A 71,685-nucleotide genomic window follows, 5' to 3' on the forward strand; every position below is an offset into this window, starting at 1 on the left:
AGCATTCATCCTTAATTGGTGTTTTAATGTTACCACATGTAACCATTCTTTTGATGGCAGAATGATGCATTATGGTCCCTTGCATGTGTGGCACTTGTTTACAAATTAAAGGAAAAAAAGCTGCGTTAAAAGCCATGCTGTTACTCCCTGATTTCCACTGGCCAACCAAAGCACATTATTCTTCTCTGCTCCACTCAAGTCATCGTTCTTACACAGACTTTCTTAAATAAAATACACATGCGAAAAAAAATCCTGAAAAAAAATAAACCCTCGTAGTGTTTATGCCCTTCATTTGAATGAAGACCAGAACAGAGGTTTTCATCAGACGCAGTTTATTTCTGTCGACTCTGACGTCAAGAGAATACACGTTTCATTCAACAAGCAAGAAAGTAAGTTATTTATAATCTGCAGCGTCTCCAGGTTGTGATCCTTGAGTGCGCAGTGAAAGGAATACTCCCCATTGGACTGATGTAGTGTGCCTACATAACAAAAGCCACACAGCTCATGTGATATGGTGGCAGAGAGGAGCGGCACCCTGTCACCGACTCTTAAACGCATCGATGGGAACAGTCAAGGCTGAAAAATAAGGGAAACTGCGGGAAACTGCTGCAAACTATTTAATTTCTCACGGTTTCTTCCATATTTCATTACAAGGCACTTAGCAGGCTACTTTGAGAATATGGAAAACCTCTCATCTCACAAGGTAAGACGCCACACGAGTTGCAGACATTTTTGACAAATAACAATTGTGATAACGAAAAAATGTGATTCCCCCCTGCGCTGATTCTGCAAGTCAGGCTCGCAAATTTATTTGCCAGTTTTATCACATATACGAGCAGCTGTGTAGATTATTTAAAATACAGTCTTCACTTCTAAAATGCGTGATTTAACGGGAACGAGCAGCCCAGTTATTTACAACGGAGCGCGTTTCTGTCGCCAAGTTTTCAAAGGAACCATGGACAGCGGCTCTCGCGCCTCGTGCCGCCTTTTTTCACAAATGTGTAGTGTTACATTACATCCTCATAAAACACGTCGATTATCTGAAGGGTTTATTTTTATTACGACAGATAAACCGGGCTGCTTTTGCGCACATTTAGGCTGGCGCATGCCTTTGGTCGTGGTTCTTCGTCACCATTTAAAATGACATGAAGAACAGACATAAGAATTAGCTGTTGTCTTGTCAGAGATAAACTTTTATTTTGATGTTTGATTAGCCACGTGATCATCCACAAGTGTTTGAGAATACATGAGGCACTGTTGCCACGCTGTCCTCCTGCGTGGACATTACTTTATGTCATAATTATAATCAGTTTCCTCTCCTGATAATATGATTATTACACTGAGCCTTTATTTCAGTATTCAAATAAAGGTTTGATTTGAAGTCTCACAGTCAATCTAAGCTTCTTAAATGTTGTAATAGTTTGCCACCTGCTGGTGGAGATGGTTTAGAAAGTATAACAGGCACAGTTGGAGGACTCTAGCTATTACGATTGTGATATGAAATCTCATATACTTCAATTGTTTGTTCAAAGGGCAGTGAGCTGTAGGTGCAACACTGAGGAGATCTGTGATTGGTTGGAGGATGGCAGACATAATGGAGCTGCGAACAGATGGAAACTCGCTCCTGAAGGCAGTGTGGCTCAGACGCTTGAGACTCACCAGGCTCCTGTTGGAAGGAGGCGCATATATCAACGAGAGCAATGAACGCGGGGAGACACCCCTTATGGTTGCCTGCATGTCCACACACAGTGACCAGCAGAGTGTGAGCAAGTCAAAGCTGGTGAAATATCTGCTGGAAAACCAGGCTGACCCCAACATTCAGGACAAAGCAGGCAGGACATCTCTGATGCACGCCTGCATCCAAAAGGCTGGACATGAGGTGGTGGATCATCTGCTAAGCAACGGTGCTGATCCCAGTCTGGAGGACAGGAGCGGGGCCTCCGCTCTTGTCTATGCCATCAATGCAGATGACAAGGAGACACTAAAACTACTACTGGATGCGTGCAAAGCTAAAGGAAAGGAGGTCATTATTATTACCACAGACAAGTCACCATCTGGCACTAAAACCACCAAACAATACCTAAATGTGCCCCCATCACCAGAGCTGGATGATAAGTCCACACCAGCATATTGTACCTCTCCGTCTGACATTGAAGTTTCTGCATCTCAAGAGCAAGAGCAACCAAACACAGTCTTCAGTTTCCAGGCAAAGCTGAAAACATCCACCTCAGCTTCAAAGTTCGCCAATGGGCCCACATCCCCAACACAGCGGCCTGCAAACCCAAAACGGGCCCGTCTGCCTCAGCTGAAGAGGCTGCAGTCGGAGCCTTGGGGTCTTATTGCTCCATCAGTCCTGGCTGCAGCCGCTGCCCATGAGGAGAGCAGGAAAGCCAGCTCAGATGAGGATGTTGTTGCAGGGGTCAACGGACTCTCCCTGAGCAAAAGGTCAGCATTATCTCGACAGAGCAGTGTGGACGGGAGGGACAGCTTCTTTCCACTGGTGGGTGAACAAGGCAGCAAAATGAAGACCTCACTATCAGTTCCTCTCACATCCAAAGCATCATATGAGAGATCTCTGTGTCAGCACCAGCCACTGGCACGGCGCAGCACTGTGCCCACAGAGCAGGAGAGCAGCAGCAGCTGCAGCAGTGGCCTCCTCACTCTCAAAGACACAATGCACAGAAGATGCCTTGGGAAAGATCACTATGACTCAGACTCACAGCTCTATTCAGATTCTGCCATGTTAGACTCTCCTAAGGTACCAGTGGAGCGACGGAAACTCAACACATCTCCGCTGGCATTGCTGACCAGCTCCAGAGAATCTCTCGACAGCAATGCCAGCCCATCCTCTCCCAGCACAGCACACAGACGAGCCCCTGGCCTCCTGGAGAGGAGAGGATCTGGCACATTGCTACTGGACCACATCTCCCACACCAGGCCAGGACACCTTCCCCCTCTTAATGTCAACCCCAACCCTCCTATTCCAGACATAGGTGCAAGTAGCAAGCCCTCCTCACCCATGGCCACAGGTTTAAGATCCATAGCTCCAGTAGCACCTAACACACCAAAGAGAGGCGGCCTCAAGTCCAAAAAGAAACTCGTCAGAAGGCACTCTATGCAAGTGGAGCAGATGAAGCAGCTCTCTGATTTTGAAGAGCTGGCTCATTAGTCAGCAGAGATGTTTATGAAGCACATGTTGTGGGAGGGGAGTTGTTAACACCATGAATTGTCAGGATGTACATCTATAGATTCTGCTGTGTAGACTCATGGCCATCTAGATGTTGAATAATGTATTATTTATAAGATATAAAAATATATAGAGATATTGAATACGAGCAATATAGATAGGTTTCCTCCCTGTTTCACCCAACCATAAAGATTAACACAATTTAAAATTTGCTGTTTATGTATTACAGTTTTGAATGTAATTGCCAAGACATGGTACTATTCCTCAGAACTAGCTCTTTTACTTGATCATGTAATGTGTAAGGAACAAACAGGGTCCATTTGTAGCCAGCAGGTCACCAGGGTGCACTCTGTGCATATGTAACTAGCACCATTAATGGATTTTCTTTGAGAAAAGAAAAATGTGATGCACTTGTCTAAGATGTAGCTTTTAGTACGATGATATTTGACTGTTTGTAGCAAATCTGTATAAAGTGCCTTTATGAAAGGAAACCTAAAAAGAATGGATGAATACATTTAATGTATTAAGAGCATTTGTAATCTATGATGATGTAACCAAAATGTGTTTTATTTCAATAATGTTGGTCTCACATGACGCAAAATGAAACCACATGATGTGAATGGATAGAAATATGCCTTAAGAAACAAGTAATGTCATGGGCTATATTTAACAGCACTTTATTGCCCAAAAGGGGAAAATGTTTTTTTTTTACAGTGTTAAAGAAACTTTCAAAAGCACATCCTTCTCAAAAATTAATTTGATGAACACTGAGCCACATATGAATCCCAGTTCAGTTCAGATATCAGTGAAATTCTTCAATTAAAATGTAATTCCACGCTAATGGCAATCAAATCTGAGGATCATACAGCTTCCATGTAACTTGCCTGTGAAACTCCTGTTTAAGAAAAGACATTATTGAACCATAGTATTTTTGCAAGTAGTTTGGTGTTTCTGAATAAATGTCTATCACTTGTGAATTTCTGTTTGTTTACTCATTGGTCATATTTAGCAGGAGCTCAGCTGATAGTAAGCACGCAGATGCTCATTAGACAGAGCAGCAGTCCTTCCTCAGGCCACTTTGCTGGCCGATGTGATGATGGCGTTTACGATCATCGTCATCTTCACTGATGTCGCTGTGATTATGACAGACCAACCATAGAGGCACTCAGATCCCACAGCTTCTTGGCAGCTTCATCATCACGACCCTGAGGGGCCGCTGTTTTCGGGGCGCAGTCGCTATAATCAGAGCAGAATTGGGTGTTAAACACATGATGTAGTTCCTTCCTGCTGAGATGATGTGAGCATGAAAAAGTTCAAGATAAAATGAGGAATACATCTAACAAAACACAAAATGCATTTTGGTAAATTTTCAAATAATTCACTGCTGTAAAAAGAACTACAGCTTTCTCCTTTGGCTTTATAGACAGCAGGATCATATGTCTCTAGTAAGCAGATCAGTCCCCTCTGACTTAATGGGTCCATGTGACCTCTGCTTTGTGGAAATTTAATGAACTGTCATTTTGTTAGATAGTATATACCAGCCAATCACATTCTTCCTTAACTTCATTACATCTTGAAAAGATTCACAGTGCTTTTATGCCCAAAATGACATTAATTTTGGCACCATATGTCATTGGTTCCCAACCTGGGGTCCAGGACCCCCCAGGGAGGGCACCAAAGATCTTAAGGGGGTGTGAGGCTTTATCTGCTCTGAGGCTGCCAAAATTAGATTAGCAAATATTGACCAAAACCATAATAAAGCAGTTATTAAGTAGTTTATGTAGTCTTTTGATAGGAGAAGCATGCATAGGCCTTTTTTGGGTTTAATCAGTGAAAAATTCTATGCTGATTTTGGGGTGGGGGTGGGGTCCAGGGAAAAAATGGTTGGGAAACACTGCCATAGGTGATACACTGTGAACCAACATTCTCTGCTGCCCCCTAGTGGATAGCATGTATAACCCAACCTCTAAATTTCAAACAGGAACATGCTGTAGAGAAGGGGGCGAAAGAGATTAGCAGGGGTCTTCTATTTTAATCTCTTGGATATTGTGTTTCAACATTATGTGAGATATTCAAAACAATACAACAGGTACTTTGGAGCAATTTGAAATAGGCTGAAACAGGTCCAGGCAAGGTATGCATGGCCTAGTGTGAGTGCGCCCTCAGTCTCTGCATGTAAAGTAAAATAATGTAACCATCTACAATAAAACTAGGATGCTTGGAAAAGCTATATTAAAAATTCCTTGCTCTGTTTAATACCACTTGGGAAATACTTAAAAAATGAAATTTTCATAGGGGGGTTCTTAAGTTTATCTTCATTCAAATGCAACCAAGTCAGCTATCAACAACTAATTTAGTGGCTGCATTATGAAACCAAGCAATCAAATAAATACACATGAGGCAAAGTAGCTGGTCTGCCTCATTGTAGCAATACATAATGTATTACAAGGGTGCAGGATGTCATAAAGTTAAGTTGAGACAAATAAATCATTACATAACCAAAAACATATTTGTCTGTGGGTCGCTGGTTGGCCTTATGATTAAGTTGCCAGACTTTGATGTTGAAAATGCATAAAAGTTACAAATCTGCAGTTCCTTGAGTGCCCTCTTGATGCTGTCTAGGGTTCTCTTGTAATTGAGAACCTTAATCTCTAGGAGACTTTCCTGGTTAGGTACCTTTATAAAAAGCCATGGAATTCGTACACACACCCACATGAAAATCCCCGTGTGCAGTGCTGTGAAAAAATAAGTAACCCCTTCCTGATTTCTTTTTTTCTTTATTTGTCATACTTAAATTATTCAGATCATCAAAAAAAATTGTGTTAGACAAAGATAACCTGAGCAAATGATGATTCATATTATTAAGAAAAAAAACCCATCAAAACCTATGTGGTCCAATTGGGAAAAGCCTAAGCCTAATAACTGGTTGAGCCACCCTTGGCAGCAACAACTACAATTAAGCATTTGAGATTACTGTCAATGAGTCTTTCAAATTGCTGTTTTGGCCCACTCTTCTTTGCAGGATTGTTTTAATTCTGCTACATTAAAAGGGTTTTCAAGCATGGCCATGTCACAGCATCTAAATCAGATTTAAATCTGGACTTTGACTGGTCCACTCCAAAATCTTCATTTTTTAAAAAATGCCATTCAGACGTTGACTTGCTGGTGTGTTTCAGATAACTGTCCTGCTGCATAACAAAGTGCGCTCAAGCTTGAGACCAGGAACTGATGGCTGGACATTCTCCTTCAGGATTTTCTGAGTCTTGGGGATCATCAAGATGTTTTTTTTGGCAAATATGAGACACGCTTTTGTGCTCTTTTCGGTAAGCAGTGGTTTTAGCCTTAGAACTCTAACATGGATGCCATTTTTGCCCAGTCTTTTTCTTATTGTTGAATCATGAACACTAACTTTAAATGAGTCACGTGAGGTCTGCAGGTATTTAGATGTTGTTTTTTGGGTTTTTTTTGGGACCTCCTGGATGAGTCGATGCAAGTAATTTTGGCCGCCTGGTCACTCTTTAGATGGTTCACCACTGTTTTCTCTATTTGTGGATAATGGCTCTCACCATGGTTCGCTGGAGTCCCAGAGCCTTAGACATGGTTTTGTAATTCTTTCTGCACATCTGGTCCTGAATTTCTTTATATTGTGGCATGATATGTTGATTTTTTTAGATCTCTTTTCCTACCTCACTTTGTTATTCGGGTTCTATTTAAGTGATTTATTGATTCAACAGGTCTGGCAGTAATCAGGCATGGTGTAGCTAGAGAAGTTAAACTCAGCTTTCCAAAAAATGTGGTTTATTACAGTTAATTCATGATTTCCCAAGAGGGGGTAATTAGTTTTTTCACATAAGGCCATGGAGGTTTGGATGGCTTTTTATTCCTTTAATAAATGTAATCATCATTTAAAAACTGCATTGTTGTTTTACTCACATTATCTTTGTCACATATTAAAATGTATTTGATGATATGAAACATTTAAATGTGAAAAATATGCAAAAAAATCACACCCTTTACTCATTTACATTGACTGACCTGTAGTAGAGTCCACTTTGATTCTGCAGGCTCTCCTCCACAGCGCAGTAAATGGTGGTCTGAGCCCCCTGTGTTGGAGACTTCACGAGAAACATGATTGGTTTGTACAAAGCTCTCCTCCACAGAGGCACAGAGGGCCAGAAGTGTCGCCCGAGCTCAGTCCGGATTACTCCAGGGTGAAGGCTGTATGCTGTAACCCCAGTGCCTGCAAAAAGATAGGAGAGAAAAAAATAAATTTCACCTATTTACACATTCTAAGTGGATATTTCAAACTCGGTAGAAGGAGAGATATCAACTGAGTGATGTATGGTTTAAATACCTTGTAGCCTGTTGGCCAGCTCTCTTGTAAAGAGAACATTAGCTAGTTTACTTTGTGAATAGCTTTTCCAAGGGTGGTAATTTTTCTCCGAGTGTATATCATCAAAGAAGATTTTACCTGTTGAGTAAGAGCAATGTTCTTAATCCACATACTCTGTATTACATAATGAAAGAAATTGAAAGGACAACATTCCTGACAAAAATCTCAGTCTACTCTCTAAAAGAAGAAGTAAAAGCGAGAATTTGCACCTTTTTCATGAGCTAAACTGGAGACATTGACGATGCGGCTTGGAGCCGACTTCTTCAGGAGATCCAACAGGCAGTGTGTCAACAGGAAGTGGCCCAGGTGGTTCACACCAAATTGCATTTCAAAGCCATCCTCTGTCTGCCATTTTGGACAGGCCATAACACCTGTGAGTTAGAAAAAAAAATAGTTTATCTAACACCTCACACCTGTGTCATGGCTACTGGAATACGATGTGCATCAGTAAAAGGGCTCAGAGGGGGTTTCTTTTCTGACCTGCATTGTTGATGAGAACATCCAGCCTCTCTTCACTTGCCACAACATCTTTTGCTAACTGCCTCACTGACTGCAAAGATGCCAAGTCCAACTTTTTGACAACAACATTGTCACTCCCACTGCTCTTCTTCACGTCCTCAGCAGCCTTATTAGCGCGGTCCATATCTCGACAGGCCAGAATGACCCGAGCTCCTACAACACATTCAGATGAACTTAAATGCTTAAAGACAAAAAGAACAATAGAAAAAGAAATAAAAGTAAGACAGATCACAGACCTCGTCGAGCCAAGTCAACAGCAGTTTCTTTGCCAATCCCAGTGTTGCCTCCAGTGATCAAGACGGTTTTTCCATCTAGTCTGGCTTTGCTGTGACAAACGCCACCTGCCATCCATTTCTTTACTCCAAAAAGCCCCACCCCTGTAAAAACACCCCAACAGTTACAATAAAATATTCTCTTCTGTCTACGATACCTCTCCAGCGTTCAAAGAAATCTAAAAAAGCTGTGGCTTTACATTTTGTAGCTGTCTATGACTGCGGTTAGGAAATTTGTCAAGCTATTAGCAAATGTTAAATGCTTTTTGGTTCTGGCGTAATGGAAAGCAATGTTATACTGCTGGTAATGATGATATTTTTGTGTATATCTTTCAAGAACTTTTTTATGATCAATTTTGTTTAATCATCATTGAAACTGTAGGAGAAAATATATTTTATTAATGTGCTTTTTAACTTTTCACTCTTTTGTTAAGTTATACTATGCACACAAGCTGAAATACAAGCACACCCTATGGGCAGGCTTTTATGGAGAGATGTAAGAGTGATGGGCTGCACACAAAAGAGAGTGAGCGCAGGATGGACTTGCTAAATGGAAACCTGGGTTTTAAGGAAGTAAACCAGCATCTCTCCAGTTTCCAATCCAAGTTCCTACAGTCTCTTGAGTTGTTTTTAAATATCGAATTTGAATTTAAAAAATAAAAAGTGAAGGGTAGCCTATTTGAAAATAAACTATATTGCCAAAAGTATTCACTCACCCATCCAATCACTTCCATGGCCACAAAGTGGTAGGCCAGGTAAAATGACGGGGGTCAGCGGATGCTGAGGTGCATAGTACGTAGAAGTCACCAACTTTCTTCAGAGTCAATCACTACAGACCTCCAAACTTCATGTGGCCTTCAGATTAGCTCAAGAACAGTGCATAGAGAGCTTCATGGAATGGGTTTCCATGGCTGAGCAGCTGCATCCAAGCCATACATCACCAAGTGTAATGCAAAGCGTGGGATGCAGTGGTGTAAAGCACGCTGCCACTGGACTCTAGAGTAGTGGGGATGTGTTCTCTGGAGTGACGAATCGCGCTTCTCCATCTGGCAATCTGATGGACGAGTCTGGGTTTGGCGGTTGCCAGGAGAACGGTACTTGTCTGACTGCATTGTGCCAAAGGTCAAGTCTGGTAGAGGGGGGATTATGGTGTGGGGTTGTTTTTCAGGAGCTGGGCTTGGCCCCTTAGTACCAGTGAAAGGAACTCTGAATGCTTCAGCATACCAAGAGATTTTGGACAATTCCAAACAGTTTGGGGATGACCTCTTCCTGTTCCAACTTGACTGTGCACCAGTGCACAAAGCAAGGTCCATAAAGACATCAATGAGAGAGTTTGGTGTGGATGAACTTGGCTGGCCTGCACAGAGTCCTGACCTCAACTCGATAGAACACCTTTGGGATGAATTAGAGCGGAGACTGAGAGCCAGGCCTTCTCGTTCAACATCAGTGTGTGACCTCACAAATGCGCTTCTGGAAGAATGGTCAAAAATTCCCCTAAACACACTGCTTTACCTTGTGGAAAGCTATCCAAGAAGAGTTGAAGCTGTTATAGCTGCAAAGGGTGGACCGACTTCATATTAAACCCTATGGATTAAGAATGGGATGTCACTTAAGTTCATATGCCAGTCAAGGCAATTGAGCAAATACTTTTGGCAATATAATGTGTTTTAAAATTGTATTATAGAAGAAAATAAATACCAACACCAGGATATAAAAAATCTGACATCAATTTTAACACTTTATCGGCCCTTTCAAAGACTCTTTCAATATTTTTAAGACCCCATTGCTTCTTTAATTCCTTACCATTTCATTAGCAACAAGTATGAGCATGTGGTGTAGATAGTATTTGTATTCTTGTATGATAAAGCTTTCTTTGATATGCTAGCAGTGCTAACATTAACATTAACTCCTGTCAGTGTTGTTTATTAATGCAACAGTCACGATGCTGAAAAAATAGGCTAAACAGAGGAACAAGCCTCTTTAATTCTGCTTTGTTTTTGGCTTGAATGTAGAAACATTCTTAAAATTAGTGGAGGACAACCTGAACAAGTTTGATCACGGAGCTTGACCTGAAAAGTCTGATTGTTAATTACCAGCAGCAGCAGGTAGTTAATGTTTAACATACAGGCAAGTGACCGCTCAAAGAGGTTAAAAGATCTGTCCTCTGCGTTTTACTCAACATTCACTCTCAGAACAATGAATGAAGTGACTACATAATGATTTACCTGTAACTGTGACCAGAGCAACAGTTTTAGGGTAGCTGAAAACAAACGACTTAAGGGCTGTCAAGGTCTGCATCTTCTCTCCACCCCGTAAACTCAAATGGTTTCTCTGCTGAAGTTCGACTACAGAATTTCTGTTTCAATATGGTCGCTCCTTCGTAATCACGGCAATGTCAAGCAAATTGCTCTGCTTTAAAATGACAGATTACATGTCGGTAAGGGTTCATAACGCACAAGCTTACACCAGGAAGTACCGCCTACCGTCATCTGTCGAGGAATCCTATTGGCTGCTCTCGTTGGTGAGCTTTTGATTTTTTTTTCCTCACACGAGTAATAATAATAATAATAATAATAATAATAATAATAATAATAATAATAACAACAACAACAATAACAATATTTTGAATTCAATTTTACCTTTATTTAAACCTGTAACTGACTTTAAAAACCTCTTTTACAGGCTTTACAAAGTCATGAAACACACTAGAAAAAATGCAAAAAAAAAACAAAACAAAACAAAAAAACATGGGAAAAGTCACTGTATAAGATCTTCAAATAAAAATGTACTTTAAGAAAAATAGTTACATGGCTCGTTCTTTGTGATTCTTAAAAATCTGCTTAGCAATATCTGTGACTCTGATTTCAACTCTTTTAGGAGAAATCAGTTTTCCTCTGTTTTGATACACTGATATAATACAGAATTACTTATTTAATGTTTCTTCTCATGCTTTATATACAGCTCAAAGTGCATACGAATACAGTACAAAAACAAGAGGTACAAAACAGTAAGTAGTCACAAGATGAAAGATAAAATACGTCATAGGTTAAAATAAAATACTAATTCCCTGAATATTAAGGTTCATATATATATATATATATATATATATGGCTGGGTCAAATGGGGGGCCCATGGTGGTCAGCAAAATCATGGTCCATTGTAAAGCTGTGAGGACCACATTTTATTTCTTTTACCTGAATAATACCACTCCTATCAAAGCAACACATGTTTAAGCTGTAGTCTGCTTTAAAATGTAACCCCCTTTTCTCAAAACAGAATTAAAATTGGTTGGAATGGGCAGAAAAGGTAGTGAAACTGGATCAAAAAGGGGCAGAAAAGTGGGTCAAAAGTGGCACAAAAAGGCAGAAAGTGACAACAATTGGTTTTAACTGGCAAAAACAGGAATGAAAGTAGTCAAAATTAGACTAAAAAGTGGCACAAGAGGGTCAAAAAAGGCACAAACAAGAAGAAAAATCACACACAAGTGATGAAAAGTGATGACGAGACGAGCATCAATGCTACTGATCATCACACACATTTTGATACTATCAATAAATCACAACTGGAGAGGGCCCTTTCTCTGGGATTATCAGGGGCCTGGCAAAATCTGTAGGCAGGCTCCTGACAAATGTGACATATTTATAGACAAACAAAAGAATATTCACTTTTTCATGAGAAGTGATCACGGTTTATCCCAAGCTTTAGTTATTTTTTCCAATATATACAATGCAACATGTGTTTTATGCTTGTTTTGGAGTTAAAGAATGGGCTGTATTTGATTTATTTTTATTTCATGCCCTTGTATATTTATTTATGATATTTTAGGATGTTTGTTTAGTCTAAAGCTTTGAAAAGTTGAAGAGTAGATCCATGCCTAAAATGTTCTTCAGAGCTTTTGTGAGCTTTGTTTGTATTGATTTCTGTGTTTCATGTGAACAGAGGGGTGTATTTATATTTTTGTTAATTGTTCCTGCACTTATAGTTATTTGACAACACATTGTATTTTGCCATATTCATATTTATTCATATTCATATTTTTTATGGAGACCACAAAAAAGAAGCTGATCCCACAGTGTGCTGCTACACATACGTACCAATAGTTATATCAGAATTGTCTTAAAAACTCCTCACGGAGACTTTTAGGATTTTTGAATGATATGCTAGTGTTACAAACTCTCCAGCAGATGTCCCTGTGGGCTCACTAACACACTGTCTGTCTTTTAAGAGTCCAGCAGATGGTGCTGATACATTACATAAGGCCAAAGACAATGTTTTTTTTTTTTCACCGTGCCAGTCAAGTCTGAGGACACAGGGAAATTGCTTTTTATGGCATCAAATTATATCCCCAACTCCTACAAGCAAATTATAATGTGTATCCACTGCTGTAGACAAAGAAGAAACGCAGCAGCAGCACTGAGGCAGCAGTAATAACACCCTCATATGTAGATTAAAGCCTGATCAGAGCCACAGCTGAGAAACAGGCTATTGATATGAAACATTTAATCCCTTTCATGCTGTGGAGTGTGGCATCATGTTATGAGCAGTCATTAAGTGATCCACTTTCTTCTGGTTTCAAACATAATAGAAGAGGCCAGCATAATGAGGTCTGGACAAGGACTACATTAGAGCTCTGACCTTGGGTTTTTACAAGGTGTCATTTGAGAGCATGAGAGTGAGGTTGCTCTGTGTCTGTGAGGTTTACTTTACATAGCAGAAGTTCAAAGGTTGCTGAAGAAAGTCAGAGGATTATGTAAGTTTTCTTGTCCACTGTCTGACTGTAGTAACCACATATGAATGCATCTCTCTGTGCATTGAATAAAAACGAAACATTACATGGTAAAAAATGACTGACCTTCGCTGACCTTCTCCACAAAGTTATAAAAAAAGGTCAAGGACTGTGACAGCGCATTGAGTTTCTGCCACTCACTGTTTATAACTGAATTGCTGTGTATTTACCAGACCTTAGCATGTCTGTATGCAGGCCTCCTATTCTAAAATGAACGAGTACTTCAGAGGTGACCCAAGTGTCTCTCTAGCTGGCTCAAAACCAAGCTTGTCATGTGACTTCCCATGCTTTCTCCCAGTATGGATACCTTCCCCCTGCTAAAATTAGAGGGCCCTCTGCCGAGACGTTTTGGAATGTGACTATCCTGTACCCACTGTAAGCAGATGATATGGGATACTAATAATTTCAACATGTATTAAAATCTTCAGTCTTCCTCCTGCTCCACTGCAAGAATGAATCTGCCTCTATATAACAGAACACATATTTTGTTCGGATGCTTAACTTACAGATTAGCACTAGAACTACAAAGCAGTGTAGATGTCTAATACATAATTTTTGCATGCTTTTTTATATGATTCTTGAGGAGACGTACATCCACATTGCCGTGTTTTCCCTAAACTAATGTGTTATTTCAGGTGATTTTCTCAAAATCTTGACATATTTATGTTGTTATGTCATTGTTTTCCTTATCAAAACAAGTTACCTTAATAGATTTCAATTAAATGATTTAAATTAACCCTCATGATGGAGAAAGCAGTGTTGTTATAAAAAAAAAAAAAAAAATAGTTATATCAGGGTCTTAAGAAAAAAGACCAGTATAATACAAGAAAGTTGAGTACAATTAATGGATGCATCCTCTTGGCCTTCTTTACTTCACAACAACATTTAAGCCGTGCACATTTTAGACTTGCATGGTCAAAGTGGATCCTTACAATCTATTTATCTTGATAGTTGTTGCACAATACTCAATAATGGCTTAAACAATGGATTTCTGTACCAGTCTATTATTGCAAACACACATTTCAGTGCACTGATTCATTCAGAAAGACGTGTTGTTACGCTTTCAAAAGAGGCTTTTCAGGTTTTATTTATTTTGACCTTGCTAATTTTTACACATCCACTAAAGGGAGTAACATGTGACCGAGCATGAAAACAAGACGCGTTCATTTAAAACAAGGACAAGTTCCTCCACAAATGAATTGAGCTTTGTTGAAATCGTATGATCCACTGTTTCAGCTTTATCTGCATATCTTTGTATCAACAGAGCAGTTTGCAAAGTTCAGTTCAGTTTTGGAAAATCTCCATTTATTTGCTGTCTCTATAGCGTTATCAATTTGCTCACTGATTTTATCTAGACCAGTGATACTCAACACTTGAGCCACGTGTCTTTTGTGTAATGACTTGTAGCTCTTTTAAGTCTTACATGGAAAAATAATCCCCCAGAAACACTATAAAAAATGGCATTTTGACTTCAGAAATGATCCATTGCAAGTCACATCAATCACTTTGAGTCCCATGCTAAAACAGTAGGCTTTAAATGTTAAATTTCTTTTGTAGATTTCTGTCAGATGTGTGCAAGAGATAACATGCAAGACAGTTTCTCATAACACAAACAACCGTAAATATTGTTATGCATGATTGCTTATTTGTAATATTACACATCAGTGATGTTTTGCTGTGTACAGACATGCACCAGATGAGTTAAACTGTTGCTATAGGCCCAGATCTGTCTAAAAGGGGAATCAATATGCATCTACCAGAGAGAATGTGTCATTGATTCATTTATTTCTCTTTCTTTTCAAAACATATTTCAACCTTAAAGAGAGATTTAGAATTATTTTGTCTCTATCAGCTATCCAAAAATCATTTCCTGAGCTTTTGTTTGGAATGCCTTTTTCTCTCACTTCTTTGGGATGAGTAGGACCTATAAGTTTAAACATCCACCTTGTCTTTGGACAGGAATTTCTAAGAAATGTCTTTTCCAAAAATCCACAAAAATTCCCTTAAACATAATTTTAAAGTATCCCATAAAAGGACCCCAAAATGTCTTCAAACATTTTCAAAATTAACATAAACCCCAAACATTCCAATTAAAAATGTCCAAGTAAATTTCTAAAAGCAAACGCAAAAAAATGAAAGAAATAAAAAATAATGATATTTAAAAGAAAAAAAAATATTGGAAAAACTCCCCAAAATCTGAAAATGCATTAGCCAAAATTCCATGGAAATGACAGTAACATGCATACATTTAAACAAATTCTGTCAGTAAATGTGCTATGTAAATAAAGACATTATTATTTAAAAAAAAATCCCAGAAAAAAAAACAGAAAATTGAAAAGAATAATTCTTCAATATTCCCATGAAAATACAACATAAAAAGACAAAACATTCAAAGCAAATGTCTTACATAACTTCCAAAAAAATCTCCAAAATATGCCAACATGTCCCCTAAATTTACATGGATATTCTTGGAAATCTCCCCAAAATATTCATGCAGCATATTCTCCCAACTTTTTACGCAACTTACAGTGCTTAACAAATTTATTAGACCACCTGTCATATTTGTCTTAAAGACCATCCAGCATCATGAAGTGCTTTAATACAGACTCTTTCATTTTCAGTGAGCTCTCCAAGCTTTACAGTTTTGAACAGGAATGAGGGATTTCAAACTGAATTCACCCAAATTTGAGTCGGCTCACTGGGCTTCTCTGAGAAGACAGAAATGAATCAAGCATAACATTCCACCACTAAAACTCATTTTTCTGTTCAGGAATGCAAGTAAATAACTATAATTTGACATATTAATCAATTAATAATAATGTGCTTCACTATTTTTTCAGGTTTTTTGTTAATCAGTAAATTTGAAAATTTATGAATAACAATGATAATTATATTTTAGCATTAAAAATATCATTTGGGTTAAAGAGCTTCTACATATTGGTGTATTAACCATTGCAGAAACATAAAAAATGATTTAATTTAATATCAATGCTGTTAATTTAGGGCAGCTGTGGCATAAACCTTACTTTGGTTAGGGTTAGGGTGGTCTAATAAATGTGTTAAGCACTGTAGTTAAACTTTATTGGACATTCTGGGCAATTTTCTCAGCAATTCTGACTGCAGACGTTATTTCTATGTTGCATAAAAGTCAAACTGAAAAAATATACTCGTAAGTACATGCAGGTTCTTAGGAGGCTACAGCCAGTTAAAAAGAGAGCTCACCCTGCTCTGAACCCTCTGTTGTGTTGAGGCTAGCAGCTGCGCAGTTTAACCGCAGGTTTGTTTCGGTCCCTCCTCCGTGTCTGTGTGACTGACGTAGCATTCAGCGTGTCCCGCCGGGGAGGGAACAAGGGCGGTGCTGTTACTGCTGCTCTCTATATTGCACTGAGCCTCGGAGCGCCTTTCCCCCTCTTTTGCTCTGAGTTTCGTCGAGTGTCAACCTCAAATTGGGAGACATGGCTGGATATTTGAAAGTCCTCAGCTCTCTTTCGAGGTCCGCCGCCGCTTTTTCAAGAAACCCCGCGGTGCTCGCTCCGGCTGCCAGTTGCCAGACTTTGCCACAAAGAAACTGTGAGTGAAGAGAGATAACCGGGGTCATCCTCAGCATCATTACATTGAAGCTTAACTGCTGCTTGTGCTAGCTTGTGTGTTAAGATGTCGCCTTTAGCTATAGCTCGGATGCTGTATTCATACAAGCCGAGTCTAACAGCTGCAGAATCGGAAGCCGGTAGCGCGGCAACACAGCCATGCTAACCGGGCTGCGCTGCTAGCAGACTGGGATGCTGTTAATGGTGTTAATGCTTTCTCCGCTTACTTAAGAGCGACGATGCTCCAGCGTTAAGCGCTTCTGTGTGCTTCAGTGGTCGTCTAATATCGGCTCAAAAGCAAGCGGTTTAGATATTCAGCAGATAGTTCATCTTAAGAGGGATGAAGGCCAGGAAAGAGAAACGCGCAGAAAGCCGGAGGAGAGCTGTCTTTGTCTTTCTCATCCAAACTTTGTGGAACAGTTGATGACATTGTGAAGATTTAAGGTCACATAAAGGAGCCAGACATTTACGGGAACATGTATCATGAAATTAAACTACACATGTAGAGTTTACATCCTGCTGTTCCCTCGAAAAGAAGAAATACGCGAAAAGAGAGTGAAAATGTCGATTGAGCGGATGAATTAAACGAATCTTCCGTTTTTAGCTAGACACGGGTCTGTGCGGAAATGTCATTGAGACTTTTATTAGTGCAGGTACTCAAATGAAAGGTGATGTCCTAAAATAAACCGACGACCATCTTCTCAGTTGTCATATTGTTTTATGGTTGACTTTTAAAAAAGTTTCCTCAGGTCATCCGCCGCCGAATACGAGCCCCGGCTATAAAGAGCAATGGCTGCCAGAGCTCGGCCTGTCCTACATCATGTTTTCCACCGGGGTTATATTCGCCCCACAGCAAATACCTCCACAGTCTACCACTCACGACCCTAGAATAACGGAGTAGTCAAATTCAAGTGTATGCACGATAAATTTGTGCAAATCAGTGCTAGGAGTGAGGCCACGATCCGTGTTTTTCGTGTTTCATTTGGAGCAGGATTTATCACGTGGTCCCTCTGCAGTCATCCCAAATATCACAGCAGGATTTCTGCTCTGTTTTGCAGGTCTCCGTGCAACCCACGCTAGCACCACAAGTTTGTCTTTGGAAAGCAGTGGGTCAGTTGAAGGGCACTTTGGCTCCCGAGTGTGATTGAATCAACATGTCACATGATCTCAGAGGTGTACTAAACTGTCAATGCTGAGTGATAGTAGCTCTGTATGCACCTCCAGGAATGCCCGAAGTACTCAAAACATCTCACTCTGTTGAAAGAAAATAGTCCCACAGACACCTAGTTAACATACACCTCTGTTAGCGCTGTCACTGCTCTGTTTGGTGTTTAATCCTGAAACTATCAGAGTGCAACAATCTGTGTGACAGCAAAGTTTAAAGTTGAGGCTGACAGGTGATCGTTTTCAGTTTTATTCTCCTGTCACAAGTTGAATTGTCTTTTATTGGCAGGTGTAAGCACCTGCTCTGAAATATTCAGTGTTCATAAAATTGGCCTCCCGGTTGTGAACTTTCAGAAAGAGCATGTCATGCGGTTTTAAGTGTTAAACTTCAGACAGTAAACTTTAAAAGTCTTGCATTAACTGCTTCCTCCCTGTGTCGGCTTTCAAGTACTGTTTGACAGTTCATTAACCGATCTTACAAATATCTGCAGTCTTGCCTGAAGCTTGGTTGTAGACAAAGTCTCTAAAGCCTTACTCTGTTTTGTATTGTTCAGACTGCTTCTATTTGTGGAAAGTTAACCATAGAGGGCATATTGACAGAGGTTATGCTGGTCATCTAGGGGACACTTTTTTTGTCATCTTGCCATTAATGCATATTAAAGCACAAATGGGAATGAGCACACAGCAAAGCTCTTAGTATTCGTAACAGTTAAAAGTATCATGATTATCCTAAATCCTATGTAGACAGGAGTATGAAACTAAAGATAGAAAGTTTGCACTGCAAAGTTTTTCTTTAAGTTAAGACAGAATTCATTCAGGGGCATTTTGGGTATATTGTTATATGAATGATATACCCAATGCAAAATAAGAAACATTGTTATGATGTCTGTGCTAAAACCATGCTGGTAGTAAAAATACAGTGAACTGTATCCTGCATCCTTGTCACGGCTAAATGGTTAGATAGTAGCTGTTGTTTTTTCTTTTTCTTGCATTTTGTTGTAAATGCAGACAACCGTTTTAAGAAGACCCACAGCAAGCCATGAATCATCGAAGGATTACCACCATTATAACCTGGTTGAACATATATTTTTGCCACTAACTGGTTTAGATCTGCAGACAACTATACCACGAGCACGTGCAAAAGCTGCGAGCAGGCAGGCCCACATGACTTCATTTCTGCTTGCCCTTCAGTGTCCAGCGTTTGTTGATGCATTCAGCTGTTACATAACATACTCAGCTCCCTCCTGCACTCCCCTCCCCAACCACTGTGATAGTAGAGCCCTACTGGAGCTGATTTAGGTTAGACGAGTCAGAAATGATGCCAAACGGTAGCTGTTAATGACTTACCCATGATGCACTGCAGTGGAGAGTTTTTTTTTTAATCTTTGGAGAATTACTGAGTCTGTTAGTAAATTTGAGAAAATCCAGTTAACTTATCAACGTATGGGATGCTTAACGGGGATTTTTTACCCTTTTGAAGACGAGTTTATATTGGTCTCAGAGGCCCCCAAAACATGCCTGTGAAGTTTGTTGCTGAAAAAACACTCTAGTATAGGATTTTTGCATGTCTAAAAACCCCTTTGTTTCTGTGGCTTTAAATGGTAATTAGCAGTCTGACTCGGCCCCTGATTACACCCCTCTCAGGTAATGGATGTGGCACTCCTGATGTTACAATGTTACAGACACTTATCCAGAGTTAAGCACCTGACTGGGATTTGACCCATCAATCTCCCAGACCCAAGTCAGCAGCGTAACCCACTGAGCTATCCAGCATCTCAGCTGGCAGCTGAGAGGAGGATCAGGAAATGAGCATGGAACTTTCTTCCAAGCGGGGGGGGGGGGCAACCACACCTGGGGGCAGGTGCTTACTCCCCATGTGACATCATGAGGGTAAAATCTGAGAATGGCTTGTTTTAGAAAACATTTTCTGAAAGGTGGAGAAAGAGAGGGTGGAAGGGAATGGCTTTTTTTCTGGTATTTGAGAGGATTGTGCACAGGCCAGGGTCACACATTTTTGTTAGAAAAGACTGAAAAAGTGATTTTTACATGATAATGTCCTCTTTAATTTGTGTCAGTAGTAACACATCAGGGTTCATGACTACCGCTGATGTATGCATGGAAATGCATGCAGTATGATAGATGCTGTTTGGGAAAACATAATCCATAGTTTGGATTATTTATAAATATTATCTTAAGCCTGAATTTTTGATATTTTTGCTGGAATAACCTTTTTCATTGGCCTAGTAGATGAATGGACTAATAGTTTTCATTTAAATGAAATATTTATTCAGACATACTTTATAATTTATTTCTGTATTCTTGATAGTGATAACATGAAACAAAGTCAGTCTGCAGCTAAGAATAAGGCAGTATTTTTTTTTTTTTAGAAAATAAATTTTACTATATAAAAAGGCTTAAAAAGGGGGCATCTCTTGTACAGAACACAACAATGTTCAGTGTAAGTTGAGCCAAAAAATAGGAAATATTCACATTCAGTGAGCTGGCAGGGACCCTGGTTCTATCATGTCCAGTTTTACCATAACTCTGGTCATATTAGGGGCTTAAGTTTTAAAGTTTTTTTTTTAATTTTTGATACTTTGCCTTGGCACTTCCTTAGGACACCCCCCTAAACAAGGCCAAAGTGATCATCATTAAGAGTTGAAATTGTATTTCTACAACTTGACAAAGTCCCCCAAACCCTCATACTGGGATTATACATTCTGGTTTTGTTAATTCTCTCTGTCTTCTTTATGCTTGTGAGTTTCATAGTTTTAAATTGAAGGTCAGATCTGTCTTTGCTACGAGTCTATTTTCAGAGCCGCATGTTCTCCATGTATCTGTGCTCGACAGAGCAGAGGCTGTTTTGACAGGTGTTACCAAGGCTTCATAATCCCATCTCGGTCAAAAGTCGTCACAAACCCATGTGGATTTTAAAAAAAAAACAATGTTTAATGTATTAGTATGTGTAAGTCATGTTAGTTGTGCAGTGGTTCCACCAGGCTTCTTCTGTTTCCCAGCATTATTCTGTGAAAGGCTTTAGTGCGTTGAGGGAACATTAATTTGGCTGGGAAAGTGGAGAGTCACTTGATCCTCTGCACCTCCCCCCGTACTCTTCTTTTCGCTGAAATGGTCCTGCTGGTGGCACGCTCACACACTGAGCAGAATGAGAGGAGATATGATTAAAGGTGCTTAGCTCTGCAGATCCACCTGGGAAATAGAGAAGTTAAGAGACAATGTTATTAGGAGTCAACAATCAAATGAGATAAGTACATTTTAAGTTATAGTAGTAAAAAAGTAAAAAGTTTTCATCATAAGCTAATGCATTAACCTTGCAAAGCAGTTGGATACACCTGTTTCTGCGTTTCTGTGGCGAATCCATCTTGCAAAGCTCCTGTCTGAACTTTTTGGGCCCGGTTAGAAAGTGACAGGACCAATCAGCGACGAGGGGCAGTACTTTCGGGCACGGTGGAGTCGTGACATGAGCAAGCAGCAACAAGAGGCCGGTGGAGTTATGGCGGAAGACATTAGCATGGATGCTGCTAAAGCACCACATTTATCAGAGCTTGACGACATTTCTTCATTAAAAGAAGAACAAAGAACAGCACTGAGCTGTTTTCTTTTCAAAACGACAAAAGTCATGTACTGACATGTCTACAGTCGCCATGGTTCGTGTTATGCAGTTCTATTTGGAGATTATTCCTCGGTAGCTGCGCACGCGCACCTTGGTAGTGGTGAGCGTGTCGTGTTTTGTTGCTCTGATTGGCCCGTAAAGATGTGACAGACAGAACATCCAATCACCCTCCGAGTTTGTTTTTTTTCAAAGGCTCTGCCCTTTCCCAAATGCTGTCTATGGAAGGTTTCCCAGATGGATGTGTGAAACATCCATCTGGCGTGTCAGGTTACTAATGCATTGGTTTAGAGGAAACTGCATTCAGGATTCCAAGAGTTGCTAATTCCTATATCTAATAGTATTATTGTTCGACTAAAACTGATGCCTCTCAAAACAAAAACCAAGAAGTCTTCTCAAGGAACTAGTTTAGACTTTATTATGAAGGGTTGCAAACATCAGCATAAAAGTACTCTGATGTTTTTGTCAGCCAGTAGAAATACCTTTGTTTGTTTACCAAACACACTTTGTAAAAAACTTTTAAGAAGCCTTATTTAGTTAATTTACTGATCAGTTGTCCATCACAGTGATGAGATACTGTAAATGTGATTAAAATATTGGGAGGAAGTCTGCTTGCTATACAGCATATTTATATACACATAAGTACTTTTCATAGCTAGCAATGATTAAACCAAATCCAAATGAATACTAGTGATATATTTTCTCATGCGTGGACTGCAGCCTAGTCTGTTGACTTAATGACAGCATATTGAAATCTTCATTAATAACAAATAGGCAAATAGATTTATTTTACACATCTATTTTCACATCTTATTTTAGTGATTGTCACTTTAGTTTAGAGATGCTCATTAGGTTCTTGACATCCCTGCAGTCTAAGGATATAGTTAATTCACACTTGTATTCGTTGAAACATGTATTGCAGTGCATAGTTTGTTGTTTCATAGGCTTTGACCTAATTTCTCCTTACAGATGGATTTAATTCACAGAATTAGAAGACTGACAACACAGCATCTTAAACCTCCTGGCTTAGCTGGCGATGACACAGCAGAGGTAGAGATCAGAAAACTTAAATACAGGTGACAGGTGGTTGAATAGTAATGCATGCTGGGTGTGAATTCGGCACAGTGCGAGTTGTTGGCCTGAACTAGCTTACAGTTGTGTTTTATTTGTAACACTTAAAATTATTGTTTTCTTCCTTTTGTGTTATTCATTAGCAGTTAGCAAACAGCTTTTAAATGCACCACAGCCACCAGTAAATGAAATAGAAATCACATGTATATTTAAGGTGAGATAAAAAATCAGATGGACACTTATCTTTTTGTTTTGGAAATGAATGACTTTGGAAATCATGCACTTTTCTTTAAAAGTAGATCTGCAGCAAATTTATCACTTCTTCCATTCACTATTTTTCCCAGACAAAAATTTAAAATAGTTTCTTCATTCTAGCTTTTTAAAGTTTTTTTTTTTTTTCTCTTTTCATCCTGTTTTACCGGAAAAATAGTCAACAGGTACTGTTTTCAGTTGAAAAGAGATTTTAAATGCAGCAGATTTATTCACTATAGGATGATTGATTTTAAAAAAAAGTAAAACTACAGATCAATCAATGAGGAATTGTAAGTTGCAGCATGAGGTCCAGATTTTCTTTGGCATATGAAAGAGAAACAGGAAAAGGAAAATGTTGCTGCCTACACTCTGCAGACAGCCTAAAAAAAGCAAGCCTTTCCTTTCAGTACTGTTTGCTTCCTGTGTAAGGTTGCTGTTGAGAAGTAGGACAGAATATCAAGTTTTAAAGATGTATTGATAATTTTTCAAACAAGATAAAAGGTAAAACAATATCGTTTATAGTGATGTAGTTCAGTAATATACTTACAGTAATGCTTTTGACCATAAGAAATTTTTTCAAGATGTTTAGTCAATATGGCGATTATTATTTTTTTTCTTATTTATAAACCATTTTGTTATGATTTTTTTTCCCTTAAAAGTGTAGTTCATTTGTCATTTTTCATCTACGAGTGCATCTCAAAAAATTAGAATATCATGAAAAAGTTCAATATTTTTTCTCACTTGTTTCTGAAAGTGAAACCCATATATTATATAGACTTGTTACACATAAGGTGAAGTATTTCAAGCCTTTATTTCTTGAAATGTTGATGATTATGGCTTACAGATAAGAAAACCCAATATTCAGTGTCTCAAAAAATTAGAATGTTCCATAAGATCAATAAAAAAAGGATATTTTCAACAGAAATGTCAGACTTCTGAAAAGTATGTTCATTTCTATGCCTTCAATACTTGGTGGGGCCTCGTTTTGCATGAGTTACTGCATTAATGCAGCGTGGCATGGAGGCGATCAGCCTGTGGCACTGCTCAGGTGTAACTGAAGCCCAGGTTGCCTTGATAGCAGCCTTCAGGTCATCTGCATTGTTGGGTCTGGTGTCTCATCTTCCTCTTGACAACATCCCATAGATTCTCTATGGGGTTCAGGTCAGGCCAGTTTGCTGGCCAATCAAGCACAGTAACACCATGGTCATTGAACCAGCTTTTGGTACCTTTGGCAGTGTGGGCAGGTGCCAAGTCCTGCTGGAAAAATAAAATCAGCATCTCCATAAAGCTTGTCAGCAGAAGGAAGCATGAAGTGCTCTGAAATGTCCTGGTAGATGGCTGTGTTGACTGTGGACTTCAGAAAACACAGTGGACCAACACCAGCAGATGCCATGGCAGCCCAAATCATCACTGACTGTGGAAACTTCACACTGGACTTCAAGCAACATGGATTCTGTGCCTCTCCACTCTTTCTCCAGACTCTGGGACCTTGAATCCAAGAATAGAATGTATAGAAAATCCAATGCATGGAAATGAACATACTTTTCAGAAGCTTGACATTTCTGTTCAAAATATCCTTTTTTTTATTGATCTTATGGAATATTCTATTTTTTTTGAGACACTGAATATTGGGTTTTCTTATCTGTAAGTCATAATCATCAACATTTCAAGAAATAAAGGCCTGAAATACTTTACCTTATGTGTAACAAGTCTATATAATATATGAGTTTCATTTTCAGAAACAAGTGAGAAAAAATATTGAACTTTCTCATGATATTCTAATTTTTTGAGATGCACTAGTACATGTTGACACTGTGCAGCTGGCTATAGACAGAAATGTTACTTTTTTTTCTTTTTCTTTTTTAGAAACCTATTCTTTAATTCCATTCAGCCCTTCAAAAGTATTTTGGTCCATATTGCACAGCCCTTATTAGAAACTCAATGAAACTCAAATACATATTCGTTGTGAGCGAGTGAATGTTTAATATAAACCCATCCGTATGTATGATTGACAGATGCCGACAAACGCATCAAAGTGGCTCAGCCGGTGGTGGAGATGGACGGAGACGAGATGACCAGGATCATCTGGGAGTTCATCAAAGAGAAGGTAATGAAGCGTCATCCAGAGGTGGAGGGTTAGAAACACAGGGCTCTGGTGGGAGTCTCAGAGGACAGGGTGCCCACGCTGGCCCTCTAACTCTCCTATTTTTACATCACAGACTAACACGTGGATGTGAGGGTAGGGTTACAGGCAGATTATGTATGTATGATGTGGGGGAGGGGCCTGAGTGATGTTTCATTCAGTCAGTGGCTGATTTCATCTCTAGAGAACAGATGGTGTGTTGGCTCAGGAAGAAAACATGGAAACACATGAGATAAAACATTTGAACTGTTTCTTACAACTGTTGTTTCAAAAGAGAACCTGTAAACAGATCAAACAAAGTTGTTCTGTAAAATGCATGAAATTAATTAGATTTTGTAAGGTAATTTTTGTCTACTACCTTAAAAAATATCAAATATAAAATATCAAGTATAAAAATTGCCAGTGATCCCACCGGGAGATATTTTTAGTCCTTCAGTCTTCTACAAAGTTGAAATATGTGTTTTGAAAAGAGCACTTTATTGACCCCCCCAAGAAATTAGATATATTTGCAGGATGCTTATCATTGTCTTGTGTTTTTTTGGTCAATGTTTAGCTCATTCTGAACAATGTTGACGTCGAGCTGAAGTATTATGACCTGGGTCTGCCGTACCGTGACCAGACTGATGACCAGGTCACCATTGACTCCGCCCTGGCAACCAAGAAGTACAATGTGGCGGTTAAGTGTGCCACCATCACACCCGACGAAGCCAGAGTGGAAGGTATGGAACAAGACTTTACAGCAACTTGTACAAGTTCAAGTCAAATAGGATAAAAACCTGCCGTCAAAGTTTCTTGCTCTTGTATTCAGGTTTTAACTGAAAAAATGTGAATAATGTCAAGTGGAAGTCTTTATACTAACTGCAGACAAATGCAATAGCAGAATTTATGATAAGAAAGCTGTTTAGTTCAACATTATCCCCATGTTGAGTGATGAAAAACGCTGACTAGCAGTGAAAATTAAGTTGAATCTATGACTGCATTGTTTAAAGGTCGTGGTATTTTTGTCAAAACATAGATTTGGTTTGTTTATGTATTTAGAGTTCAGCCTGAAGAAGATGTGGAAGAGCCCCAACGGTACCATCAGGAACATCCTGGGCGGCACTGTCTTCCGCGAGCCAATCATCTGCAAGAACATTCCCAGGCTTGTTCCAGGCTGGACACAGCCAATCACCATTGGCAGACATGCCTTTGGTGATCAGGTGATTCTCCTTTGAAATGTTGGAGAAAAATTTGCTCCACATCTTTACCGTCATTGGTAATGCAAGGACTGATCTTGTGTGTAAAATAAGTAAAATCTTTCTTTGTTTGTTTTTCTTACAGTACAGAGCAACAGACTTTGTTGTTGACCAGCCTGGTAAATTCAAGATCATCTTCTCTCCTGCTGACGGTAGTGCAGCTAAGGAATGGGAGGTCTATGATTTCCCAGCTGGTGGCTGTGGAATGGGCATGTACAACACAGACGAGGTGAGTGTTTACTTAAAGATAAAGCTAGCTCATGCTCACTAAATAGCACCTGGAAAAAAGGAGCATGTTTATTCTTTCCCAGAACTGTTTATTCTTGAACAAATCAAACCATTTTGGCACCAGTTTCCTAGCCAAAAGACTGATATCAAAAAATGGGTAACTTAAGTGAAAGGATTTGATCTGAATTTTTAGAATACTAATGATGAAAATTTATAGCAGTATGACAGTTAAGGTCAGAGGTCTTAAAGTGCTGACCTTTTTAACAACTTCTATAATATGACACCACACACACTTCTTACCTTAAACATATGGGAATTTAAACTAAATTTGAAAATTGAAGATGATGCAAGGAAAAGTGCAAAACATTCTCATGATCCGACGCAGGGCCCACTCCGTATGCTGTATATTTAACCATTATGTATCTCCACTGAGACCTGAGTTCACATTAGAAGCTGGTGGTCTCGTCCATTGCCTGTGGTTTAGCAGAAAAGCATAGCTGTTCTTGCAGATTATAGAACAGGAAATTAACAAGATTCTGTTTAACACACCAGTATTGTTGCTACTTGGTGTAGCTAATACTTTAATCACTGAAAAATCTGAAAGGAAACGTCACAAATGCTAATTCTCTATGCTTGAAAGTGAACTCTATTGAACTGGATTATGGAATAAGTTTTATCTTAAAACATCGGCAGAGGGTGAAGCATGGCCGTCCCACTATATTATTTGACATTTATAGTCCCTATAAAACATGTTCGCCTCCCTGGATGCTTTACCCTTTTATAAACTGTATTAATTTATCATGGGCAATATAATTAGGCTTTTTTTTAACCAAAGAAATTACAAAAAACAATTTGATATTAAACATAAAATGGATTTCTACAAAGTAATGTGAATGAGTGCCCCTTTTAACATGTCTGACCTAATTCAACAGAGGTCCAGTGAATTGGTGCTAGTAGTCTCACAATTAGTGAAATTGGGGCGATCTGAGTGCAGTGAATGTGCCTCAAGTGATTGTAGTATAAAGACACCTGTGTCTGGAAGGTGCAGTCACTGGTTAATCAGTATTCCTGGCTACCATTACACCATGAAGACAAAAGAACACTCCAAGCAACTCAGGGAAAAAATGATTGAAGAGTAAAAGTCAGGGGATGTATACAAAAACATTTGCAAGGCACTGAGAATCCCCCAGAGTTCAGTTAAATCCATCATCAAAAATGGAAGGAATATGGGTAAATCTGCCTGGATCTTCACAAACTGTTACCGTACAAGAAGGAGACTAGTGAGAGAGGCCACCAAGATGCCTATGACTATTCTGAGGGGATTACAAGCTTCAACAGCTGAAGTGGAAGAGACTCATCATAACACAAATGTTGGCCTGGTTCTTTATCAGTCAAAGCTTTCTGGGAGAATGTCAAAGAGAAAGCAACTTTTGATAAAAACATATTAAATATCCTCTAGAGTTTGCCTGAAGGCATGTGAGAGACTGTAGTCAAGTAGAACAAAGTTCTTTGGTCTGATGAGACCAAAATTATGCTTTTGGCCATCAGACAAGACTATGTTTGGCAGACACCAAGCACGTCACCACAAACACACCATCCCCACTGTGAAGCAGTGGTTGGCAGCATCATGCTGTGGGGATGCTTCTCAACAGCTGGCCCTTTACAACCTGACAGAGCTTGAGCAGTTTTGCAAAGAAGAATGGAGTAAAATTGCAGTCTTAAGATGTGCAAGCCTGATAGAGACCTATACACACAGACTCAGTGCTGTGATTGCAGCCAAAAGTGCATCTAAAAACTGATATGAAGGGGTGAATATTTATGCAGTCACATGTTTGACTTTACAGTGTTATTTAATTGACATAACTTGTAGAAATCTGTTTCACTTTAAAGGTAAAGAGGTTTTTATTTATGTTTTTATAATATCAATAAAAGGGTAAAACATTCTAGGGGGTGGATTCCATTTTTATAAGCACTGTAGTTTACACTGCAAAAATATTTTTTTTAGTTGAAAATAAGAACCCTTTTCTGCACATTAGTTAAAATGTTTCCAGTATTCTACTGGAGTGTTTGTGTTGAAGATCTGAGGGCTAATCCTTAAAAGTGTTTCCCTGCACCTTCATTTAATTGCTTTATTGTTATGTGCCTTGTTTTACCTAGGTATACTATAGACACAGTCACATTATATTTCCATGCACCATGGGACAGCCCCTAACCTATGTTAATTTTAATGTCTATGTGAATCAAATGTTTATTTTTGTTTTATGTGATAGGATCATTTTTATGTCTTTTGAAAAAAGAAAACAAATACAGGTGAACTTCATGTGTAAATGCAAACAGCTGAATTTACACCCAGACTTCATTATACATCTTGACTGTCATGCAAACTACAGAAAAAGTTTGATCAAACATGTCAGGAAATTTTCTGTTTAGGCTACCCAGAAAATTTCTAGACAGTTTCATTGTTGCATCTGTGAACAGGGTTTTGTTAATTAAATATGCAGCTCTGGAGATAAATTTGGGATGATTCTTTTTATTTAGAGCTTTAAAAATGCATCATTATCTCTGAAATGAATCCAAAATGGTAAAAGCTTTATTCTTTCAGGAAGTTTCTAGTTTCCACACCAATTACCACCCTAATCTTCCCATTTTGCCTCACTGATTGTGAGTAATTGCAAGCAGTTATCCCTCAAATTAGTGTGTGATTAAAGTACTTATAATTTAAACTTTTATAGCTTTCATGCTTGTAGGAAAGCAGATAATGTAGTTAAATTCTGCCTAAGGCTATTTGTAGAAACGACAGAAGTCTTTTTTTTAGAGTAAACCAGCCTCTTTTCAACTGGCTAATCTACTGTTATGTTTGCCTTCATCAACACAGGTCTGTTTGATTTAACAACATCAGAGGTCGCAGGTGATGACTTTCAGCTTGTAAAGCTGAAGGGTGTTAACCTCTGTACTACTGATAAAATGCTACTGCAGTTGTGACCTGTTTGTATTTCTCTCTCTACACAGTCTATCACAGGCTTCGCACACAGCTGCTTCCAGTATGCTATCGGTAAAAAGTGGCCCCTGTACATGAGCACAAAGAACACCATCCTTAAGGCCTATGACGGCCGATTCAAAGACATTTTCCAGGATATCTTTGAAAAGTGAGTGTTTTTGTGTGCTTGTCCTGGATAATCCAGGATACAACAAAATACAAACCTGAATAGATTGTATTTACTTTTACTGACAGAAACAGTTACTAAGAGACTACTCCTAAAGCAAAAGTAGCTGTAGATTATGATGCTGTTTGTTCTTCCTACAGGAACTACAAGCCCGAGTTTGACAAACTGAAGATCTGGTATGAGCACAGGCTTATTGATGATATGGTCGCTCAGGTGCTGAAGTCTTCTGGAGCCTTCGTGTGGGCTTGCAAAAACTATGACGGAGATGTTCAGTCTGATATCCTCGCACAGGGTGAGATATTCGGAAAGCAGTACGGCTCCTCTGGAAATTATATTTTGAAATACTGATAAATGCACACATTTGCCAGTTTTTGAGCAGATGTGTGGGTTGCAGATTTTTTACATTTTGTTTTTCCCGTCGTAGGTTTTGGCTCTCTGGGACTGATGACATCAGTTCTTGTGTGCCCTGATGGAAAGACTATTGAGGCTGAGGCTGCCCACGGCACTGTGACCAGGCATTATCGCGAGCACCAGAAGGTAAGTGGCCTTTTTTCTCAAAGCTTTGATTTTTTTTTTTTTTTTTTTTTTTTTTTTTTAAATTGGAAAACATTTCAAGCAGGCAATGAAATGGAGAATTCTTCATTATGGTCTTGCAAACAAAAGGTATAATACCCAGAGAAATGCTGCCATCATGTGGTGAACACTGAGAATGAGATGTGTGCTCAGATTTTAGGAAGATTGAATAAATGATGCACTATGCACATTAAAATGGAGAACAAATTGTTTCTATGAGCTATTTAAAATGGTTAAAATAAACGTAAACTTTATTTTCAGGGAAGGCCGACTAGCACCAACCCCATTGCCAGCATTTTCGCTTGGACCAGAGGCCTTGAACATCGTGGCAAACTTGATGGCAACCCTGACCTTATCAAGTAAGAGTTGTTTTAAATTTATGGAGGATGTGCTGCCTATGAAAAAGAGCATGTTTTTCCTAAAACATCTTTGTTCATCTGCAGGTTCTCCCAGACTTTGGAGAGGGTGTGTGTCGAGACTGTTGAGAGCGGTACAATGACCAAGGACCTCGCAGGCTGCATCCACGGCCTCTCTAAGTAAGCTCACTTTATTTTTACACTGTAGTTGTTAATGCAGCTTATACCACTTTGTCACAGAATACTTAAAAACATGAAGATAAACTCCATGGAAATATTTAGCCTCCACCCTTGCTTCGGGTTGAAGGGAGGGACCAGCGACAGAGACCACGAAAATGAGGAAGAAAAGCTGTTGTTTTCCTCATGACATATTTAAAAAAAACTTCAGTGAAACTATTCAAGATCCCTTGTTGCTAAGGACACAAATGCTATTAAAGGATTTAAAATTGCCAAATGCTTCATGTAATTGACAAAATTAGTTAACCAAAAGACAAAAGTAATACTTCATCTAAAATCCTCAAATATTGAACTTTTAGCCTTAGTTGCAAAATTGCAGAAGGTACCAGGCCTTCTTATGAAGGAGGCTTATTATTTGGAGGCAGGCCTTTATTTCACATTTGCTCTATCTGAGAAGAATTTTGTCCCTTTATTAGGCAAAAATATCACGATGTATCTGCAATTGGTAGTAACCTACAATCAAAAGTTTTATGAACCGGTTGTTATTTGATAACTATATAATGATAAGATAAAAGTAATAAAATATAATGAAAAATAGCCTTTTCTTGTTTTGAGTTTTTTCAAGTAATATTAAAATAACCTTTCTCTTTAATGGGCTTTTCCACTCTCTGAGTGGAGGAGACATGATCCTCAACATGTCTTGTGAATATTTTACACTGAGCTCAATGTGACAGGTTACATCCTGTGTCTGTAAAAAGATTTCATGTTTATCTAACATCCCTGTAACTTTAAGGAGCATGATAAGTCTTGTAGTGATGTTTGGACGGTTTAAACCAGTGTGTCTTGTATGTTTCAGCACAGTTACAATCATAAATGTGGAAATGTCATAGTATGGGGAAGAATGAACATATTAGAGTCCCTCCATTTTTGATTAAAAGCTTCTTTTTGTTCCTTTCAAGATCAACCCATCTCTACTGTCCCTAACTCACATCGTTTATCCCTAGGCAGTCTTTCCTGTCTGCAGACGGCTCTTTGTGCTTCTGTGTTCAGTTGTAGGCCTAGTCTGAGTAAAGGAGGTGATTGGCTTAGAAGTATTATTTGACAGTCACTACCGTAAAGTTAAGAAAAGCTTTGCCATTTAAGATAGACTACAGCTGAAAAGCATCAAAAGCTGCACAGTTTAAAATGAAAATGCACAGGAATTATTATATTAACTCTTGATAATACCCCACCTGTAAAATAAGTTGAATGAGCCACAACCTTGGCTGTAGTATGGGGCCTAGCTGCTACTAGAGCTAAAGTGGTTACCAGTATTAATGATAACTGTAATAAAAAATCTCCCCACATTTATCATGTCATTCATTTTTTAATTATCATGATAACGGTTAGTGTTAACTGCGCTTTAATATCATGGTAAATAATGCCCAGCCATTGGGTACATAGGTTCATTAACTAAAGTGAATTGGAAAATCTTTTAACTTAAGATGTTAAACACATCAATGAGGAGGAGGCATCGCTATGTCTCCTCTGCTCTCTCGCCTGTGCCACTCACTGTGACTGTCTGAGTTGCCTAAAGAGCACTTTAGCCACAGGCTAATCAATTCATGAACTCTAAACACTTTGGCATTACGGATCAAATTAAACCAAAATACAGTACCCTAGTTTCAACCTTGACAAAAGTTTCATGTTTACTTTTAATGTGTTCAAACAAAAAGTGTTTAGTCCCTGTGCTGCTAATTTGATCATCATGTTTAATATCATAATTTTTACATTGTTTCATCTCAAGCTGCTACATTGTTATTGTTCTTAATTTCAAGATTTATGATAATCTAAAATATACATATTTCAGTATATATTTATTTTTCAGCCAAGTTTAAGCTTCTGACCAGCTATGTGTAGGTTCAAACATTGCCTAGTTTAAAGAAATCTTCTAACTTGCAGTGGTGTTAATGCACGGCTTATATTTTGGCTGTAAAATCAGCTGAGATAGTTCCAACACAGGTAGAAGTTAGTCTTGTCTAGTCTGTAAAATATGGTTGTCATGGTGTTTTGTTTCCTTTTCTATTTAAAGATTTCACATCTTAGTGTCACCCTTGCCATTTCACACTGGCTGTAGTTTAGGGATGATTCTTTTGTTGTTACCTAATCATAATAAGATCTAAATACATAATCTTGCTATGCATGGTTAAACAGCAGTTATTTTCACTAGTTAGTCCATTCAGACATGACAGGAGTTGAGAGGCAGAACTGTAACAAACACTGCAGTAAGAAAAAATGCTTTTCACTGATTTGGTCACATGAAAGTTAACATTTCTCTGACAATAGTTTGGTTAGTTTGGGCGCTACACTCCCCTAATTAAGACAAGTTTTGTATTTCCATGATGCAACCAACCAAGGCTACAACTTTAGATACAAACTTGCTGGCTTGAATGCAGGGTTAAGTTTGATTTTTACACCATGGAGACAGAAAATAACACATAACTGGTTCATCAACCCACTGTTCTTTAGTTTAGAGCCTTGTCATGTGCATCTTAAGAGAGGAATCAGAAGATCTGAATTTTAAACTTCATCTGGAAAATACAACCTTTTATTGCATACATTCCTTAACGTTTAAGGGCATCATTTACGCTGTGTCAAAAATAAATGTTACAAATGTACTTCAAAGGTTTAAGATAGAAATCTGATCGTGTAAAGAAATGTTTTCCAAAGACAGAACTACCTTTACCAGTGTGAAGCTTCGGACCAACCAGCTTGCAATACACCAAAACAACTCTTGAGCCACATGGCTGTGCATCTTATTTTTTGTTGATGTCGGTGACATCAGCAGTGTCTTCTTGAACCAGTTGGATTTGGAGTTTTTTGTTCTATTCATCCTTTTGAGATAATTTTTTTCTTGTTTCTTTGTTGGAAACATGCTTTTATAAAAGTAAAGTTTTCAAAGTTTCGCAATTTTCGTAAAGAAATGCAAACTAAGTAAGTTAGTCAGTTACGGGTGTACCATTTTTCTCAACAATTTATTTAACCCTAACGAAAGGGTTGTGTAATCCCAGTGGAGGTATGTGCTGTCTTGTTTAACTTGAAGAGGATTTTTCATCCATGAGACATTGGAGCTAAAACAATTGTAGACAGTTTCTTGTGATTTTCTGCTTTGATAGGCGCTGTTATCTGCAAAATAGAGACATTAATACTGAAGTGCATAAAGTTTTGCCACAGTTCTAATATGAATCCTGCCCTCTTAATTTTTACCCAGTAATAATCTATATGGATAATGGTAATGCTGTTTATTTAAATCATACGAGTATAGCTTCATATCATGTAACTGGCTGAAAAATGTCTTTGTTATTGTTCAGCATGTTTTGTTTTGTGTGATGCTGAATTTCCTGATCTTGTCTTGCCTTCTCAGTGTCAAGCTGAACGAGCACTACGTCAATACCACAGACTTCCTTGACGCCATCAAGACAAATCTGGATAAAGCCCTTGGCAACTGAAGGACTTGAAAGAATATAGTTAGCCTGGAGATTGCAATGTCACTCATCTGTTTTTGTACCTCATTTTTAACTTAAAAGGTCAATAAATCCACTTATTACTGAAGTTTAAAAAAGTACTGTGTGTAGAAATATGTAGTATTCTTTTAGGTTATTAAATGGTTCAACAGCTGTCCTTCCACCTGATGCCTCCCTAACTATTTGTCCCATTATTTGCAAGGTTTTATTTTTGTAATGTGAAGTACTGTATTCAATTACTGTGTAATGCCTTGGGCAGGACTGAAGCCTATGTCAAACATGATTGCCAATAAATCCATTGTTTGACTCACCTTTAATATATTTGTCGCTGTTGATTTACAAGAATGTGACTCATTTGAAAGGTAAATAAATTTATTATTATACAGTTTTGTCTGGTACACAACATTGTACATACATTTCTATCCACATTATCTTCACATTGTCTAATACAGAAAGCCATTTAGACTAAACATCTTCCCTTTTGTTTCATCACTGAAAAAGTGATGGAGTGAACACAGAAGCTGAAAAACTCACAAAATTGAGCATTTTTATTTTAAATGCGCTACATAAACATTGCAGGTTGAAACCTTGTTTGCGGGTTACAAGTTTGAAAAGCTAAGCACTGAGAAACTGAATATATTGAGCATTTCCCAAATCATTTTCCACAAGGTCCGTGGCCCTGTCACATGTTGGGAGGTTGTCGTTCATCACTTGAGAGCAGTGTACAGCATGATGGATGGCACGCTCTTGCAGACACACTGGGGCACTTAATATTTCTGTCCAAGATTTTGGGGACATTTCTTGTTGAGATTCATCCATAAAAAACAACTGCAATATGGAAACAGGGTTTGCATTGCTTTTGAAAAATGCTGCAGTCTTGTCTCGTAGAGGCCCGTATAGGATGAGAATGGTGAGATTTGCTGAAAGAGGAGCCATACCAAAGTCTGCAGTAATCTTTTGAAGTGATCTACAGATGGGTGGGAGGGAAACCTGAATGTAATTTCATGAGGTCTGCGACTGGACCCCAGGAAATCCAATGTCCCAGCTCAACACAACAGCAAGGAAAGAGACTAAGAGCGCTCCCAGCTGCAGCATTTGATCCAGTTCTTTGGTAAAGGGGTCCTACTGTTGAAATGGGTATTCTGATTTTCTTTTCATTAGTCTTACAACATTCCACAGAAACAATTACATTCATGGACTAAAGATCAATACGGGGTGATGTTTGTTAATGCAGAAACCTAAAAGTAGATACAGTGGCCCTCAGTGCTATGCACTGATTATAATACCAGCCAGCATACAAGAGGACTGATGCATTCTGTACAATAATATACAATAAACAGACTGCAAATCCAATGAAACAGAACTCATTTTGCAGACCTCAAATCTGATTTATCACAGTATAAATCAAGGCTTTGGCAAGTGAGATGAACAGCGACACTTGTTCCCCTCTTTAACCTTTCACATTACCCCAACAAATGAGAGAGACTGGGATTGTCTGGATGAGTAAGTGCAGTTTAACATCATTTATGTTTGAAGCAGTTGTGCTTTAACATACGGCTCATGATGATGCTCCTGTGGTCAAGCATGACATTATACTCGCATTTATATAGAATTTTTTACTTTAATGCTCCTGTTTAGGACAGTTCACTTTAATATATTATCAGTAGATTTGCTGCTTTTTCGAGATGACATGATCATGTGAAACGTAAACATTTCCACAATTTGTTGCAGGATGAGTAATTCCAGTGCATATGAATGTGCAGTTTTCTGGGTTTTTTCCCAACCTTGAAGAACATCCCAAGCCCACAATCCTCTTTTCATTATTTCACACTTCTATTCAACTTTGGGGTCCTTTAAACAATTCATGGGGTGCTGAAGCGCCCTGCGCCCTTTCCATAGGTGTTGTAATACTCCATTTGAGAGACTTTAGCAATGTCTGGAGTGTTGTTGTTGTTAGCCCGGTTTTCTCGCTCACTGAAATCAAAGCTCTCCTCTTCGAAGTCCTCCTGGCCTTCTGGGTCTTGTTGGGGCTCTGAACAAGAAAGAAAAAAAACAAATTTGATCCCACTCTGTCCTCAATTGCACAAAAATACAGAGCTCTTCCTGGAGACACATGGCCTCGCTGAGGACAGGCCCCTCCTCTGCTTCAGTATCAGTCTCTACTGATAGAGACAGGCATGTCTAATCCAGGCACTGCTATATTTACTAAACTCACAGGGAGGGAGTGACGGAGAAACATCAAAACACTTGGCCACTAGATTACACTACATGCTGAGTCAAAGTGCATTAGAAACAGACAGAGTGGCAGTAATGCGACATGAAGCCCACCAATCAGGGAAATTTGCTGCCCGTAACCCAAAAATGGAGTATAGTATAGTTAGGGAGCTCTTTACCTTGACCGTCTATTGAGGTGTCCATGATGCCATGTTTGACCTTCATGTGTCGGCTGAGGTTGCCCTTCAAGTTGAACTTGCTGGTGCAGTAAGGGCACTTGAAGGGCTTGCTGCCGGCATGGAGATGCATGTGACCGAGGAGGTTGTACATTCTGTTGAAAGACTTTCCGCACACCTGAGTGAAAAAGAGCACAAAAGTTCAATACCCCTCCCTGCTCTGCCACAATGGGGCCCAGTTCGTCTCCTCGCACGCATCGCTCACCTTGCATTTGAAAGGCTTGACGGGCAGGTGGACAATCATGTGTGTTTTGAGGGTCTGTTTCTGGACAAAGGTCTTGAAGCAGACGTGGCACTGGAAAGGCCTCACACTGGCATGGATCAACATGTGTCTCTTCAGGTTGGCAGACAGGGTGAACTCTCTGGCACAGACATCACACTTGAATTCTTTCATACCCTTGAGGAACAAAAAGAGTTTGGGCCCTTTAATTAATTTGGCTAAATATATGGTTTAGAGGAAAATAGCTAATGAATCATGGGGAGCTTGTATGTGAGCATTTGCACTCTGGCTTTGGATCCAGTTCAAGTAGATTACATTAGTCACCCTGAGTGTTGAAAGACAGAGGGGTAAAAGTCCAACAGTGGAGAGAAGTTTCAACATTTTCTTAACTTTATTTTAATAACTAACAAGAGCATATCTGAGGGCTAAGTTGTTTTTGTCCTTATAGAATAAAACAGATAATGTAATGAAGAGAAAAGACAGACAGTGATTCATCAGACACAAAGGGAAGTAGCTCTGCAAACAACACAAAACACATGCAGGAGGGGGTTGAGCCACACAAAAATTCAAGGCCTTTGAAGGCTATGTTTACAAAGAAACTGGTTTTGGAAAAAGGCTGTGGTGTAAGTGCAGTATATCCCCATTTTATATGAGGAATCATACATAGCACTGAGTTAGTGAATCTTAAATACCTCTTCTTATTTTCATATCAGGATAGTGATGTTTTTTATGATTTAAATTAAGTTTCAGTGATGCTGTGTAGACAGCTTTCTGAACACATAAACTGGTAGACAAAGCCACATCTTTGAGTTTCAGTACCTTAGGTGCGAGGGTTTGCGCTGCCAGTACCTTGTGAGTGAGAGCATGCTGCCGAAGGTGGTGGATCTGGACAAACTCCATGCCGCACTCAGGGCAAACGTAAGGCCGTACATTCTGGTGCTTCATCAAGTGGTTCTGTAGCTGGCTGCGGTATGCAAAAGACTTGTGGCACTCTGTACACTGGTATGTGGTTGGGCCCTGATGGCTGGTCAAGTGGCGCTTCAGGTGCGCGTACGTTGGAAACTCCAGACCGCACTGGGTGCAAACGTGGCACTGACCATTCTCGTGTTTATTCTCATGGGTCCTCAGCTCGCTAGGGTAGGCAAATCCTCGACCACAGAAGCGACAGCTGTAGGGTTTGACGTCCGAATGCTGCAGCATGTGCCTCTTCAGGTGGCTGGTCTGCGTGAAGGCCTTCTCACAAACGGTGCACTTGTGAGGTCTGGTTCCCTGGTGGGTGAGCAGGTGAGTCTGGAGATGGCTCGGCTGCTTGAAGAGCTTTCCACAGTGTAGACATTCATGCGGCTTAATTCCATTATGGCCCAGAATATGGGTGACGAGGTTGTACTTGGACGTATATGACTTTTCACACATGCGGCACTTCCAGCGTTTGAGACCCTCTCCTACGTCTACGCAGTAAGACTCATCAATCTGAACGTTGATGTCCAGACGGTCGATCTGCATTCGCCTGGCAAGGCCCTCTGGGTCTGACCACAGCATGGCCTGGCTGTTGTCCTCATACTCTCCAGGCAGGGCCATCTCAGAGGATTCATAGGACACCTCATTTGACTCATAGTAGCGGTTCTCCAGAGGACTGCTGTTCTCCCCGCTGGTCTTGAGGTTCAGAGCCTCCTCCTCCTCTTCCTCCACCACCAGCTCCTCTTCCTTCCTCTCTCCTTCTCTGCCAGTGTTTACTTCTTGTTCCTGTTCTGGCTGTCCATCTGTTTGCGGCCTGGATGTGTCTCGCACACATGAGGGACAGTTTCCACAGGCCTGCTCCTCTTTCAGGCAAGCTTGTTGAGTGACTGGATCCTCTGACTTGCTGTGAGATTTGTGAATGCAGGAAGGAGGAGTATCAGACTCCAGACGCTCACCTTTAACCTGAGCCTGTGGACTTGGTACTATGTGTGGGTGACCCTCCAGTTCACTGTCACTCCTGGGCCTCTTGGTTCTCCCACGAGGCCCAGGTCGCCTTCTCTCGCTGCAGTGGGGCTGTGGCTCCGGCTCTCCTGCTGGCTCAGCCAGATAGTCTCCATTTGCCCCTATTAGCTGGTCCGCATACTCGTACTCCATTGCCTCTTGTGGCGGAGGGTTGCACTCTCTGGGCTCACCTGTGTAAAAGCCATTAGGAGCTATGGTGGCCCCAAAGATTTCATTCTGGGAGATGAGTCCAAGAACGGCAGCCTGAGCCAGAGATAGCACCACCACAGGCTCCGTCTGTGTGCCTACATCCATTTGGCCCTCAGTCATCTTGGGGTATGTCCGCACCAAGCGGCTACTCTCCTCCTCCTAGAAGAATCACAAACAACACCAGTTTTAAAAATAGAACAGGAGGAAATAACAGATCTGTTTCTGTGTTTTTTGATAATTGTTCTGTATTTTCAAACCCTGTCTTACGAATGTTTCCTCATATAACCTTATTTCCCCAATGCCTCCTGATATTGGTAACCTTCCTACAAAGCTGCCCCGATATTAAAATCACACACATCTGAAATTTTCAGCTCGAGTGCTATGGTGACATCAAAAGCAGAGCAATTGTACTTTCCCAGGACTCAAGGAGAGAATTAAGATTATGTTTTTCAGGGTAACTCTGTGAAAGCTGCATTTGGTCTACGCCTTGATTCCTTTTTCTCTGAATCCACAGAACAGTCGATTGAGAAGATAAGGCTGATATGTGTTAGCACCCCGCTTCCTTCCTTGACAGGCTGTAGAATAATAAAGCGCACAACAAGGGATGCAGGTCCAGCCAGGAAGTTGACTTCCGTGGACTGTCCTCAGCACTTCCTGTGGGGTCCCGGGGCAGCCTGACTGACCAAAGTCAGCTCATCCCTAGCTGTATCTGTCCCATTCATGAGTCTCAGCCCTACACTCCCTCTAACTGACTGTATAATGCCTGCCACACCAGCTTCCTTAACAAGATGATATATGCCACCAGGCACACTCATATCCATAACAGACATTCGACTGAGCTCATTCTGTATTCCAGACCGATGCATGAGATTCACGAATGTAATTGCACAGTTCGGAAGTGTTGCACAGCCACATGTATATGTTTACCTGTAAAAGCTGCGCATTAAAACTAACTCAGGTTCAACAAAACTGGCTCTTTGGTGTCGGGGCAGCTCAAATTGTTGGCTGCTGGTTATTTCTCAGCAAGTATCTGACTGGAAGGAAAATGTATATAGGGAAGCTCTGACCCCTAGTTTCCTGTCAAACTAGTCTTCAGTATGAGAGCAAGAGCTGCTTCCTTTCCTGACAATACTGAGAGAAAAGAAAAGAAGGGATGGAGAAAAAGGAAGAGGAGATAGTGCTGGAATAAAGGTGTGTGAGCATTGTGTGTTTGTGAGTGTGTTGGAAGAGGGGAGTAGACCTGGATGCCCTGATAACCACGTCATTTATAATTACTGCTTTTAAAGTAGTCAGACAGAGACAGACTGTGTGTTTGTGAGAAAGAAAAGGAAAGAGACTGGGTGTGTGTATGTGTGCAAGTGAGAGAAAAGAGAGTGAGGGAGGTATGGAGAGAAGGAGAAAGAGCTGTGGGCGGGGGAGGAGTGGAGGGAGGGAGGGAGGGAGACGGAGACAGAAATGAGATGGAGGGGCTGAAAGATAAAGAAAGAGGGGAGGAGAGGGAGGGGAGGAAAGGGGAAGGAGAGATTGAGTGAGCATGTGAGAGGAGGGAAGAGAGAAAGGAAAAGGAGAGGGAGGGGTGTGCAGGAGGGGGGGTGAAGAGAGACAGAAAGACAGAGTGAGTGAGTGAAAGAGGGGAAGGAGGGAGGTGGGGGGCGGGAGAGAGAAGAAAAAGCACAGCAAAATGAAAGGCTGACAAAATGAAAGAGAAAAAGACAAATGACAAGGAGACAGAGAGAGGTAGGGTAGTAATTGCAAGAGTCCGTACTTTCACATTTAAAGTTGCATCTGAAAGACACCTAAGGACAAACAATTAGAGCAGCAGCAGAAAAAATAAATGTGCGGCAGAGATAGAAACACAACTCTTATCTTTTAGAAAAGCTGTCCCCCACTGCATATGAATGTGAAAAGTAATCTCACTTCCCCTCACACAAACGGGAGTGTAAACACCTTCACTAACAAACTGCAAACAAGTCACCGCAAACACCCCGTAGTTCGTAGCAGCAAATCATCCCTCTCCATCTTTAGCTTACAAACTCACCACATTGTTCCTGGAGTGATGTTTGAGGTGTTTCAGGGATCTCATCCTTCAGGAGAAATGAGTGGAGTAAAAAAATCCACCTCCTATTTATATCTGTGGGAGAGTGGGGCGGTCCCACGGCTCATCCTCCTCCTACTGTTGCTGTTATCAGAACTGACTGTGCCTGCCCCCCCCCCCCTTCCCCCTCCCTCTCCACCAGCCCTCCACCCCAGCATCACCCCATTTCTTTCTCTTCCTCCCACCCTCTCCTCCTTCCCATCTCACTTCTCTTTCTCTCCTCTTTTCTCTTACAAACACATACACACATCTTATCTCCCTTTCTCACTACATACAATTCAGCATGACCCTTCAACACACATTTCTCTTTAAGGCGCGCAAGCTCTATCTTCTCTTGATCACACTTTATACTTTGCATTTCCTTTTTATATGAGCGTGTGTGCACAGCACAATTATAAGAATGCAATATGTACTTTAGTCTGCCTGTGCAGGTAGAAATATGAGGATCTAACAGCACAAACAAGCATGTTGACATATATGTATCTATATATGTATGTATATAGACTTTCACAACACTCAGAAAGACTATGGGTGGAGGTGCATCTGTCAGAAGCAAAACATCAGACAGATAATGTCTGAGAAAAGCTCAAATTTTAACTTTCCAGAGACTGTGTAGTTTGCTGCTATTATTTCTTGATTCAAACTAATTAACTATTGAGACAGCCTGAAGTATAGTGTCTGAGAAATTCACAAAAAATGAGTGACAAAAGAAAAGAGAAGGAGAAAAAAGGAGAGAAAAGCAGTTAGGAGAGAGGGAGGGAGGGAGACAGACGTGGGGGAGAAAGAATAAGGAAGAAAGAAGCATAGGGAGGGGGAGTGAAGCTGAGTGGAGGAAGAGGAGGGGGGTGAGAGAGACAGAAAGAAAAAGGGAAAGAGGAAAGAGAGCGGGGTGGGGAGGGAAGAAGAGAATGCAGCAAAAAAAAGGAGGAAGAAGGGAAAGGAGAGACGGGGAGGGAGGGTTGGGGAGGTGGGCATAAGAAAGGATGTGGCAAAAGAAAGAGAAAGACAGAATAAAAGAGAGAGAAAAGAAAGACGGGGGAGTGGTGGTGAGGGGGGGCAGGGGATGGGAAGAGAGATAGAAGGAGGTTTGAAAGAAAACGCAGTGAAAGAGAAGAGCGTGGGGGGGTGGAGGGAGGAGGTGGGTGTGCTGGAGGAAAGAAGGAGAGAGAAAGAGAGAGAAGAAAAAGGGGGGATGGTGGAGTGTGAAAATAAAAAAGAAGAGTCCATCAGCAAGAGAAAAGAGAAAAGGAGGGGGGGGCGTAGAATGAAGGAAAGGAGGAGGTGGTGGTGGTGGAGGGGGGGGATGTGTGGTGAGAGCAAAGGGAATGGAGAGAGGAAAGGAGATAGAGAGACGGAGAGAGTGAAGAAAAGGAAAAACAGCAAGGGAAGACATTAACTATTGAACTTCCAGATTTCTTTCAGGCTGTGTTGAGAAACAGTGCGGCAGAGTACCTGCGGGCTAAGTACAGGTTGTGTGTTTAAGTACTCGGCACTGAAGATGATCCTGATAATTAGACAGGTATTCTATTATATCACAGACTACCTCACCTTTTAACAAGTTTTTTAAAAAAGTTCATCAGAGACATGTATGTAAAGAGAGGGACAAACACTATGTGGACACATGCCAGTTGTGAGTGTAAGGCTGAAGACTGTGCATAAACATTTCCTACTAAATAACAGGAAAGGGCAAACCTTGAAAACCTTGATCAATCATCAGCGGCTGGGAGTGCTGCGAGAATGAGAAAGATACAGAGAAAGGGGAGCAGGGGGGTGCGGGTGGTGGTGGAGGTGGGGGGGAGATAGGGAATGAGAGTGAGCGCGAGGGAGGAAGGGAGGGAGGGAGGTGAGGAGGGGGGTAGAGAAAGAGAAAGAGATTGAGTGAGGGGGAGAGATAGCAGGAAGTGGAGGGGAGAGAATGGGAGAGAAAATAGAAGGAGAGCAAGGGAAGAAACAAAGAGATAAGAGGCTGAAAGACAAAGAAACCACATGGAAGAAACAACAAGGGACACGTACATAAAACAACACAGAACTAGCCTATGGGGAAAATGAAAAAGACACAGACAACAAAAGTTTGGGGAAGAAATACACTGGCTCCTTTCCAGGGCCTGAATCTTCGTAACAGCAAAAACCTGCTCGCCTGTCCATTTACTTTGGGTACATTTGTGCGTGTAGGGCGATGGAAAACTAATAGTGGAGAAAGCTACGGTGGATAATAGGCGTAAAATTTCATTCACTTCTTAGATTATACAGGTTTTCTATGCGCATATGAGGCAGAGAAAGGAGAGGGAAATAAGCCGTTGCCCTGCTCTCAAGAGTACTAACCCTCAACTGGGATTTCTTTTTTTTTTTTTTTTTTTTTAGCGTGTGCACATTTGTCTGATGTCTGAGATCAGGGACAAGCACACACACATTTGACACCAGCATGCTTTCAGTTCCCCACAGCAGCCCTGAAACAACGCACTTCTGACACGGGTGTCCGTATGACTTACTAACTGTGTTTCTACCACTGACTTCTTCTTGTCCATTTCCTTAACCCCCCCCCCCGCCCTCCGGCCTGCTTTTCTGGTCTCTCTGTTTTAACTATAGGAGGACAAACTATGTAGTGCATTGTCACATCCTTTCTGTGATATAGGTCAAAGTTATAACTTCTTTTTTTTCCAACAGGAGGAAGAGAGCAAGTCAGAGAGATAGAGAGTGAGGGGGAGCAAGGGAGAGGGGGGCAGATTCAGATATCAGCTGTCTGTTTTACCCCTGAGAAAAGCTCAATGAATCATAAAACTGCAGCCGACTCATTGATGACAGCTCTCTTTACTTTCTTTCTTTGGGTTAAAATGAAAAAAGTGAGCGCAATAGGACGTCAAAAGATACAAATTTTAATCATGATTAATCTCATAATTTCTGTAGTTAATTGCGATTAATCCCATCTTTTTATTGCATTTAAAATTCCAGTGTTTTGTGTCATTTCTGATTTTTCTAATTCAATCAGTAGAGACTTGATATGAGTTTATCAATGTTTAATTTTATAAGTATAAGTAAGCGAAATGTCTTTGTTGAATAGACTCTTAATGAACTTGAAGGGTTAGTGAGGCCAACAGCAGGATAGGATACCCCCTATGGAGTTTCGTGGTGATGATGTTGGGAGTAGGTCAAGATGCAAAGTGGACTTCTGAGATGACTTAGAAGTGGAAATGAAGGGAAGCAGGACACCAATGCAGTGGCTTGGAGGAGCAATGAAGGGATGCAGGATGGCACAAAGGAGCTGGACACTGATGAAGTGGCTTGGAGGTAGCTGGGGTGGAGGGATGAAGGGATGCAGTGTGCACATAGAAGCTGGACATGGTCTCTGATGAGACGCTTTGAGGAGCAATGAAGAGATGTAGGATGGCACAAAAGAGCCGGACCTGAATGTCGATGGGAGTGATGGAGGCAGCTGAGGTGGAGAAGGGTTGCAGAAGTTGCACAATAACAGATTGACTGTGGTGGAGAGGAGAACAGATTTTTAAAAATGGAAGCATAATCAAGATGTGATCGAGAGTTTGTTGCAGACAGGGATTGGCTCAGAATTTAATACAAGCTGACTAACAGAGCAGGAAGATGGAAGCATGTAAGTGATAATTAATGAACGATTCCTTTTTGAACTTATGCTAAGCTTCATTTGACTTGAGACCTGTTTTTATAGTTAGATCAATGATTCTTTTTTTGGGGGGGGGCTTTATTTTGATAGGACAGTTGAAGAGAGAAAGGAAATATGGGGAGAGAGAGTGGGTGGAAGACATGCACCAAACAGCACCAAAATCAGGGAATCAACCCCCCAACCAGTGCAGGACTGATTTTACTTTAGCTTCTTTATATGTTGTGGTGCCACCAGATGTAATCCTGTACACAATATGTACAATTTGTCACCAGCATATATTTTTAATGAAACTCAAACCGTAACAACAGCGGATCATGTGTTCAATGGATTTATTCTTTCGAATTCCTTTCCCTTTTCTGTCCCTGAGTTGCAGTCTGCATCCATTCACAAACGTCACAACATTTAAAGGCGTATGATTGGTGCAACATAACTTGTAGTAGCAACAGGTCAGAGGTTATTTTCATGAAACATTTCTGGCACTGAGCTGTTTATGGGGGGAAAAGAAAGTAAATGAGAAGCTTTAATCCACTCTCCATTACATAAAAGAGGAACATAACACTTTAATGCAGAGACTGCAGGTGTGGATGTTTAACCTTGGAAACAGCAGAATAGCCTGCTAATACAACTGCCAACAGTGACACCTGCCAGGTCATGAGATTTTCTCCAGAAACTGTGTTTGAAGTTTTTTTTGTTTTTTGGTGATGCCTATATCCAGTACTAAGCTCTCCTTTGGCCGGTTATCTTGTTTAAACAAGTCTAAGGAGTTTTAAGACTTATCCAGAACGGGAAGACGACCAAACCACCTCTTTAAGGTAGGAAAGCAGTTTCATTTCATCATTCTGTATCCTCACCTGGCTTGTTATTGTTAGTAGTAGCACTTAATTTTCATCTACCTGATGCAGTTTTATTCTTGCTTAATCTTCCGTTTGCTTTTCTTAAAATTATGTTGCCAAATGCTTTTACTTGATGTTCCTCTAAAATAGCTTTGACACAGGCCCAGTATAATGCTTATAATGCTGCCTGTTGTTTATAATGTCAGTTGTTTAGCTACGTGGTTTGAGTTTTGGTGCGGTACATGCAGGATTAAGGCTTGGTTATGCTTTCCACGTTGATATCTGCGCGAACTGACACAGAAATGTCTGGTGTATTTATACCTAGCGCTGGTTTCCTCAAACCTTGCAAAGCAGATGGATATGCCCATTTCCGTGTTTCTTACTGGCAAATCCATCTTGCAAAGCTCCCATCTGAACCGTTTGGGCCCAGTTAGAAAGTGACAGGACCAATCAACGTTGAGGGGAAGAACTTTTGGGTGCAGCAGATCTGTGACGTATGCAAGCAGTGAGAAAGGCCGGTGCAGTTATGGCGGAAGAGATAAGCCTGGATGCTGCAGTTTTGTCAGAACTTGACAACATTTCTTTGTTTAAAGAAAAAAAAAGAACAACACTGAATTGTTTTCTTTTCAAAATGACACAAGTCGTGTACTGACATGTCTTGACATGTTTTGATGTCTGGCGCGTCCACGGCTGTAAAAAATTTTGGAGACAGTGTGGCTAGGCAAAAATTTTCCACGTGAAGGGTCTTGTCTGAAAATTTTATGTCATACTTGATTTGGGACACTCGCTACTCTGTGGATGCATCAAGCAGAAAGCAGACTTTACTCTCTCTCTCTTGCGTGCATGCTTTGTGACATGTGAACATATAGGTGTCATTTACGTGCTTGAATGTTTATTGGGCATCTGCTCAACCAACTGGGTTAGACAAGAGCCCGGTAGATCAAAAATTTAACATGAACTTAACCATGGGAAAAGGAATTTGTTATGGACTGAAAATATTTGATAGCGTAAGTGCAGATGACTTTCTACTAGGCCTGTTAACATAAACGCTCGTGATTGATCTGGAAAGCTTAACGTGTTAAAAAATAATAATAACGCAATTGAATCATATGATTAGACCATATGTTTGACCACAACTTACTCCCGTAGTCCTCCTGTACAGATGTTTACATTCCTGGGGAGAAAAGGTTAAAGGCGGGTCAAACACAGCCAGCAGTTTTGAGTGGGGAGACAGACCCAGGTCTGCTTCACGGCAAATTTTGATTTTAAAAGCTGCCTAATGGAAGTCTGGATGAAACAAAAGTTGTGTGTACGTACTGTGGTGATGAACTGTCTTTACACCAAAGCACGAGTCTGAAGTACCACCTCCGGGCAAAACGCATCTTTGCTACTTTTAGAAACGACACTAACAACAACACGGGATCAAGCCATGATAGTTAATGTTGCTAATGTTAGCTAAGATGCTAAGAACAACACGGGATCAAGCCATAACGTCAAGCTACATCAGCACAGTCCAGCAGACCCAGATTTGTCCCCTAAACGACAAAATCTAAGCTAACTAATGCGATCACTAATGGGTCGCCAGAGATTGCAGACCATCAACATCGTTGACGACAAGGGGCTTCAAGACATCATCCGGGTCGCTCTGGATGACTCGTACCACAGAACACCTACGAGAACTACTGTCACAAGAATCCATGAACTGAATGATGGCTAAAAAGGCAATTAAAGAGGAGCAGCTGGCCCGGGCTACATTTATTACACTGACAAGAGACCACTGGACATCAGTCAACAACTTCAGCTACCTCGGAATAACAGCACACCTGATCATTCACTTTACAGCATACAGTATTTAGTACCTGATGTGTTTGTCTTCTGGGCTGGTTTGCAGTTTATAAATATTATTGCTCAGGGAATTAAGACACTCTGATTTAGGAACCACAAATAGGTTTAAAAGTAGTTTGTTTAATATTCTTAATTTAAACACCATACTTGTACTAGTTTATCTCAATGCTAAATGGTATTATTTTAAGTGTTAATTTATAGATAAAAATAATAAGAATCATAAAAATACATTTTTTAGTAAATAGCGCTTTCAAATAGCTGTAAAGTTAAAAAAATGAAAATAAACACTTGATAATAAGAATGTTTAAAAATCTTAAAATTACTAAAACTAAAGAAATGCTGTGATTAATCATGATTAATCACAACATAGTGATGTGATTAACTTGATTAGTTTTTTAATCAGTTAACAGCACTACTTTTACTAATCCACTGAGCTGTCTGTGAGTGAAATGAGACATTAAGGAGCAGTGGTAGACTTATTTTCGCTGTGGCTGCAGTGAGAAACTGCAGTTGCATAACCAAAGTGTGATGAAAGGGACAATAAATCATGCGATTAATTGTGATTGAAAAATTAGTGCACTAATTGATTAATTATAACTAATGCTATTAGTCTTGACAGCCATAGAGCATCCTTTTCAACCAATGACAATCTAGTGGAGAAAGTCCATCAGCTGTATGTTGGTATCTGTGTGCTCACTGTAGTGAGTGCTTGCTGTAGTGAGCTCACATTGTCAGTGTTGTTTCTTCATCCAGCCCAGTGACAGGCTGTGTGTGAGACACCGCACTAGGTGATGGCTACAATTCAGCATCCTTTCACTGTCAGGGGAAACGTGAGCTTTGTAGGTTTGTGCATAGGGTCGTTTTAGCATCAGCATTCAGGTTAGGGTCTTATTTTCTCTCACAATCAGAAAGAGAAGAGAGGAATCAGTTCACGCCGTGTTTTGAACTTTAAGTCACTGGACTGATGTTGATTCCTCTCAGACCAAAGGCAAGCAAACCCACACACCTTCTGTTATTTCCAGTGCTGGATTGGTCTCACCTTTACAGCATGCTGATATAATAGTAAGTCTAAAGCTTGATTAGATGCTGTAATTAAGCTTTCACTTAAAAAAACAGTAGACCTCTTGAATCAAAGCAATGCAGATGGAATATGGCGAAAGTGTATAAAAGAAGCAGCCACACCCTTGTTGAACGCCTCCAGCTTCTTCCATTAAGATCAGTGGGAACAGACTGGACAGGAGAAGTGAAACTGAAAAAAACAAAGCTTCAGTGTTTATCAGTATTGCCTCACTTGGTGCTGCAAAGGAGAGCAACTTTAATTTTGAGGCGAACGTGACTCAAAAACACGGACGATAAGTGAATCGTTTACAACTTGAAGCAAGCAAAAATCTATAAATCTTGTGCATTTCTGTTTTAATATTAATGCTTCTTTTGTTTGGCTTTTTAATCCCCTCTTTTTTACAGTATGTTGGAACAAATCAAGCCTTAAATCAACTAAAAAAAAATCATTATTACGCAAACAGCAAAGGCAGGATTCAGAGATGGCCAAAGCAAGAAAGAAAAAAAATCCTAAATAAAAGATTACTCTCCCCGTTTTTGTAGTGGGGCTACTAAATGGAAAGACGGAATATTAGCAATGAAATAGCTCTGCTTGGAGACAACATTGGAGAAAGGAGTGTGGGGAGTGCTTGAAAAAAAAAAGAGACTGAATATAAAGGAGAAAAGACAGAGTTGAGGGAGGAGAGGAGAAGAGCATTCAGCAAGGAGGATATAAAAGGAACAGAGAGGGGGGCGAGGGAGTGAGACAGAGAGAGAGAGAGCTATGGAAGGAAAGAGAGAAAGAGAGCATAAGAGAGACGAGAGAAAGAAGAGGGGGGGCATGGGAGAGCAAGAGAGAGGAGGAGAGAGAGATCAAGAGAAAGAGGGAGGGGTAGTGAGTGAGAGAAACAGAGACAGAGGACGAAAGAGAAAGACAGAGGAGAGAAAAACAGAGAGGGGGAAGGGAGAAAGAGGGATAGCCACAAGAGACTCAAAAACCACAGAATAAAAAAACCCTCTGTCTGTCTGTAACTCTATATAGATATACAAATATGAATCCTAATATATGGGCACATTGCATTTCTTCTAGGATAGTCAAGAGCACAGATTTCAAGTTCATACAATAAGTCGGCAAACACATTGTCGGACCATGCAAACTCATATCTTCTTATCAGGAATGCAGTTTTTCATTGCAGTAAGGTGGGAGAGGAATTTTTACCAAGGTGCTTTATCCTATTTTAGTCACTCTGAAGTCTCTTCCTGCTATGTGATTCATGGAAAAGTGTGCTTATAAAATATATACTGTACTCTCTGCAGGGCAAAAAAGGCAAAAATTTTGACAAACGTGCCAGTGTCCTACATAGTGAAACGGCCCCAGATTTACTCAAGGTGAGGCCCACAATGAACCACGGAAGCCTATTAACACTAGAGGTCTCTGGAGTGCCTTATATGCTGGTTTGAGGCGACCACATTGGAAGAGACTGTGGGGACGCAGCCACTGTCCCTCTATGGCCGTCACTCCTTTGTATTATTCCTCCACCTCCCGGTAACAAATTTCAGTCGGAATTACTTTTCTTTCGTCCAAGTTTCATTCTTTTAAATCAAACCCCCTTTGTCTATCTCTTCTTTTGTACCTTCCTCCTGTTTCCATGGTTACCTCTCTCTCTGCTCTGTACACTATCTATCTCTTCCTCCGTTTCCCTCTCTGTCTCTCTCACTCTGTTCTTATCTTTCTCATTTTGCTTTCATCTCTGCCTCCCTTCCTCCTGCTTTATCCCACACCCTCCTCACTCCGGCTTTTATCTCTCTTCACTTTCATCTGTCTTTCACCTTTCTCTCCCCTTCAAGCCTGCCATTCCATCATGCTGCTTTTTTGGTTCTTACTTATAGAGAGAAAGTTTTATCGGTTTCCCTGTCAATTCTGCATTTTTAATCATTTCCAATTTATCCAACCCACTTTCAATGCCATTGAGTCATGCATTAAATTGTCTTCAGCTGAATGTGTGCCTGTGTGTGAGGTGGGAAGCAAAGGTGCAGGAGGCTGTAGTCTTTTACCATCATAAAGGAAGAGGAATGATTTCTGTCATGATATCTTGAGATTAACTGGCTGCTGAGGTTTTGTCTTTCAGGAGAGCAGTAATGGATTTTTTCCCCTCTATTTTCTGTCTGACATCCAGTTTACGTCAACAAATTTACAAAGTGGCGCTTCTGATTTTATTATTTTTGATTTACCAGTCGGACTTGTGCTTATCTGAGTGGAGTCCCACTGAGACCGAGGAGGCAGAGCTCCTCGACGTGGGGCTGCCTCCTGTAAGGTAGCCTGTCATTTCTCTGCAGTGATGAAGATGTTCTTGTGAAGCACAAATGCCTCCCTCTACGCACCTCAGTTGGGAGATAATCGTATTCACACACAGCTGTGGTTGGTTTAACACACCACCACATCATGTGTCACCGTGTGATACCGCACACAGAACTAACACTGCCTAACCACAAACAGAGACCAGGGCTTTTCACAACTTGCCCCATTAAAGAAGACAATCAGCACTATACAGTGTTGGCCTAACACCAATTCACTGTAAGGTTGTCATCCACGGTGGTATATGCAGGGGGGGGTGTCTTCAAGTCAGTGACAAACTCATTCCAAGAGACACTGCATGTGGTGTGGGAGGAAGTTTTGTTCTGCAGCTTTGACTGAAACTAACCTCCCTCCCCTCTCCCTCGCCTTCCCCTTCCCCTTAAAGTACCACAACTATTCACAAAAGAGAATAAAGAAAACCTGAATAGAGGAAGAGGGAAAAAATGGGGTCCCTAGGCGAGAAAGAAAAGAAAAACAATGAAAGAAAACAGAATGAAAAGCAGCTAAAGAAAAAAAATGGAAGGAGAGAAAGAAGGACAGAGGGAGAGGGAGGAAGGGAGGGAGGGGAGACAGAAAAAGATACAGAGCAAAAGGAGCATAAAGCAGGCAGAGAAAAGCATAGTGAAAAAGAAGAAAAAAAACACTGAAAGCTCGGAAAGACAGGAACATTTCAGTGAAAATAAATTCTAAGAAGAAAATGAGGGGAGCAGCATATTGGAAAGGAAAAGGGTTATTTGGAATAGCCCGCAATGGGCTTGAAAAATTGATAATTACAGAAGAGATTGTACAAATACTGAAGACTAAGCTACTTTGATTTGCGTTAAATTAACATTTACAGCCAATAAGACTTTCTGAATGCCTTTTTTCAATCATTATTATGAGAAAAGACAGAGCAGATAAACCCTAGAGAGATGTTTTCAATATTTGAAAATGCTCAGGGAAAGTCACACAGATTTAACCTTTATGTTAATTGACCTCCATGTGGTTTACATCGTCACTATCAATATCATCATCAGTGTGTCTGCAAGATCACTGTAGTCATTACTGTCATTAATGATGCAAGGTTTATAAAAACCAGATGAAGCTACATGCAAACATAAAGATACCAAACAGCTACCATTTACATACTGACCAGGCATTCACCTGACCCTGATGGCCATAACGGTAGCATTGTGCCCTGTTAAAAACTCACTGTTCTCTTTCACTGCTTTGCTATACATCTAGTAGACAGTAATATGTTTAATGATGCCCCAATTTTCTTGAATCTTAATTTCACTATGTGTTGCAGTGATTAGCCAAAAGTCCCTTTTTTCTTTTAACAAATAGCGAATATAATTTCTCTTTTGATCTTTGTGCATCTTAAAATATCAAACTGAAATGCTCCACTTTTGGCAAGAGTTATCAAGAATCAAAAAAGGTGCAACATTTCAGAAAATGTGTTGTTTACTTACCTTGTTCAGAGTTTATTAAAATATACTTCAGCAGTAAATAGCTGGTTAGTTTAATTTACACCAAAACTTGGATCAGGAAGCCAATGTAGTTGAATCAACCAACGAGCAGTGATAGCACACAGTTTAAAGCTACAGCCAACTCTCAGGTCTTGTTGATTTCAGCGCCCCCTGTGGACAAAGTGCTCCCTTATTTTCTACTGTTTTCTTACCAGAAATCTTTGCCTGCTGTCTTTTCATGGTCAAGTCTGGTTCTTTTTGAGAATCATGGTGCTCTACAAGAACATGACACACCAGGTAGTCTGTTTAATACACTATATGGACAAAAGTATTTAGCCACCAATAGAGTTAGGGTAGGGCATACCAAGACATATTGGACAATGCTATGCTTCCAACTTTGAGGCAACAGTTTGGCAAAGGCCCTTTTTTATTCCAAAATGATTGTGCCAAAAGCACGGACTATAAAGAGATGGTTTAATAGGTTCAATAAGGAAGAACTTGACTGGCCTGCACAGAGCCCTGACCTCAATCCCATTGAATACCTTTGGAATAAGCAGGAACAGAGATTGCGAGCCAGACCTTCTTATCCAACATCAGAGTCTGATCTCATTAAGGTTGTTGGAACAAATTTTGGGGTTTGAATATAATTTGAATATTTAAAAACTCATTAATGTTCGAAAGCTAAAGCTGCTATTCGAGCGTGTCTTTAAATTATTTTTGCTGTTTATAATTGTTCTTGAGTCCCTCCCCTCTCTCCTTGGTCTCTACTTCACCTATATGTAGGTGTAGGAACCTAATGTTTTGTCACATGACACGTGACAGAGGCGCCAAACGCCGCCATTGGGGATGTTTATCGCCAAGGTGGAGCACACGCTGGTGGTGATTTGGCAAGTAGGACTTCACAAAATCAACAAGAGGTGCTAATGTATGAGAGTAAAACCGCACTGCCAAAGTACAGTAACCTGCTGTTGTGGTGTAAAATGTTCCCGTCCGCTTATCCTCTCCTGTCTCAGCTGGCACGCCGTTACCTGTGCATCCTGGGCACCTCCGTCAGGGCAGAGAGGGTTTTCTCCACAGCTGGGACGATAGTGAACAAAACCGCTGTTCTTGATTCAGAAAACTAGGATCGTCACTTGGTGTTTTTAGGTAAAAAAAAAAGTAAGTACAAGATACATTTTGTAAATGCTTTGTTCATTATAAACATGATGTCATCACCGTTGTAAGCGGCACAATTTAATTTATTTTTGTTTGAGATTTAATCTATAACCTGTTTGTTTTAAAGTTGACCATCAGTACCAAAATGCCTGTTGAAGGCCTCTAAATGGTGCAGGTGGCTAAAAAAGAACATAAAAATGAACACTAATTACTTTTGCTTTTAGCCCATTATTTCTTTATTGCAATCTCTAAATATTTGGATATTATTCGAAATCTGTAAAAAATAATAAATGAAATTCGAATATAGATAAATATTGACAGCCCTGGATCTCGTAAATGCTCTACAGAATGAATAGGCACAAATTCTCCCAGGAACACTAGAAAATCTTGTGGAAAGCCTTACAAGAAGAGTGGAGGCTGTTATAGCTGCAAAACTCAGACCAATGCCATATTAAAGTACATGTACTAGAGTACAATGTCATTACAGTCCCTGTTGATATAACGGGCAGGTGGCTGAATACTTTTGTCCATATAGGGTATATCCATGGCATGGGAATATTTAACATTCATCAGGACAACCTTCTGTAGTCTATGTTTGGGAAGGACAGAACCTTTGAAAAACTTTTCAGAGGGTGATCTGATGAACGCTCTGTCTGCTAATCAGTGACAAGACATATTGACGTAGTGGGCATGCACAGCCCCTGTGTAAAGCTCAAACACAGTTTCTGTCATTGTTCACTATCAGTGGAGCCAGGTGATAAATCAAACTCATGTCAAAGCTGGTCAGGAGAGCAGCAGCAATATCTTTTTGGGAAGCAAATCTTTTGGTGCAGTTTTTACCCTTCTTTTATTAAGTATGGCAGCCATTGTTTACCAGATTGAAGTAAATTAAATTTTTGAAGAAATTTTTGTTTTGAAGAATTGAATATATGCTAGATGAGTCTGCCTAATGACAGACATGGAATCTGGCTAATGCATCTGCTTTGCAAGGTAAATTTTCCAATAAAATACACAAAAATGGACAAAGTTACAACATAAAAACATGTAGGTATTTAACCAGGGAATTTCTTTAAGTAAACCAGAAATCATTGAAGAATTAACTGCGTTTTCACTAGGTTGTTAAGTTAAACTAAATATGGGTTGGTATGGCAATTTGCATAATAGTTTGCATTTCCACAGACACCCGTACCCTCACTTGGTGGGTGGCGTTGTAAGCTGGATGGCAAGGCTACGCCACCAGCTGGAACACTTTCTTGTGCCTCACAGTCCCATCAAATTCCCTTTGCACCTCCTTGTCACAGACAGTCACAAGGCAGGTGTGCAGCTCTGTGGTGGTCCACGAGGTGGTATGACGCGCTGACATCACAAAAACATCTTCACGGTAGTATTCGACAGGTTCTGTGTTTGTGTTTATTACCGCTTTGCACTGTTGTGTGTAGCTCCACCATTTAGGGATGGAGAGGTAAGCTTGGTAACCCTATGAAAGGGTGCCAAAAAAGTTGGACATTGCAGGTCAGTTATTTGGGACCCTTTCCAGGTTTTAATAATGGGGACGCAAATAAACGGGTACTGAACTGGACCACCTGGTAGAAATGGCCTAAGACTGCCAGTATACAGTGAGTGGATAAGTAGATGGTGAGCATCTCCACGTGAAATTTATTGTGGACTTTGTGATTATGTAACAGATAAAATCAGTAACATTAAGTATTTAAAATTTTGTTGTAAGGGAACAAACGAGGGCCTAACTGCTAGTTGACCATGTTCAAAAGTAACTCATTCCTTATTCATTCCAGTTTCAGAATCATTTCATTAATTTCTCAGATAAAAAGATCAAATTTTTTTTCTTCAGAGTTAAGAGCAGAATTTTCTGTGGGCTGCAAAGCTTTATGCTGTTTTTGGTGAGGCTGCATTACCATACAGTCTGGACACTATTGGATTAAGCTTAATGCTTGGATTTGAAGAAAAATAGTTGAATGATGTCTATTTAAAACCAAAATTATGGAAATATATTCAGATAGAATTCAACTTTGTTACTGCATTTTATGTTAAGCAAACCTAACAAGAGGTTAGAGATTTTTGGTCGCTCAGTTGAAAACAGGAATCTTTCCTCTGGCTCTTGAAGTCGGCAGATTTAAAAACATACCAGAAAAACAAAGACTAGTGAACTTTATGATTTAGGAAAAGCCAAGAATGAGTCTCGATTTCCTTTACAGTGTTCCTTTCGGTGTTTATTCTATGATGAGTTAAAAATGTGAATGAATTTGTACGTTCAAAATCCTGAAATACTTTGGAGTAATGATGACAATTAGAGTTGGTTTTGCACTTTTAGTGTTCATAAGTTGGCCACTTTTTAGCAAAAGGCTGTAAGAAAATGCAGGATGGATTATTTCCTTAGAATTTTCATTAAGTGTCTACTTTTGGCATCTGGTCTCTCTGAATTATTAACAGTGCCTTGTAAGCCTCTTAGGGTTGAGTATATTATTTATGCCTCACATAATAAAACTAAATATATCAGCCAGTCTAGATGATCAACATACAGGTTGCTCAATCCATTATTACTCATTGATTACCTATTCCTTTGATATTAATTTTATTGTAAAGTGGATGCATGGATGGCGTGCATATGTATTGTCTCAATGAGCTTAAAAATCTGATTAAGTGATATATACAGTGAAGATTTTGGTGAGAAGTTGTTCTGTGTCCCTTTTTTTCTGAATTTTGACTTTGAGTATGAGTCTGCAGCCACTCTCCCTGAGCGAGCAGAGGAACGGTGCTTAGCTCTCTGTTTATTGTGGCCTGCAGAAGGTTAACTTTGTCCACTGGCACCAGTGATGTCATGATCAAGAATCTGATACTAGGTATCAGAAATACAATCTGTAATTGAAAACACTGACCTTTCTCGCTCTGCTCTGGCAAAGATGAACATAACAAACAATAACAATTGTATTGGACGATATGACGGATCATGTAATGAGCAGCTAAAGCTTTTTCTGCGTTACAGGTAGAATCTACATTTTCATCCAGCAATCATCTTAAATGTAAGAGAGCTGGGGTCAGAGCTAGGGTTCACATTTTGGAGACAGAGGCTTTTATGGACACGGTCTTTTCAGGAGTACTTTATCTAAGCTAAAGCACAGGAGCATTTCAATTAAAATCCATTCAATTCAATTAGACGCAATTTATTCATATCTGTGGAGACATCTCAGAATGACTAAAGTGATCTTAATGAATTCTTTAAATTGTCAAACTTTTGAAGTACATCGAAACCATTCATAAAACATATCCATGCCATTACAATAAATAGGCATCTTAATGCAGCAAGGAAAAAAAAAAAAAAAAAAAAAAAAAAACCTCTTCTGGTTGCAAGGGTTGAAGACTTGCACAATACACATTACTGAACTCAATTATTTTAGTTCTCCATTTCATCCTGTTTTTGACAGCACTGTATAAACTGCATGGGGGCAATAGTAGCTCCATCCTGGGGAGATGGATTAGGAATCAAAGTATGGGAATAGATCTGATTGCTGCAGCAAACCTCCAGCTGCTGAGGTATCTTTATTTGCATTTGCGTCTTTATGGATAGCATGGTGTTGTGCATGTGTGTATAATACTGGTCTATGTGTAGCATGGAAAAACAAAACAAAACAAAATAAAAAAAAAAAAACAAAAAAAAAAAACCAGAGTGTTGATTCATTTCCCAGCAGGTCGTGATAAAAGATATGTTCTTCTACTTCATAAGAACCCACATGGAAAGCAAATAAATGACAACAAATTTCTGGAAGATAGAAAAGTAACCAATGTTGCTTGAAGAGAAATCAGGAGAATGGCAACTGTTGGTAAGAGACTTTTGTGAATAAACACTAAAGAAACTTAACAGTGGTTGGTTTGATTTGGAGTTTTGAGTTTGTTTAATTGAAAAGAACAAATTACCACTACAGGGCCTAAAATGTAGTTATTCATAAAGTATATGTATAAAATTACTATCAGTTATTGAGATGTTTATTTCCAATGTAAAAAAGGGTCAAAATTTAATAAAATGACATAAAAATAGGCTTTGATAATAAAAATCCCCCAAATGTCTTAAAACAGATTCAGATGGACCTTTCTGTCAGTTCTGTGTGTTCACTTTGTCTGTTTTTGATCTATTCTCTTGAAGTTCACCGATACAGACCAAACATCGCAATACCACCGCCAACTGTGGGGGCAGTGTTGAGCAATGCATACAAACAGTTCAGCCCAGCATGGCAAAACATGATGAAGCAAAATCTTTTGGAAAAAAGGCAAAACTTAATTTTTATGGTGAGGAAATATCACCAAATATTGAGTAAGTTGTTTGAAAATGCAAACATATCAATGATGTTGGCTCACCTGGGCACAAAGACAGACAACAAGAGTACAGCTGAGCAGAGGGTGGACTGTTATTTCCTCAGTCTATGGGATGGATGGTGCAGAATCAAAGAAGCTCCATGACAGACGGCAACCACTAGTGGATTAGTTTTTCAATGTCCACTACAACATAACTGACGTATGTAAGTACAAGGGCAATGATTGTTGTAATGTTTGAAATGCACAGATCTGTTTTTGTACGTGCATAGAGTAGAGCCTTAATGCAGAGGTGCAAAAAACTGCAGTTCCGAGTTTTCCACTTGAGACTTACTGCAAAGCCCCACCTTACACATTTAAAATGATCTTAACCCTCTGGGACCGTTCAAATATTTGTTACACATAGGACCTTTAGCGCATAAAACGCACTCCTCATATTATTGCTATTAAAAACATTATACATTTATATTTTATTCTGCTTTCATGGAGCTCATTTTATTCAGCTACATCTGACCTAAATATTGATATGGAATATTCTTGCATTTTTAAAGATTTGACCCTTTAAAGGCCAGATATTTGTCATGATGGTACCATGTTTTCAGATGGAAAAAGGGAAAATATTAAGTATTTTCAATATACTAAATGCTAGATATTTTGTTTTGGATCATTACAGCCTGAGATATGTCAATGATTAGCAGTAACGCTGATTTTCATGCATTATTATTTTTTATGCAGTGACAAATACTCTCACTTGGGACCTTTAGCGCGTAAAACATGCCATTGAAATGTATTCTACCTGTAATTTTTGATCTCCCTTCCATGAAAGCATAATACATACATTTTATCATATCTGGGTGTCAGTCTGGCCTTTGACCTTGAAACTGATCATTTTGAGTTCACTCCACCCAATGGTATCATTTTGACCATATGTGGCATACGAAGAAAAAACATGCTATTTCTACTAGATGGTACTGTCCCATTTGACCCCCTCCTGGTGGGGGGGGGGGCACACGTATGGATGGGTGTGTGTGTAGTTGTATGTGTGTGTGTGTGTGGTGTGTGTGGGTGTGTGGGTGTGTGTGTGTGTGTGTGTGTACATTTATAACTCTGACGCTGAATTTGAAGTTGAGCTTTGAATTTTGAACTGAATGAAAACAGTGGCACCTGAAGGCCTTTGCTCATAATGTCATAAGGTCATATACACACACACACCCACACACAGGTCTATACACACAAGCATACCGCTTCAGGTAAATCAAAATATGGGGTATCTTCAATCACATCAAAGATGCAGCAGAAACAGAAACAATAACAAACTGGAACTTTTTGGTGAGTTGTTTACACAGCTGTGCTGCAGCCGAAATGATCCCTGTTATTTCGGCTGCAGCCGAAATAACAGGGATCAAACAAAAAGACACAATCTTACCAAAATTCCTGCCATATGCATGAACTCTGCATATGCATGAACTCTGACACAACAGGAGAAACCAGGAACAAGATGAGCAATGGTTTTTGACAAGAGACCGTCAGCCAGTGTTGTTCAGTAAGTGATCAATCACAAACATTTATTTTCTTATCATCCGCAAACTGTAACATGCTTCCATGTTTGTTTTCAATTGTAGGTCTGCACGATCCCTCCAAAAGGGAACCATAAATAAGACCACAGAGACCTGAAGGCTGAGGTCAACGTGCCAAAGGCATTTTGTCCCATATATTCAGAGGGAACCGAAAAGGGGAACTAAGACTAATGGGAGTCTTAAAAACAGCAAGCACAAGGAACTTGTTTGTATCTATTTCTGTAGATGGAATAAGTTGACTATTGTGAGTCCAACAGAATTTTATCATCTATTAGCTGCTGATGGGAAAAAAGAAGCGGATATGAGATTTCTGTAGATGTTCGTAACCAAACAGGTAGCCAAATTAATTAAGAAAGAAACATATGGATAGAGCCTATACGATTGCTGTCCATTGACAAACTTTGGTATGAAATCCAACAAAATTTATTGCACAAGTCAATAACATGAGTGAACACGTACTTTAAGTGTCCTTGAGGGTCCGTGACCCACCGAGGCTCAAAGTGTTCAGGGTATATAATGCATCTTTATCACCCTTACTTCAACACTGGAGTGCCTCAGGGCTCTATTTTAGGCTCATTATAGACCCTGTAAAGTTAAATCCAAATTGTTTGTCTTTACACAGAAGTTGTGTTGTAATAAGGTTGCTGTAAACATGTGAAAACACTGAGATCTACATATGACTAATTTTTGATTTGGACTGTTTGAAAGATTATTACCTCTGTCCTGGCTTGGTTTGATTTAGGCAGGACAAATATTTGGACTGGTGACATCGCCGGCCACAATAGGGAATAATCCTGCTGCTCTAACGCTACAATGATATAAAATCCCCGATCAGTTCAGCTCAGTATAGTCAGCTGTCCACTGATGACACTGCCTTCATTAAAAGTTAACAGTCACTTAAATGTTGTGTTTTTTGTTCGTTGTGAGGTAAATTTGTCAAATCTATCAGCCACAATTGCCTATGGATCATTTAAAGTATCATAACAGAGAGATAAGAGCCAGAAAAAAGACTTTGTCTCTTCTCTGGCACAGAGCCACAGCTCTGATCATCAGGTCAATGTAAAGTCAAAGGGCAGGCTAATTGCTGGAGTGCTTGTCCATTTTTTTACTTGAACCAGTTGCAGCAGGAACAAACATCTCACCTACTGAAGGTGTGTTTTAATCCTTATTTCATTTGTTTTAAACTCTGGATGATTAAAAGAAGCAGACTAGGGCCGTCTCTCCACAAAGAAACAGTTCAATCCCTCCTGTCTGTTAACGTCGCCATGCTAAAGTCAAGTAGAGTATCTGATAATAGACACGTTCTATTTTTGCCAAGTCTGTCACAATAAAAGCCTCCAATGCCAATCATAATTGAAGACTTTTATTTTGAAGAGCAACTCCAGGAAATTGAGTGTTAGCAGCAGCAACTTAACAGCAAAGACTTCATTTATTTATTCATTTATTTCTTCTAATAAAAGAATAGCTTCAATTCTGAGATTCAGACGTCTCAAACTTGTTGGAAAGCAAACTGGTCTGTTTATATTGCTACTACAAAATAAGCCACAATCCTTTACCAGGCATACTAGCAGCCAATGTAGCATTAAGATGTTAGCCTCAAGCAGAGATGATCTGGGACTGAATGTTATAAATTGAGGATTCATTGTGCACCAGGACGCCAACAGACATGGGACATTTAGTGGAGGCAAGGATCAACTGAAATCACAGCTCTCTGATCCACTCATGGAGATCATCATTGCACATTCAGATATTTTGATTTTCTTTTTATTGGAAGAGTTTAGTTTGTACAACACAGAAATTAATCTGGTGAACAACAAGCAGGAAAGGCAAAGAGGAAGATTGGTCAGCTTTAGGTATTACAGCCCCTCGCTGGCAGAGCACTGAATCTTATTAAAACGGTCTTGTGTTGTGTTTCCCCGACTCCTTTTCTCACAATGCTCCCAAAGTAAAGAGTCTGAATAAATTAAAATAGGAATTATAGTGGCTCCCCCTGGTAAAAACAAATAGTAGAAAATACATAAATACACAAACACTACCTAAAGTTATGTCTTTGTAAACCAGTGCAATTGGTGCTATGGGCTAAGTAACATAAAGTTCAACTACGTTATTGTTGCATTGTTGGTATAGCTGTTGCATGCTTTTTCAGTAACACAACAAACCTGTGCCAAAATGTTATTTTATAATGCTTATGCTTATGTGACCTCTGAAATTTGATACACAGCAGCCTTCACCAAAATATGGTTCAAAAATACAATTTATCTGAAATATACAGTATCTAAGTTTGATTCTTAAGTCAATTTCCCCATCGGTCAAATCTTCATCTCTGGCAGATTTCCAGAGACTTCTGTTCAGCTTTTATTGATTTATTTATTTATTTACACACACTTAAGTATATAGACTAGGAACATGGGATAACAAAAACAATGGCAGCTGAAGATTTTTTTAGCTTGAATGATTATAATATTTGAATTACTATTTGACATAGTATATACAGTCAAAACCCTGGAGGACAATCTTATCCAGTCTGCAAGAGAACCACAGCTTAGAAGAAGATTTATTTTCCAGCAAGAAAATGATACGGAGCATGCAGCGAAAACTACACAACGTGAAAGCCCATACCTCAATCCAGAATTTGCTGTTGAACTTGAAAAGGGCTGTTCATACCTGATCTTCGTGTAACCTGACAGAGCTCAAGCAGTTTTACAAAGAAGAATGGAGTAAAATTGCAGAGTCCAGATGTGAAAGCCTGTTTGTGACCTATCTACACAGACTCAGTGCTGTGATTGCATCCAAAGGTGCATCTACTAAAAACTAACTTGAAGGGGTGGATATTTTTATGCAGTCACATATTTTTACATTATATATTTTATTGAATTGACATAACTTTGTAGAAATCTGTTTTCACTTTGACATTAAAGAGGTGTATTTGTATTTTTCATTTTTGTCAAAATACTGACCATGATTGATTTATAAAATCAATAAATGGTCAAAAAAATCCAACGGGGTGAGAACTTTTCTAGGCACTGTATTTGTTATTGTGGCACTAACCACTGCATGAGTGCTGAGGCCTTACAGGAAGAAGGATACTGGACTAAAATCTTTGTCATTCAAGACCATTCTGCTTGGACTATGCATGTTTACCCTCCTGTTGGTTTATTCTGAGTACTCTGGCTTGCATGTTAGGCTGATTGTTGACTGAATTGCCCATAGGTGCGGGTGTGACTTTGTCTCTATATGTCAGCACTGCAATTTATTGGCATCCAGGCCATGATGCACCCCGCCTCTAGTCCAATGGCTGCTGGGATTGAATCCAACCCCCACCACAATCCTAAATGGGGCAAGTGGTTTAGATAATGGATATGGATGGTTAGCTGTGTTATTGTATTAAGAGCAGGGTCCTAACATGCTATACAGGCTTCACATGGTCCTGCAGTCCTGCTGTCACACAGAAACTCACTTGTTAATCATATCCATCATTAAGATATTTTAGAGAGCGAAGTAAAATGTATCTTTGGTGTACTAAATGTGGTCTGCAATTAATCTGTTAAAACCAATAATATTAAACTGTTTTAAGAGCTTTAGTGGGGGGAAAAATGATTTACCTGTATCTTTCTTTCATTCTTCTTCTCATTTGATCTGCTTCTCATCGGTCATTTAACGCTGGCCGTGCATCGTCTGCTGAGAATGCCCTCAAGTGTAACTCTGCTTTGCCAGAGCTTCCTCAGAGAGGTGCTGTTCCCCTCGGATTCACACAAAGAGAGGGAAAGGAAGAAAGAAAAAAGTTTTCTGCCGGTTGAACATGACAGGGCTGCCAACTCTCACCCACAGAGTGTGAGATACACCACAATAGCTTAGATCCCCCACTCTTGCTCTTTGCCTCTCGTACATGCGAATGGCAAAATATAGGGGGCTGCAGCATTTTGTTTGAAGATGAAGTTTAAGGTTGCTTCCCCTGAATAAAAAAGACATGGCTTAGTCTTGTCTTTGTATGTAACAATGTATATGCAGTGCTTAACAAATTTATTAGACCACCACCCAAAGTAAGGTTTATGCCACAGCTGCCCTAAATTAACAGCATTGGCAATTACCAAAATCATTTTTTTATGTTTCTGCAATGGTTACTACACCAGTATGTAGAAGCTCTTTAACCCAAATGATATTTTTAATGCTAAAATATAATTAGTATTGTTATCCGTGAGTTTTCAAATTTACTGATTTACAAAAAAAACCCCTGAAAAAATAGTAAAGCACATTATTATTTTGTGATTAATATGTCAAATTGTAGTTTTTACTTGCATTCCTGAACAGAAAAATGAGTTTTAGTGGTTGAATGTTATGCTTGATTAACTTCTGACTTCTCAGAGGAGCCCAGTGAGCTGGCTCAAATTTGGGTATAAAAAGGTGAATTCAGTTTGAAATTCCTCATTCCTGTTCAAAAGGGTAAAAGCTGGAGAGCTGACTGAAAATATAAGTGTCTGCATTAAAGCACTTCATGATGCTGGATGGTCAGTGTTAAGCACTGTACGTTTATATTCCATTTGATGAAACACATTTTTAAAGGTATGCTTGCTTTTATATTTTGACCCCATTTCTGTAGCTATAAATGAATTGCCCTATGGCACTATGATGATTAGCTTTAAATTGTAGGTCAAATAAATAACATGAAAAAGAATTATACATATATAATATATAGATTAATTTTAAAAGTATATATTTTGTTATCTGTAAACAAGGAACTAAAAAAGACTCATACTTCTTCAAAGCGAGGCACAGTGTGCATTATTATGTTTTCAAGAGGGTCATGAGCATCTTAAGCCATTTCCTTAGTGGGTGCTGTCTTTCCCTGTAAAGTAATGATGAAGGGAGGTGGGGGATTTGTTCTTTGAAGGGCTAGAGACATGCTTCTCCCTCAAGATAAAACATTCCTGCTCTAAAATGATGTTTGTTGCTTGGGACTGTGGTAGCATTGGTCTGAAATGGATATTTAGAGCTGTAAAAGGCTTATAAATAGCAAAACTAGATTTTTTGTGTGTGTTACAAGGGGAAAATATCATCCTTAGCATCTTAAATCTTGAGCATCTTGCATGTTTCAGCAGCTTGTTTGAATTCAACCCACATCTACAATCATTCTGCTTTATTTTAACTAAGTACTCATTTACCCCAGGTTTTGTTCAAAGCATATGTATTCTTTGATTCTAAATTCTTAATGTAATGATACCCATATCAAGCAAAAAATGTTTTTTTACTATCCAAAAACCTTAGTCTAAAATCTGAAAATACATGACTGCATGGTATTATTTTAATGATGCACATTTTTTTCCTGCACGTGTTTTACTGCATTGATCTTTGTATCAATAAGAATACAAACAAGGGAATTTAAATCTATGGTGAGTACACTGTACTGTGTTTAATATTCCAATAGAAAATGAAGAAAAGAAACTGTGTGTTGATTCTTTGTTTAAGTGTAGTGGATGATGCAGAAGATATCAGTTTTATTGTCTTTACACTGGGGGCTTTGTGAACATGTGTTTTCACAAATGTTCCAGTAGATGGCACTGGTGTTCAGTCTTGAAACAACTGGACTTGCAAAATGTGTGTTCAAGGTCCACATAGTTGGTATGCCATATTTTAGGATTAATTCAAAATCAAACCCAGGGCTGGATGAAATAAAAACCCAAATTCCTAGTTTTAGACAGACAGACAGATAGATAGACAGATAGATAGATAGATAGATAGATAGATAGATAGATAGATAGATAGATAGATAGATAGATAGATAGATAGACAGATAGATAGATAGATATTGATCCTGAAATGATTGCCAACTTCATTTATATGAGAATGGAAGAAAAAATGACAAGAATAAAAAATATGTACAGATAGACCTACTAAAAATAAAATAACATATACACATTTAAAACAGTACCTTTTTTAAATTTCTTTTTGTTTAATTTAAATCTTTATTGAAAAAATACAACTAACAAGGCAACCAACAATTGTATGGAAATACAGCGCATGTGCTGAGTAGAAATAACAAAACAGTTGAGTTCAAGAAAATACATCTATAAAATCTTATTTAGAACTAAATTTTATATAGATATAAACAAAATGGATAAATAAAAAGAAAGAAAGATAATTTTAAAAAATAAACGTTGTATTTCTTACAAGTAAAAGAGCATATGCCACTTCCGGTGTCCATCTTCATTTAGAAAAAACGTCTCAATCCATTTTCCCTCCTCTGCTCTGTTCCTAGGAATGTTTTTGCTAAGAAGAGACAGACGAGTCTACGAGGATGTTGGAAATGTCTTCAAAACTAAGGTAAGTGAATACTACTGAATGTTTTAAATTCTTTCTCGGACAGAAAAATAAAAAACTCGACTTGAATGGATCAAAGTTGGACAGACTTACAGCTGCAGGTTAGCTTATTATTTAGCTAGCTACTTCGTTAAGGAGGTTTGCCCACGCGCTAGCTTAGCATAGATAATAAAACCTGTAAAACTTCTCCATCTTTCTTGCTTGAACTTGATAAAATAGAAACAAAATAGTCATAAAATAGTCAATTAATTGAAGTAAAGTCATTCAAAGGCAGGCAACAATTGACATCTTTAAAAACTAAACTTAGAATTGGCGTTGTGTTATGCTTAATGAAGCTGTTGAGTCCGATGGCTAGGTTAAGATTATGTTCATGTTCGTCTGTATCATGTCTTGAATTAAAAGGCTGCTTTTTGATATAAAGCTATAGCATGACAGGCTTTGTTAGTTTACTAAAAACTTCATGAGGAATTCGTAGCTTGTTGGTCGTTAGTAACCACTTTTCCACAACACAATATGTACATTAAGAGGATGTGAAAAGCAGTAAAACACCCGGCACACCCCCCCACGCAACACCAAAGACAATACTTGAAATTTTATTTGCATAAATTTGGCTTCAAGGTTCTGTATAAAACTTGAAAACCATTGCCCTGTGGGTATTGGCACACCAGTAGCTAAGTTTAGAAACCTTGATGATGATATATAACACTGACGTATGTCGTGTGACATTGGATAAAACTCTTACCATAAAAGTAATGTGCACTGTGTACATTATACAAAATGGCAATGATAAAGTCTTAGTTCAGCAGAGCCAATTTCTTTTGCTGTGTACTATAGCATCGTACAGATAAGAGGTCTGTGCTGGTCTCATTCATCCAGGTCATGGTTGCACAAATCTTTGTCAAGGGGCAACCTCAATAAAGTCCGGTTGCCCCTTTGACAAAGATTTAGATCATACAGATAATGACTTGTTGTGTACCTGTTGTGGTTAGACGAACTTTTAGAGCATTGTTTGTGTGTTGTATGATATGTCTGTCCACAAATTTTGTCTTGCAGTTTCTCTTCTGCCGTCATTTTAACTTACTATATCAGTGAGTGTCTCTTAATGGCTACGGCTGCAGTCGAGTTTTGCCTTTATAAATTGTTCTGCAGAAACTTGATTCGTAAATCAATTTGTGAAAGAAAAAAACACATTCGAAACTTCTCATAAAAATTTCCAGACCCTAAGTGACCACCTTAAAATGTTTGTATCTCTTGAACCGTTCAAAAAATAAAAAAAACAGAAAGACGACAATTATAACCATATTTAACAAGCTGATATCAGCAGTTTTTAAAAACATTTTTTTATAAATGGTAATCAGATACAAGTATTTGACCATTGTTTTATTTTTCTTACTGGTTTAACAGTTTATTAAATTAAAATTTTAGTTGTACCAGACAGGCTGTGTACAGTGCATTTGGAAAGTATTCAGACTTCACTTCTTTCGTGATTGTTTTATTGCAGCCTGATGCTACAGTTAAAAAAAGAATACACTCATTAATCTAGACCTAGTACCCCATCATGACAAAGTGAAAACAGAATTGTAGAAATTTTGGCAAATTAATTAATAATGATAGACTGAAATACCACATTTACATGAGGGATATTAGCTTTTATTGGGAGTTTGTGCAAATTCCAAGTGGGCTTTCATGTGTTTTGTGCTGAGGAGAGGCTTCGGTCTAGCCACTCTTCCATAAAGTCCAGGTTGGTGGAGGGCTGCAGTGATGGTTGTCCTTCTTGAACTTTGCCCCATCTCCACACAGGATCTCTGGAGCTCAGTCAGAGTGACCATCAGGCTCTTGGTCATCTCTCTTACTAACGCCCTTCTTCCCAGATTGTTCAGTTTGGCCGGCTGAACAGCTCTTGGAAGAGAGAGTCCTGGTTGTACCAAACTTCTTCAATTTGAGAATTATAGGCCACTGTGCTCTTGGGAACCTTAAGCGCACTAGATTTTTTTTTTTGTGAACCTTTCCAAGATTCCTTTCACCTCATGGCTTTGTTTTAGCTCTGATGTGCAATGTCAGCTGTGCACCCTTCTATAGAGATGTGTGTGCCTTTCCAAATCATGTCCAATCGATTTAATTTACCACAGGTGGACTCCAATCAAGGTGTAGAAACTTCTCAGCAAAGATCAAAGGAAATAGGAAGCATTTGAGCTAATTTTCCAGCGTGTTTGCAAAGGGTCGGAATACTTACTCACTGTAATTTCAGATAGGGTTAGGGTAGGGTTTTATCTCTAATTAGTTTGCAAAAATTCCCAAAATTCAGTTCTCACTTTGTCATGATGGTGTAATAAGTGTAGATTATTGAGAATAAAAAAGATCGTAGCATCAGACTGCAACGTAAGAAAACAAAAAAACAAACAAAAAAATCAAAGGGGATAGGCTAATACTTTCTGAATGAACTGTAGTAGGCAGGGCTGCAGTACTGTTTTGCATATGCATGTGTATGTTTAACTCTATGTCCTCTTTATTACCTTATCTTAAAAGTATAAGTAAATGATCGCTAGTGGTGCAGTTAACCGTGTGACTACAAACTGATTAATCAAATTTGGTGCGTAATTAACTTGAACAGCTTCATAGGTCTTTTAAATTATACATTTGAAAATTCATTACATTAATAATTGCTCATTATTAACATGTTGACTGTAATGAGAAATGCAACAAAAGAAATGTCTTTAGTATGGCCTTTTTTTTCTAAAAGTAGAAGGGAAAGGCTCTTATTTATTAATAAATAGAGCAAATAAGCAGCATGCATATCCTGCAGAGTTGTTCAGTAGTGTTTGTGTGGTCTGTACATTTATGGCGGATTGAAATATTCAAGTTTTTTAGCTGTTGATTGGTCTGTTGGTCAAGCATTTGTATTTCTTTGTGTAATGTTGAGCAGTGTGCTTCCAAAAGATGCTAAGTTTGTACTGCAATATAAAATCACCTCATACTACTAGAATAAAATGTTGCACTGGGGCTTAAACTCTTGCTCTTGCTCTTCCTTGTTTGCTTTCATGGACTAATACTTCATAAAGAATCAGGTAAATATGTCTTTCCATTAATTTAATGCTTACCTTGTTTAATATGCTGACCTTTTTCTATTTTAGTGGTCCATTTCAAATAAAAAAAAGAGAATAAATGAATCAAAAAGCAAAGTGGACTGAGGTGTGTTTTAGCAGGGCCACTAGGGGGAGTCGTATCCATCTTCATACAGCATAATTCACTGCAGTCTACTTGGAGATGTGGGTTCAGCAAATGAAGTAAAATGGTGAGTCTGTGTCTTGCAGGGGTTGACACAGATTACAACCAACTTGAAGCAGTTAAATTGAAAAGCTTACTACCTATGTGAAGGCAGATTTTTACAATCGCTTTCAGAGTTTCAGCTGTAATTGATTTTACCTTGGATTTTCCATGCATACAACATATTAGACCCATCTTTCTTGAGTATTGTTTCATCTTGAACAGCACACAGTGTATAAACGGAACTAATCTGTAGTTTGAAGTAACTATATTTCACTCTCTTATGGTCATTTTCCTGTCTCTGACATGTTTACATGTAATCCTACATGTCCTACATTTCTTCCTAATTTTATTTATTTTAATTCAGTCTTTATTTTCTTGTGAGTTTGTTGTTGATCTTTGAAGATATTATGTTCTGAAATTCTAATTTAGACAGTCTGCTTCTCTGTGGATACAAATATGGGAAAGTCATTGCTTAGCTATATCCCTGAGAAATTGTCATTTTTCTAACCAGAACCCAAGGGTGTCCAATTTTTTTTTCTTGCAGCATCCATAAATTCAGAGCGTCGCAGATAACATCTGTGTGCTTTTCATGATTGATGTGTTAAGGAAGGCTTTGGTATACATGAGACACTGCTGAGACTGACATTGAACAGATGAGGCCGGATAGAAATAGACGATTCATTGGTGTAGCTGCTCTTACGATGCTGCCTGCATGAAAGTGTGACTTGACCTTGATGGAAAATCTCTGGACACAATGAATGAGCAGATATTATGTACATTCATTAATGTTTTTTAAGGAAAAGTATAACAATCCAGGAAAAAAGTGCTTGATAAACAGATGCATTTTAAAAAAAACTGGTAGATTTTAATTCACTGTATTCAACCCCCCCCCCCGATCAGGCTTATATTGCTCACAACAACAGAGCTGTCTGGAGATTATGTTACTCTGTATGATGTCATGGCCTTCAGCAGCCAGCTGTACAGGTGCAGACCTGTCCTGCCCATGACTTTGTTGTTGATTTACTTCTTTTGTGCACAGAGCAGCCTGTGCCTTAAAGCTTAATCCATTATTTACAATCACTATGTCAGGAACTTTCTTCCAACTGCACACAAGGGGGTATTAAGGCTAGTGAACCTGCCTAAAACAAAATAATTCAGTTCAGAGCCAGGCTGTACCTGCTCTTACCACTTCTACTGGAGAATGTCAAAGCAAAGATGTGAGTTTATGGTTCTTTGTCATAAACTGTGGAAAATTAAATGTTGTCTGGTTTTGGACGGCTTGCTGGATAAATCAAGTATATGCCCTTGAGTCCTAGAAACTTCTGAAATCAAATTTTCCTCTCTTCATATTTATACACATCAAACAGGTCAAAACATCAAAAGTTACTTTTAGAATTTGAAATTACTATTTGTGCTGATTAGAATCAGCCATGGCTGTTTTAAGAGTGTGATGTAAAAATGGCTACTTGGTACTTGGTCAGTGCCTGCGATTTCCCTTAAATTAAATGTATTGCCTGTTTAACCCCAGATAATTTCACACAGGTTATACAAAAACAGAAATTCAAATATATGTAATATAAGTAAGGGTGTCTTCATCAAGATTTAAAGTCCCTGGTCCAATCAGAGCTTTTTTATATATACAAAGCCTTAGATAATTTCTTGAGCACAGCAACAAAATTCCTACCTCAAGTACAAAACTTTATAGACAATATAATATATGTGGTTTACAACTGAATAGCTATGAAGTGCATTAATACAGCAGATGTCTGCATCCATGCTGATCATTAAGGCTTTACCCTCTTTCACTGACAAATATTATTATATGTTTATCTGAGATACCTGAAGAACCCTTTTTTCAGTAAGTTCTTTTTTAGACTCATTGCCTCTTGTTAAGGTTCTCATTGGCTCTCCCTCTAGCTTCAGTGCAAGCACAAATTCATCCACTTTAGGCTTGAATTAATGGTCAACATTAACCTAAATCTTTAATTCAGTGTTTTCCACATGTACAACGCTTGGCTGGGGCAGCCAGGTATATTTACAGCATAGTTGCAGGGTTTTCTTTTTTTTTTCTTTTTTTTTTTGTGGGGGCGGGGGGGATTCATTCCTTTAAATGCACTGAATGAGGTGCATGTCTCATGTTAAAAATTAAGTTGTAATTTCAACATTTATCTGCTGCTTCTGGCCATGAATAATATCCTGTTGTCCCAAATGTAAGAGGGATGGTTGTAAACGTTAGGTCACTGACAATAAGCCTTCACACAGCCAGCTATGAGTAAACAATCTAGTAAAGAATTCAAAAAGATGGGGGACATTATTTGGGCATGAATTTACGATGTAATCCTAATGAATCATGTCAAAAGAACAGAAACAAAAAAAACTGAACATACAGAATGAGACAGGGCAGGATGGCCATCCCTACTACTACCTGGATAAAGTGACAACATAATTATTACTTCCACCAAGGAGGTTATGTGATCAGGTGGGTTTGTTAGTTAGTTAGTTTGTTAGTTTGTTAGTTAGCAATATAACTCAAAAAGTCATGGATGGATTTTGATGAAATTTTCAGGAAATGTCAGAAATGGCATAAAGAAGAACTGATTAGATTTTGGGAGTGATCCGGATCAGCGTCTGGATCCAGGATTTTTTTAAGGATTCTGTAGTATTGGGAGACAGGGCTAATGGCTGAGGTCTGCGCTGTTACCACTTCACACCAGGAGATGGC

At 39.3% G+C, this 71,685-nt stretch overlaps 4 protein-coding genes across 5 annotated transcripts; 2 read left to right on the forward strand and 2 right to left on the reverse strand.

Annotated features, from left to right (window-relative positions):
• The first annotated feature begins 443 nt into the window (after positions 1–443).
• ankrd34c (ankyrin repeat domain 34C) lies at positions 444–3,720 on the forward strand. 2 transcript variants are annotated; one of them, XM_041796023.1, is made up of 2 exons: positions 444–703; positions 1,533–3,720. In XM_041796023.1, exon 2 carries the CDS (start codon positions 1,583–1,585, stop codon positions 3,167–3,169), a length of 1,587 nt encoding a protein of 528 aa, XP_041651957.1. In that variant the 5' UTR covers positions 444–703; positions 1,533–1,582; the 3' UTR covers positions 3,170–3,720. The 2 variants fall into 2 exon arrangements, with proteins under 2 accessions (XP_041651957.1, XP_041651959.1); XM_041796025.1 differs by having other exon boundaries at positions 1,538–3,720.
• A 128-nt stretch (positions 3,721–3,848) lies between these two features.
• LOC121515322 (retinol dehydrogenase 11-like) lies at positions 3,849–10,835 on the reverse strand. Its single transcript, XM_041796026.1, has 7 exons — positions 10,597–10,835; positions 8,336–8,476; positions 8,061–8,252; positions 7,790–7,951; positions 7,542–7,658; positions 7,223–7,427; positions 3,849–4,423 (listed from the first exon to the last, which is right to left on the reverse strand). The coding sequence occupies exons 1-7, from the start codon at positions 10,667–10,669 to the stop codon at positions 4,327–4,329; spliced, it is 987 nt and encodes a 328-aa protein (XP_041651960.1). The 5' UTR covers positions 10,670–10,835; the 3' UTR covers positions 3,849–4,326.
• Positions 10,836–16,536: 5,701 nt separating this feature from the next.
• On the forward strand, positions 16,537–34,555 carry idh2 (isocitrate dehydrogenase (NADP(+)) 2). The gene is made up of 11 exons (XM_041796169.1): positions 16,537–16,727; positions 24,875–24,966; positions 25,556–25,721; positions 26,041–26,201; positions 26,323–26,466; positions 29,475–29,611; positions 29,770–29,921; positions 30,054–30,166; positions 30,464–30,561; positions 30,646–30,738; positions 34,139–34,555. The coding sequence occupies exons 1-11, from the start codon at positions 16,613–16,615 to the stop codon at positions 34,221–34,223; spliced, it is 1,356 nt and encodes a 451-aa protein (XP_041652103.1). The 5' UTR covers positions 16,537–16,612; the 3' UTR covers positions 34,224–34,555.
• A 1,284-nt stretch (positions 34,556–35,839) lies between these two features.
• Positions 35,840–41,160, reverse strand: znf710a (zinc finger protein 710a). Its single transcript, XM_041794675.1, has 5 exons — positions 41,116–41,160; positions 37,728–39,236; positions 36,894–37,085; positions 36,632–36,806; positions 35,840–36,270 (listed from the first exon to the last, which is right to left on the reverse strand). The coding sequence occupies exons 1-5, from the start codon at positions 41,158–41,160 to the stop codon at positions 36,101–36,103; spliced, it is 2,091 nt and encodes a 696-aa protein (XP_041650609.1). The 3' UTR covers positions 35,840–36,100.
• Between the last annotated feature and the right edge of the window lie 30,525 nt (positions 41,161–71,685).

The sequence above is a fragment of the Cheilinus undulatus genome, linkage group 9 (assembly GCF_018320785.1).
Source record: "Cheilinus undulatus linkage group 9, ASM1832078v1, whole genome shotgun sequence".
NCBI classification, from domain to species: Eukaryota; Metazoa; Chordata; class Actinopteri; order Labriformes; family Labridae; genus Cheilinus; species Cheilinus undulatus.

Excerpts from the sequence above, each read along its gene's own strand:
- znf710a (XM_041794675.1), bottom strand. The coding sequence starts at position 41,160 with ATGAGATCCCTGAAACACCTCAAACATCACTCCAGGAACAATGTG. Across the intron at positions 39,237-41,115 it reads ATCACTCCAGGAACAATGTG|GAGGAGGAGAGTAGCCGCTT; the intron begins GTGAGTTTGTAA and ends TGATTCTTCTAG. Across the intron at positions 36,271-36,631 it reads CACCTCAATAGACGGTCAAG|AGCCCCAACAAGACCCAGAA; the intron begins GTAAAGAGCTCC and ends TTTCTTGTTCAG.
- idh2 (XM_041796169.1), top strand. The coding sequence starts at position 16,613 with ATGGCTGGATATTTGAAAGTCCTCAGCTCTCTTTCGAGGTCCGCCGCC. Across the intron at positions 16,728-24,874 it reads GACTTTGCCACAAAGAAACT|ATGCCGACAAACGCATCAAA; the intron begins GTGAGTGAAGAG and ends TATGATTGACAG. Across the intron at positions 29,922-30,053 it reads GTCTGATATCCTCGCACAGG|GTTTTGGCTCTCTGGGACTG; the intron begins GTGAGATATTCG and ends TTCCCGTCGTAG.
- ankrd34c (XM_041796023.1), top strand. The coding sequence starts at position 1,583 with ATGGCAGACATAATGGAGCTGCGAACAGATGGAAACTCGCTCCTGAAG.
- LOC121515322 (XM_041796026.1), bottom strand. The coding sequence starts at position 10,669 with ATGCAGACCTTGACAGCCCTTAAGTCGTTTGTTTTCAGCTACCCTAAA. Across the intron at positions 7,428-7,541 it reads GCTGGCCAACAGGCTACAAG|GCACTGGGGTTACAGCATAC; the intron begins GTATTTAAACCA and ends ATCTTTTTGCAG. Across the intron at positions 4,424-7,222 it reads CAAAGTGGACTCTACTACAG|CGACTGCGCCCCGAAAACAG; the intron begins GTCAGTCAATGT and ends CTCTGATTATAG.